Here is a 72,089-nt window from a genome sequence, read left to right as displayed (position 1 = left end):
AATACACGGTGCCTGCCCGGTCTCTCTCGCCCCCCGGTAAGCACAGGAAGTTGGCGCAGGTCTCCTACCTGGCTTCGCCATACTCCCTGTGTGCCACCCCCCAATACATTTTTGGGGCTGACTCTCGGGCTTCCATCCACGCCGCCGTGCTGCCTCCTCATACCAAGCGCCTCTCCGCCTTCGCTGCCTCCAGCTCTTCTTTGGGGCGGCGATATTCTCCTGGCTGTGCCCAGGGTCCTTTACCGTCCAATTCGTCCTCCCATGTCCATTCCTCTTTGCGCTGCTCCTGCTGCCACTTCTCCTGCTGCACCTTGGGGCGGCTACACTCCCCTGCCTTTGCACAGGGTCCTCTCCCGTAGAGGATTTCCTCCCATGTCCAAGAGTCTTGACTCTTCGGCCGCTGTTGCCCGTTACCACGCTGCTTGGTCCTAAGTTGGTGGGTGGTTCTGTAACGGTTTTCTTCCTGGGAAGGAGAGGAGGACCAAAATGCAGTGTGGTTATTTATAAACATCTTTAATGAAAGATGAAAACGTGAACACTATACAAAATAAGAAAACGTGGAAAAACTGAACCAGTCCTAACTGGTGCAAAACACAGAGACAGGAACAACCACCCACCAAATACCCAAAGAATATGGCTGCCTAAATATGGTTCCCAATCAGAGACAACGATAAACACCTGCCTCTGATTGAGAACCACTCTAGGCAACCATAGACTTACCTAGACAACTAGACTGAACACAACCCCATAATAAATCTAATAAACTCCTAGACAAGACGAAACACAATAAATCACCCCTGGCCTAACAAACACAGATAACTAAGGCCAGGGCGTGACATACGTGGGCAAATGAGGGTAAAACGTGGGTAGACCACTATTATTGGTCACAGTTCAAAAGGCTGCCATCCTCCCAATGAAATGGCTATGGATTCATCATTGAAAAACTTCCAATATAAATTATTTACACTGCAAGCTGCAACATTGGATGTGGCTTCAATGTGAACCTAGTTTGAAGAAATGCAATTTACTAATGACATTTTCTTGTAGGCTACGAATTACTGGCCTAATAGGCTAGTATTGGTTTCATGGCAATAGACAATTTCACCCTTAATGACAATGACACTTTTCTTCAAATGGCTGAAGCGGTTTAGGGAGTGGCATCTTTTAAGAAAGAAAATCAATTTATTGCTAGAAAGGAACCGTTTGTATTGCCTCAAATATTGTAGCCTATATCAAATAAATTACAAATATTTTTGCTATATTTGGGCATAATCAATATATCATTAATCTACCTAAACTGTAATTTATGAGGTGTATAACTTTTTTTGTGTCATCCTCTATGATTTTAAATGCATTATGTCCACGTGTTTGTATTGTGTTTTTAAATTTAAAATAAATATAATCAAATTAAAATCACAACAAATGTAAGGTATTTCTAAAAACAAAAACAGCTTGCACCCTCTGGCTGGCCATGATTAGCTGAAAGGTGGCAGGCCGAACTTGAGATGAAAGAAATTACTTGCTATTGTTTTTCAAATGAACTCATGGCTAGATTACTTGCTGAGAGTTTATAGCAGTTCTCTGAGTTGAGGCAACTTGCCAGAGATGCAAAAGCGGCATGCAGAGGTCTTTTTAATTGGGGCTACCTGCCAGAGTTGCAAATTAGTGGCGGTAGGAATTTAGAGTCTTGGGTGTAGGGAAAGTGCAAAATAGAAAGCAGGAGGACATTTTGGGCGTACTAGGTATTTACTGCTGCTATCTACAGTATATCAGTCAACAACTAATAACTAGGTTTCCGCTCTCTTCCTCAAACCACAGGATTTGAAATAGAAGTGACTGGTGAGATAGTTGTTGTATAGATTGTCCTTTTAGATAAGATCACCTGTGGATTGCTTGGCTTGCTAGTAAGCTTGTGCCCTCCTGAGCCTTTGTCTCCAACAGTCTACAAAAAGGAAAAAGCTGCTGGACCAAGCACAATACAGGCCTGTCTCAGCCAAAGAGGATGATGTCATATTCCAAGCAAATTTTAAGCATGTTTTGAAACGGTTTAAAAAACAAGCTTAAGATAAGGTTTTGCTGATGAGTTTTTCTCTCATTTAGGCTTTGGCCACAACTACAAGTAAAGGAGTCAGCAACATTTTCTGGGTATGAGTTAACAGAATATTACCATTTTAAAATAGGATTTTCAATGGACAGTTACTTTAAACCACTCACACTGATTTCAAACTGTGCTTTTAATATACAATTACAGTACTTGTCAAAAGTTCGGACACACCTACTCATTCCAGGGTTTTTCTTTATTTTTACTATTTTCTACATTGTAGAATAATAGTGAAGACATCCCAACTATGAAATAACACATATGGAATCATGTAGTAACCAAAAAATTGTCAAACAAATCAAAATACATTTTATATTTGAGATACTTCAAAGTAGCCACCGTTTGCCTTGATGGCAGCTTTGCACACGCTTGGCATTCTCTCAACCAGTTTCATGAGGCAATCACCTAGAATGCATTTCAAATAACAGGTGTGTCTTGTTAAAAATTAATTTGTTGAATTTCTTTCCTTCATAAGGCGTTTGAGCCAATCAGTTGTGTTGTGACAAGGTAGGGGTGGTAAATAGAAGGTAGCCCTATTTGGTAAAATACCAAAGAGGAAGGCATTGATGCTATGGACTGGCCCGCCCGTTGCCCAGACTTGAATCCAATTGAGCACATCTGGGACATCATGTCTCGCTCCATCCACCACAGACTGTCCAGGAGTTGGCGGATGCTTTAGTCCAGGTCTGGGAGGAGATCCCTCAGGAGACCATCCACCACCTCATCAGGAGTATGCCCAGGCGTTGTAGGGAGGTCATACAGGCACGTGGAGGCCACACACACTATTGAGCCTCATTTTGACTTGTTTTAAGGACATTACATCAGTTGGAGTTGGATCAGCCTGTAGTGTGGTTTTCCACTTAAATTTTGAGTGTGACTCCAAATCCAGACCTCCATGGGTTGATACATTTGATTACCATTGATCATTTTAGTGTGATTTTGTTGTCAGCACATTCACCTATGTAAAGAAAAAAGTATTTAATATGAATATTTCATTCATTCAGATCTAGGATGTGTTATTTTAGTGTTCCCTTTATTTTTTGGAGCAGTGTATATCAATCATTATGGTGACTAAGTCAGGGAAAGCTAAATCTAAGTCTAGATATACTGATGTACACACACCTTTAAAATAAATTGATTGAGAAGGTGAGACAGAGATTGTTGTAGGACGATTAATTTAGCGATTGTGGAGGAATATTTTTTGAACAGGAGAGGACATCATTTTGGACTAGTAAGTTCTTACCATGCTAATGCCCTTGTTTGAAATGAATAATATAAAATATTATTTGTGATTTTTTTTAAATTTTAGAAGCAATATATAAACATGTAATGTCATGAAATGTGAGATGCGTGTGTCTGCCGCCCCACCCCAACCCACATCAAATAGCCCGGCACAGCCAGAAGAGGACTGGCCACCCCTCATAGCCTGGTTCCGCTCTAGGTTTCTTCCTAGGTTTTTGCCTTTCTAAGGAGTTTTTCCTAGCCACCGTGCTTCTACACCTGCATTGCTTGCTGTTTGGGGTTTTAGGCTGGGGCTATATAAATAGATTTGATTTGATAGAGGACTGAGGGTCTTTCAAATATTGAAAGTGTGTAAATAGTTACCCATGTTATTTTGTAAATGTATATATTTTTTTTTTCTTCATTTATTTTCTAATTTTTTGGGGGGGTGTGTTAGAATACTATTTTGGTATTTTATATCTAGTTATTTGTTTCAAAATGTATACCTTCACCAATTTGGCCACTTGGGTACATTTGGCCTACTTGTGTGGGACACCTGGGTGACTTCATGATAAATGTCATGTAAGCACACCCATTTTGGAAGTTATCATTCTCTTCAATTTTTCACTGAAATTGTCCCCATCATGCTATCTGAATGTTTGTTTTATCTTGTTCATTTTAAAGACGACGGTACAAAAATAAAAATGTATGTTTTTTTCATTGTTTTACCTAAACCAGATATATTGTGTTATATTCTCCTACATTCAATTCACATGTACACAAACTTCAGAGTGTTTTCTTTCAAATGGTAACAAGAATACGCATATCCTTGGTTCTGTGCCTGAGCTACAGGCTGTTAGATTTGGGTATGTCTTCAGGCGGAAATTGCACAAAGTAGGGGGGAGCTGTCAGAGGTTAACACTTTTTTTGTTACTACATGATTCCATATGGGTTATTTCATAGTTTCAACATCTTCACTATCATTCTACAATGTAGAAAATAGCCTTGAAAAACCCTTGAATGAGAAAAACCCTTGAATGAGTAGGTGTGTCCAAACATTTGACTGGTAATGCACTGTCAGCATGCAGTCAAAAGCTACTAACCACGTTCAGTGCTAACTAGAGCTCTCTAATCATATTCTGATATTGACAGCAGATTCGTTTTAGTTTAGGCCTCCAACGGTTCAAACTGAATTAATTCGACATTTCACATTGGAATCATTCCTCTTTAATTGTATTTCACATTATTAAATTGGAAGTTAGGGCCACTGATTGAGATTGAAAATGTTTGCGGAAAATATGTGGGGTATAAAAACACAACAGATGCTGAATAAATAAATATAAAAGTGTATTTTAATATATTGAAATTAAAATAGCATATTTGGAATACATACAATGGATAATTATACATTGAAATGTAGGTGACAAAACAGTTAAAGTAGAAATACATAGTTATGTTTTTTTCAATCCTAAACAACTTTCATCATGCATAATTTTCACCTTATTTATTTACATTTTTCAGTCTGTTGTGTACTTCACTCCAGCTCCAGCCAGCATTCTTCCATTCCTCATTGTGATGAACCATGCCTTTGTATATATTCTTCAAGAACATACAATTGAAAAATACAGATGCATATGTTTATAAATATAAGTTTAAATCGTACAGACAATGATTTACAAATCATACACATACATATCATATACAGTATACAAAGAAAAAAACAATGATGTCAATAAGTTCCCTTTTAAGCATGTCAGTTGGGAGACGGTTATCCTAAGGGGTTGTGGTTGGAGTTGAAATTGCCATTTACATTGGATGTCAGAAGTTTACAAACACTTTGGAGTCATTAAAACAATTTTTTCAACCACTCAATGAATTTCTTGTTAACAAACTATAGTTTTGGCAAGTCGGTTAGGATATCTACTTTGTGCATGACACAATCCATTTATCCAACAATTGTTTACAGACAGATCATTTCACTGTATCACAATTCCAGTGGGTCAGAAGTTTACATATACTAAGTTGACTGTGCCTTTTAAACAGCTTGGAAAAATCCAGACAATTATGCCACGGCTTTAGAAGCTTTTCATAGGATAACTGACATCATTTGAGTCAATTGGAGGTGTACCTGTGGATGTATTTCAAGAGCTACCGTCAAACGCAGTGCCTCTTTGCTTAAAATCAAGGGAAAATCAAAATAAATCAGCCAAGACCTCACAAAAAATTGTAGACCACCACAAGTCTGATTCATCCTTGGGAGCAATTTCAAACGCCTGAAGGTACCACTTTCATCTGTACGAACAATAGTACGTAAGTATAAACACCATGGGATCACGCAGCCGTCATACCGCTCAGGAAGGAGACTCATTCTGTCTCCTAGAGATGAACGTACTTTGGTGTGAAAAGTGAAAATCAATCCCAGAACAACAGCAACGGACCTTGTGAAGATGCTGGAGGAAACAGGTACAAAATAATCTATATCCACAGTAAAGCGAGTCCTATATCGACATAACCTGAAAGAAAGAAGCCACTGCTCCAAAACCGCCATAAAAAAGCCAGACTAAGGTTTGCAACTGCACATGGGGACAAAGATCGTACTTTTTGTAGAAATGTCCTCTGGTCTGATGAAACAAAAATATAACTGTTTGGCCATAATGACCATCGTTATGTTTGGAGGAAAAAGGGGGAGGTTTGCAAGCTAAAGAACACCATCCCAACCGTGAAGCACGGGGGTGGCAGCATCATGTTGTGGGGGTCCTTTGCTGCAGGAGGAACTGGTGCACTTCACAAAATAGATGGCTTCATGAGGGAGGAAAATGATGTGGATATATTGAAGCCACATCTCAAGACAGTCAGGAAGTTAAATCTTGTCGCAAATGGGTTTTCCAAATGTACAATGACCGCAAGCATACTTCCAAAGTCATGGCAAAATGGCTTAAGGACAACAAAGGCAATCCCAACGAAGTGAATCCCATTTGTGGGCAGAACTGAAAAAGCGTGTGCGAGCAAGGAGGCCTACAACCTGACTCCGTTACACCAGTTCTGGTCAGGAGGAATGGGCCAAAATTCACTCAACTTATTGTGGAAAGCTTGTGGAAGGCTACCCAAAATATTTGACCCAAGCTAAAGAATTTAGAGGCAATGCTACCAAATACTAATTGACTGTATGTAAACTTCTGACCCACTCGGAACGAGATGAAAGAAATAAAAGCTTTATCTCTACTATTAGTCTGACATTTCACATTCTTAAAATAAAGTGGTGATCCTAACTGACCTAAGACAAGGAATTTTTTAAAGGATTAAATGTCAGGAATTGTGAAAAACTGAGTTCAAATAACACATGGAATCATGTAGCAAAAAAAAGTGTTAAGCAAATCTAACAAATCAATCAAATCAAAATACATTTTATATTTGAGATTCTTCAAAGTAGCCAACCTTTGCCTTGATGATGGCTTTGCACACTCTTTGCATTCCCTCAATCTGCTTTATGAGGAATGCTTTTCCAACAGCTTTGAAGGAGTTCCCACATATGCTGAGAACTTGTTGGCTGCTTTTTTTCACTTTGCGGTCCAACCCAAACCATCTCGATTGGGTTGAGGTCGGATGATTGTGGAGGCCAGGTCATCTAATGCAGCACTTCATCACTCTCCTTCTTGGTCAAATAGCCCTTATACAGCCTGGAGGTGTGTTGGGTCATTGTCCTGTTGAAAAACAAATTATAGTCCCACAAAGCGCAAACCAGATGGGATGACGTATCGCTGCAGAATGCTGTGGTAGCCATGCTGGTTAAGTGTGATTTATTTGTTCTAAATAAATGTATTCTAAATAAATCACTGGCAGTGTCACCAGCAAAGCACCCCCCACACCATCACACCTCCTCCTCCATGCTTCACGGTGTGAACGACACATGCAGAGATCATCCATTCACCTACTCTGCATCTCACAAAGACACAGCGGTTGGAACCAAAAATCTCAAATTTGGACTCTGGACTATCAGACCAATGGACAGATTTCCACCAGTTGAATGTCCATTGCTCGTGTTTCTTGGCCCAAGCAAGTCTCTTCTTATTTTTGGTGTCCTTTGGTAGTGGTTTCTTCGCAGCAATCGACCACAAAGGCCTGATTCACGCAGTCTCCTCTGAGCAGTTGATGTTGAGATGAGTCTGCTACTTGAACTCTGTGAAGCATTTATTTGGGCTGCAATCTGAGGTGCAGTTAACTCTAATGAACTTATCCCCTGCAGCAGAGGACACTCTGAGTCTTCCTTTCCTGTGGCGGTCCTCATGAGAGCCAGTTTCATCACAACGCTCAATGTTTTTTGCGACTGCACTTGAAGAAACTTTTAAAGTTCTTAACATTTTCCGTATTGACTGACCTTCATGTCTTAAAGTAATGATGGACTGCCATTTCTCTTTGCTTATTTGAGCTGTTCTTGCCATAATATGGACTTGGTCTTTTACCAAATAGGGCTACCTTCTATATACCATCCCTACCTTGTCACAACACAACTGATAGGCTAAAATGCATTAACAAGGAAAGAAATTCCACAAATTTACTTTTACAAGGCACAACTACTTTAATTACTTTTTCATTGGCACGATTAGCAAACTTAGGGATGACATGCCAGCAACAAATGCTGACACTACACATCCAAGTATATCTGACCAAATTTTGAAAGACAAGAATTGTACTTTTGAATTCTGTAAAGTCAGTGTGGAAGAGGTGAAAAAATGGCTGTCTATCAACAATGACAACCCACTGGGGTCTGACAATCTGGATGGAAAATTACTGAGGATAATAGCAGACGATATTACCACATCTTCAATTTAAGCCTACTAGAAATTGTGTGCCCTCAGTACTGGAGGGAAGCTAAAGTAATTCTGCTACCCAAGAATAGTAAAGCCACCTTTACTGGCTCAGCACACATATAGGGAACATTCAACAAGCATGGCACTTACACAAATGCCAGATGATTGGCTGAGAGAAATATATATATTTTTAATAAATTTTTTAAAATTGCACCTTTATTTAACTAGGCAAGTCAGTAAAGAAAAATTCTTATTTACAATGACGGCCTACTCTGGCCAAGCATGGACAACGCTAGGCCAAGGAAGAACACCATTTATTATGGGGATCCATAATAAATACAAATACCTGTTAATTGAAATGCATTCCAGGTGAATGCATCAAGAAACTGGTTGAGAGAATGCCAAGATTGTGCAAAGCTGTCATCAAGGCAAAGGGTGGCTACTTTGAAGAATCTCAGATATAAAATGTATTTTGATTTGTTTAAAAGAAAATTGGTTACTACATGATGCCATATGTGTTTTTTCATAGTGATGATATCTTCACTATTCTTCTACAATGTGGAAAATAGTAAAAATAAAGAAAAACCCTGGAATGAGTAGGTGTGTCCAAACTTTTGACTGATACTGTTTAGTTTTGGTATAATGTCTATATTTATGTTGTATATACAGGGCACATTTGTAAAAGAGACCTAGGACTCAATATGTCTTCCATGTTAAGATAAAGGTTAAATAAAATAACAGGATTCCTATTACCTTTTCGGAGATGCTTTTTGGATTCGGGCCCAGGGCCAGGATTCATAAAGACCTTCAGAGTAGGAGTTCTAATCTAGAATCAGGGGCTGTATCCATAAATCTATGCATGAAGCCATTTTAGTCATAACCCACTGGGCAAAAACTGGTTGAATCAATGTTGTTTCCACATCATTTCAACAAAGAAATGAGATGAAGTGGTCAACGTAAGGGAATTTTGTATTTTTTTTTTCACCCAACTCTTTTTCACCTATCCTAAATCCAATGACATGGTGCCATTTTTTGTTCAATTCAAGTTAGGTGACAACTCAACCAAAATTAAATCAAAACTAGATGTTGAATTGACGCCTGTGCCCAGTGGGAAGAGTCCTACCTAGTCGACAGATATTTAGGAGATCATATGTGCGGTCCTAACTAGCTATACAGAAAAATGCTTTGGAGTTGATGAAAGAATGTTTTGATATTTTTATATAAGCAACCCATAAATTATCTAGAAGTACCTGCACCAGTATCTCTTGCATTTTTGAAAATAATTTCAAATTCATGATATGGCCCCAGGTCCCCCCTGTCCATGTTATCTCATTTATTATGATCCAAAAGGCTAAAGTGTTCCTAGAGCAGCACTCCTTTGAGACTAATGAATATTGGCCCAGATGTCCTTCTTTCAGACTTTTACTTGATAACTTAACTATGATAAATGTATTTAAATGAAATACTATCTGTAGGGCTCATTTACAACTGATAGTCCCCCAGAAGTGTAAAAAGAAATTACATCATTAGCATTCTCTCTGTTGAAATAGTATACATTTCAGATGTAAAAAAATTAAGGATAAAAATGTCAAAACTCCTTTAAACTGATATTTCCATGATGGTGCATCGTCCAAGCGTCCTCTCATAGAACCCCCGATATGGTGGCACCCAACATGGTGGGAGAGGTGGGGGAGAGTCCTGTGCCCTGTGTGTGGGGGGGGGAACACGGTGAGAGAAAGGGAGACAACCAGATATGTGTGTTGGACTGTGATGAGCATTTCGACAAGGTGTGTGTGTGGGGCTGTGGTGAAACTTAGTAAGAGGGTGAGGTTTGTGTATGGGGCTGTGGTTGGGGTGAGGACGATGTATGTGTCTGGGGCTATGGTGAAGATGAGATGTGTGTGTAGGACTGTGCTGAGAGTGAGGGAGAGTATAGGATATGTGTGGGTGGCTTTGGTGAGGCTGAGAGAAAGGATTAGGTATGTGGGGACGAGGTTTGTGTGTGGGGCTATGGTGAGGGTGAGGAGTGTGTGTGGGGCTATGATGAAGATGTGTGTGTGTGTGGCTATGAAGATGAGGTGTGTGTGTGTGGCTATGATGAAGATGAGGTGTGTGTGTGTGGCTATGATGGGGATGATGTGTGTGTCTGGGGCTATGCTGTAGAGGAGTTGTGTGTGTGGAGATGTGTTGAGCCAGAGGGTGCGAGTGTGGGAGATGGCATGGGGAGGGAGCTGGAGCATGAAGTCAGCAGAAGTACTCGTTGGGCTGACCCTCTATCTTTGCCGTGGCCTCAGAGTCCAGACTGGATCGGGCCGACAGCAGCCGGTTGGACTCCTCAGGGTTGAGTCTGGTCAGGTACTCACCCTCCAACCCTTTAGCCTTGGTTCCGGGGGACAGCGTCTCAAAAGTCACATACGAGTCCTGGATGTCCTTGGACTTCTTGCCCCAAATCTTCTGGATGCGCCTCTTGAGCGCACCACAGCAGACGATTACGGTGAGTGGCACAGCAATGACACAAGCCACGGTAATCACGATGACGTTGATGAGCTTCTGGGTGCCAGCGGCACTGGCCGCCTCGTCGGTGGAGAAGATGACACACTGCTCCTTCTTGGGGATCAGGCCCCGGACACACACGCAGGCAATGTACTTAGTCTTGGGCACCAGGCCCTCGATGAAGACCCGATTCTGACCCGCTGCCACGTTGATCTTGCGCATGTCTCTTTCGCCGAAGACGGCATAGAGCACACTGAAGGCCGTGGTGTTCTTGGCCTTGGGCGCCCGCCAGTTCAGGGTGATGGTGTTCTCCGTATCGCCCAACACCTTGACCGAGCGAACTATCCGGTCCGGGTCATACTGGGCCTGGGCCAGGTTGCTCAGGTTAGTCTTCTCCAGCTCCAGGAGTCCGTCTGGACTGGGCAACTTGGCTGGTCCAGGGGTGGCTCTATCTGCCACACTTCCCACTACCACACCTTCAGGCTCAGGGCTGGAGTCCACAACAGCAGGTGGGGGTTGAGAGTTGGGGGTGGGAACCACTAACCTATCCACCAGTTTCTCCTGGTATGCTGCCTTCCCCATCCCGTTGGGTTTGTTGACTTTGTTTTTTTTTACAGTAGCAGCAACCACGCTGGTTTGGTTGTTGTTATTGTCGGGTTTTGGGGGAGCATCAGAGACAACCAGGGAGATGATGGTCTCTGCATTTCCGGCGTAGTTAGTGGCCTTGCAGACATACTTCCCTGAGTCACGGTAGGACACGGCTGGGACACTGAGGATGGACCAGATAATGCCTTCCTTGGAGTTCTCCTGCTGGACTGTAGAGCAAGAGAAGAGACATGGACACATTATTAGTCAGAGTAAAAAAAATGTAAATACTAAAAAGTAATACAAAGACAGGGGAGATTCTTATTTAAAGTGTTTTTTAATGCAGGGGCCATATCCACAAAGCGTCTCAGAAAAGGTCCCAGGAATCCTGTTAAAAGGTTTTAAGACAAACTCTGAATAATATCAATTTGTTAAAGTTTATCTCAGCTGGTAATCACGACAGTTTAAGGTACTACAAAGGAAAGATAGTGATGGTGCTCATTGACATTGTTGCAATTTTGTTATTGTTTTTATTTAACTAGACAAGTCAGTTGAAAACAAATTCTTCTTTTATAATGACGGCCTACCCCAGTCAAACCCACCCCTAACCCACCAACGCTAGGCAGATTGTGCGCCGCCTTATGGGACTCCCAATCATGATACAGTCTGGGATCAAATCAGGGTCTTTAGTGACAGCACTGAGATCTTGCGCTGAGATCAAATCAAATTGTATTGGTCACATACACATGGTTAGCAGATGTTATTGCAAGTGTAGCAAAATGCTTGTGCTTCTAGTTCCGACAGTGGAGCAATATCTAACAAGTAATATCTAACAATTCCACAACAAATACCTAATACACACACATCTAAGTAAAGGAATAAGAATATATAAATATATGGATGAGCAATGTCAGAGCGGCATAGGCTAAGATGCAATAGATAGTAAATAATAATATATATATATATATATATATTGTATTATTTACTATATGAGTTGATGCAAGATACGTAAACATTATTAAAGTGGCACTATTAAAGTGACTACTGTTCCATTTATTAAAGTGGCCAATTATTTCAAGTCTGTATGTAGGCAGCAGCCTCTCTGTGCAGTGCCTTAGATGCAGTGCCTTAGACCACTGTGCCACTCGGGAGCCCCAAATAAAGGGGAATAACTAATTGCAACGAGGCATTGTGTCACGCCCTGACCTTAGAAATCCTTTTTATGGCTCTATTTTGTTTTGGTCAGGGTGTGAGTTGGGGTGGGCATTCTATGTTTTGTGTTCTATGTTTTCTATTTCTTTGTGTTTGGCTGGGTATGGTTCTCAATCAGGGACAGCTGTCTATCGTTGTCTTTGATTGGTAACCATACTTAGGTACCCTTTTCCCACCTGTGTGTGTGTGGGAGGTTGACATTCTTTATGGCACTTAGCCTTAAGCTTCATGGTTTTGTTATGTAGTGTGTATTGTTTTGTTCTGCGGCTTTTCTTAATTAAAGAACTTGTATGCTCCTTCCAACAGCCGTGACAGAACCTCCCACCACCAAATGAACAAGCAGCGTGGTGAAAGGGACTCCTGGGCAGATGAGCAGCGCTATCTGGAGTATGAGACAACCTAGGAGGAGATAGAGAGGTGGTCGGTTGACCCAGGGAGAGTGCCGGAGCCCGCCTGGGATTCTCTAGAACAGTGCGAGTAGGGATACCGGAGAATGGTGTTGGCGACACGAAAATGGCTGGCAAGGAAGCCCGAGAGGCAGCCCCAAAAATGTTTTTTTTGGGGGGGGGCCAACTGAGCCAACTCCCCGTGCTTACCGTGGCGAGCATGGGACTGGTCAGGCCCTGTGCTACGGGGTGATGCTCACGGTGTCGAGGCGGAGCATTCACAGGCCGAAGTGCTCGGTGCCAGCGTCCCGCATTTGCCGGGTGGAAGCTGGCATCCAGCCAGAATGGGTGGGGCCAGCTCTGTGCTCGAGACCGCCAGTACACCTCCACGGCCCAGTGAATCCGGTGCCTCGGCCAAGCAAGAGGCCTCATGGATGTCTCCCCAGCTTGGTGAGTCCTGTGCCTGCTCCCAGAGCCAGAGTCGCCATCCTGTCCGGAGCTGCCAGAGTCGCCCTCCTGTCCGGTGCTGCCAGAGTCGCCCTCCTGTCCGGTGCTGCCAGAGTCGCCCTCCTGTCCGGTGCTGCCAGAGTCGCCCTCCTGTCCGGTGCTGCCAGAGTCGCCCTCCTGTCCGGTGCTGCCAGAGTCGCCCTCCTGTCCGGTGCTGCCAGAGTCGCCCTCCTGTCCGGTGCTGCCAGAGTCGCCCTCCTGTCCGGTGCTGCCAGAGTCGCCCTCCTGTCCGGTGCTGCCAGAGTCGCCCTCCTGTCCGGTGCTGCCAGAGTCGCCCTCCTGTCCGGTGCTGCCAGAGTCGCCCTCCTGTCCGGTGCTGCCAGAGTCGCCCTCCTGTCCGGTGCTGCCAGAGTCGCCCTCCTGTCCGGTGCTGCCAGAGTCGCCCTCCTGTCCGGTGCTGCCAGAGTCGCCCTCCTGTCCGGTGCTGCCAGAGTCGCCCTCCTGTCCGGTGCTGCCAGAGTCGCCCTCCTGTCCGGTGCTGCCAGAGTCGCCCTCCTGTCCGGTGCTGCCAGAGTCGCCCTCCTGTCCGGTGCTGCCAGAGTCGCCCTCCTGTCCGGTGCTGCCAGAGTCAACCTCCTATCCGGGGCCCGCTGCAAGGGTCCCCATTCCGGGGTCAGCGGCGAGGTGGAGCGGGGTCCACGTCCCATACCTGAGCCGCCACCGTGGATAGATGCCCATCCAGACCCTCCCCTATAGGTTCAGGTTTTGAGGCCAGAGTCCGCACCTTTGGTGTCACGCCCTGACCCTGTCTACACTACCTGTGGATGTATTTCAAGGCCTACCTTCAGACTCTTTGCTTGACATCATGGGAAAATCCAAAGAAATCAGCCAAGACCTCAGAAAAAAATTGTACACCTCCACAAGGAGAAATGTCCTCTGGTCTGATGAAACAAAAATAGAACTGTTTGGCCATAATGACCATCATTATGTTTGGAGGAAAAAGGGGGAGGATTGCAAGCAGAAGGACACCATCCCAACCGTGAAGCACGGGGGTGGCAGCATCATGTTGTGGGGTGCTTTACTGTGGGAGGGACTGGTGCAATTCACAAAATAGATGGCATGATGAGGGAGGAAAATTATGTGGATATATTGAAGCAACATCTCAAGACATCAGTGAGGAAGTTAAAGCTTGGTCGCAAATGGATCTTCCAAATGAACAATGACCTCAAGCATAGTTCCAAAGTTGTGGCAAAATGACTTAACTTCTTATGGTATAGGGGACGCTTGCGTCCCACTTGGCCAAAAAACAGGGAAAATGCAGCGCGGCAAATTCTAATAAATTGATATAAAAATCTAACTTTCATTAAATCACACATGTAAGATACTCAATTAAATCTACACTCGTGAATCCAGCCAACATGTCAGATTTTTAAAAGGCTTTTCGGCGAAAGCATAAAAAGCTATTATCTGATGATAGCACAACAGTAAAAAAAAAGAGGGTAGCATATTTCAACCCTGCAGGTGCTACACAAAACGCAGAAATAAAATATAAAACATTCCTTACCTTTGACAAGCTTCTTTTGTTGGCACTCCAATATGTCCCATAAACATCACAATTGGTCCTTTTGTTCGATTAATTCCGTCCATATATATCCAAATGTCAATTTATTTGACGCGTTTGATCCAGAAAAACACAGCTTCCAAAATGCGCAAAGTCACTACAAAATATTTCAAAAATTGCCTATAAACTTTGCCTAAATATTTCAAACTACTTTTGTAATACAACTTTAGGTATTTTTAAACGTTAATAATCGATCAAATTGAAGACGGGTCTATCTGTTTTCATTAGAGGCAGAGAGGAAACTAACGCTAATTTTCAAGTCTTGGCCAACTCTCAACAGCATTACCCTTTTCCAGGATGGCCCTACTTCTACATTGCACAAATGAATAACCTCAACCAAATTGCAAAGACTGGTGACATCCAGTGGAAGTGGTAGGAACTGAAAACAAGTTCCTAAGAAATATCGTTTGCCAAAGAGAAATCAGTGAACAGACAGAGACCTAAAAAAAATTCTGAACGGTTAGTCCTCAGGGTTTTGCCTGCTACATAAATTCTGTTATACTCACAGACATGATTCAAACAGTTTTAGAAACTTCAGAGTGTTTTCTATCCAAATCTACTAATAATATCTTATATTCTTGGCATGAGTAGCAGGAAGTTGAAATTGGGCACGCTATTTATCCAAAAGTGAAAATGCTGCCCCCTATACCTTAATAAGAATTTAAGGACAACAAAGTCAAGGTATTGGAGTGGCCATTACAAAGCCCTGACCTCAATCCCAAAGAAAATGTGTGGGCAGAACTGAAAAAGCGTGTGCGAACAAGGAGGCCTAAAACCTGACTGCATGCGTTACACCAGCTCTGTCAGGAGGAATGGGCCAAAATTCACCCAACTTTTTGTGGGAAGCTTATGGAAGACTATACGAAACGTTTGACCCAAGTTAAACAATTAAATGGCAATGCTACCAAATACTAATTGAGTGTATGTAAACTTCTGACCCACTGGGAATGTGATGAAAGAAATAAAAGCTGAAATAAATCATTCTCTACTCTTATTCTATACATTTCACATTCTTAAAACAAAGTGGTGATCCTAACTGACCTAAGACAGGGAATTTTTACTAGGATTAAATGTCAGGAATTGTGAAAAACTGAGTTTAAATGTATTTGGCTAAGGTCTATTTAAACTTCCGACTTCAACTGCGCGTGTATCGCCAGCTGAATACATTACAAATGGTTAAGAAATCTACCACTCTATAGACCAAGCAGACTAAGACGTGAACCGGATGTTGCAAAATGGTTTAAAACTACAACTCTACCAAAGGACAAGACTAGAGAACATGAGGACCCTGGTCACCACATTGAAATGGTTACCACTTTATAGACCAAGCAGACTGAGGTATAAGCTGAATGTTGCAAAATGGTTATAAACTCAAACCATTGATCACTACAGAAGAAGCAAATCCTAGACATCGCGTTATCAGTCTGCAGATGAAAACGTACGTAGCCTAGGATGAGAACACCAACAACCTCTGAAGCATTCTAAGGGGATGAACTCAAAAGAACTACTGTACAGGTTATGTCGAAGTATCTATACTTACCACCACCATGAGCAGGAGCTCTACCTAAGGATGTTGATCTCTGGTGGCCGAACCAGAGTCGTACACCCAACAACTCTGTGACCAAAGGATTTGGACGATCAAGGACAGCGCAATCGTGAATGTATAAATTGCACGAAATGATGCTCAACTATGCATATGATTGACAACTTTGGAAAGAAAACACTGACGTTTCCAAAACTGCAAAGATATTGTCTGTGAGTGCCACAGAACTAATGCTACAGGTGAAACCAAGATGAAATTTCATACAGGAAGTGAGCCAGATTTTGAATGCGCAAGGAATGAGCCTACAATTTCTGTCGTTTCCCCAAGGTGTTTGCAGCATTGTGACGTATTTGTAGGCATATCATTGGAAAATTGACCATAAGAGACATTTACCAGGTGTCCACTCGGTGTCCTCCGTCGAAACTATTGCGTAATCTCCAGGTGCGTGCATTTTTCCATTTTGAACAGAGGAGAAACCAAACTGCCACGAGTGATTTATCATCGAATAGATATGTGAAAAACACCTTGAGGATTGATTCTAAACAACGTTTGCCATGTTTCTGTCGATATTATGGAGTTAATTTGGAAAAAAGTTTGCGTTGTAGGTGACTGAATTTTCATTTTTTTTTCTTTGCCAAACGTGATGAACAAAACGGAGCGATTTCTCCTACACAAATAATATTTTGGGAAAAACTGAACATTTGCTATCTAACTGAGAGTCTCCTCATTGAAAACATCCGAAGTTCTTCAAAAGGTAAATGATTTTATTTGAATGCTTTTCTTGTTTTTGTGAAAATGTTGCCTGCTGAATGCTAGGCTTAATGCTATGCTAGCTATCAATACTCTTACACAAGTGCTTGTGTAGCTATGGTTGAAAAGCATTTTTTGAAAATCTGAGATGACAGTGTTGTTAACAAAAGGCTAAGCTTCTGAGCCAATATATTTATTTCATTTCATTTGCGATTTTCATGAATAGTTAACGTTGCGTTATGGTAATGAGCTTGAGGCTATAATTACGCTCCCGGATACGGGATTGCTCGTCGCAACAGGTTAAGTTGATATGCATAAAAATGACTTCATAATGAGATGATACATTAGTGCATTATCACTTAACTACCTACAACATATTTAGCTGGCTAGAAAAAAAAGCTTTAAAAAAGGCTTTTACTGCATTTAGCCTTTGTAGGGCAGTATGCATTACTGCTTATTTAAGTAAGATTTATGAAGTCAAGAAGCTAGGACTACTAGCTAGCTAGCTACATTGATTAGCTAGGTTCACAATATAAACAAAAGCAACTTGTGTAATTAGATGATCATTTAGTACAAACACTAGCAACAATTGAATGAGTATTTGAAAAACACTGGACAAAATATATTGCAGTTATGCATAAATGATGGATATGGTACAGTACAGTAGAAAATATAATAAATATGCTCTTCCCCTGTGCTCCTCTCCGCTCTCAAAACAACGTGCTCTGTGCAGCAGGTAGAACAGCACATTGATACGACGCTGATGGCAAAGAAATGCAACGTGTGTAGTGGAGCTAAAGCGTTATAGTAGAGCTGAAGTGTTACAGTCACACAGACATAGAGAGAAAGGAAGAGAAGCAAACATACACAAATCCCTTGCTGACTCACCTGTCCCGTTCAGGGCTTTCCCTTCCGCCCTGCGCCAGGCCAGATCCGGGCTGGGAACGCCAATGGTCCCGCAGCGCAGCAGCACGTTGTTTCCCACAGCGCTGCGGACGTGTGCCACCGCTGTGTGGACGCGTGGCGCCTGGCACCTCCGCAGCTCGGCATCGCTGAACAGAACACCTGACAGGCTCTCGGGAGCTGCACAGCGGAGGCGTGTGTCGATTAATGCCACAGAGAACGTTGGCAACTTCTGGAACTGGACCAGGTCATACAGGCGGCAGTCACACAGCCAGGGGTTGTCATGGAGACCTGGATGGTTCAAGGTCAACTCATTAAATCACATGGCAAAATAAAATTGAACTCTGAATTCTGTGATGAATAAAATAAAATAAAGGATACTAATGGGGATTGGTGGGGTCAGAGGAGAACGTAAGAGTTCCAGTATGAAGTGGGGTACACGATATAAGAAGGGCCCAGAGTTTTTCCTGGTTAGGTAATGAAAAACTCCTTGGCCTGGTATGTTTACAAACACATCGTGAATGAAAGGAATGACAGTGTCTCTCTGGTTACACATATGGCTACAGATGACTGCTGTGGATGTCTGTGTGAGGATTACTTACATTCTAAAATAAACTACAATGACGGGTGTGGTGATGACAACGATAATGACGACGGCAACGATGATGGTTAAATTGGGATTTAGGCAGTTATTGAACAATATTCAGATCATGTTGGCTTTTTCAGAAGATTTAGGAACTTAGCACACACATTTGTCTTTATATCTCTTTTTTTCTCAATTTCGAGGGATTTTTCAATCAACAACTCTGAGTGACTAAAATAGATGTAGTTTACTTAAGCCATTTTTTTTAAAACTAGTTACAGGGGAGATGAATGAGCCAAATGGAAGCTGGGGATGATTAGTTGGCCAGTTTAGAAATTTAGCAAGGACACCAGAGCTAACACCCCTACTCTTACAATGAGTGCCATGGGATCTTTAGAGACAACAGAAAGTCAGGACACCAGTTTAACATCCCATTCAAAACAAGACACCCTCCAACCATGCTTAGCTTTAGAGGCAAGCCAGCAGTGGTATGCAGGTTGGTATGCTGCTGGCCAACGATGATGACAATGATGATGACAACAATAATGACGACAGCGATGATGATGGTTAAATTGAGATTTAGGGAGTGATTTCACAATACTCAGATCATGTTGACTTTTTCAGAGGATTTGGAAACATATCACACATTCGTTTGTATACAGTATCTCCTTTTTCCTCCATTTCGAGGGATTTTTCAACCAACAACTCTGAGTGACTGAAAAAGATGTGGCTTACTTTACTTAAGCAATTATTTATGATGGAAAGCATGCCTGATCTGAATGTTTGATTGTCTTGTGGTTTTATATTAGGGATGACTTCTAACCACATCTCCCTTGTAAATGAGAGTGCATCTCAACGGTACATGCGATCACCTGGTAAATTGTGAGGAAAAAAAGGAAAAAGGAAAAGAAATGTTAACAAATCTCTCTCCCTTACCAAGTATCATTTTGGAGTTCTCTGGGCCCTGCACAGGTTTAACTGTTAGCCAGGTGGCGAGCACCTCAGCCGGAACAGTCAGAAGGTTGTTGCTGGACAGATCCAGGTAGGTCAGGTTTTTTAAATAAATTGTGGCGTCTGCGGGAACTGAGGTCAACTGGTTGTTGTGCAAGTCGAGCAGCGTGAGGCTGGACATATCCATAAGAGACTCCCAGGGGAACGCGGTGAGGGCATTCCCATCCAGTCGCAGCTCCTCCAGATTTAGCATCCCACGGAAACTGTCCGGCTTGAGAGAGGACAGCACATTGAAGGACATCCAGAGGAACTCCAGATTGGGGAGGTAACTGAAGGCTTCGCTCGGGATACGTTGGATGGCTGTTTTCTCGATACGCAGCTTGGACGTGTCCACGGGGAAACTGGCAGGCACAATGGAGATCTCGGGGTCATTGCAAATTACACTCCTGAGGAAACAACGGGATGTGTTATACCTAGGCTTATGTTGTTTAAATTCAAATGTGGGAGGAAAGGAACACAAATATTATTATTATTTGAACTTTTTGTAAAAAGAAACTGACATTTTTGGTGTGAATTATTTATGTGAAATGTCAAATTTGGTTTTCATTCAGGCTATTTAATACAGGCTATGTGCCAATTATAGTAAATTAATTCAAAAAGCCTACATGTAGGACCTAACACTCTCACTATAAACTCAACTCAGAGAGATTGTCAGAGAGTTGGTCAACGTGCCTTTGCAAGATAATCCTGCATTAAATAAAATTGGACATCATGCACTCCCAATAATTTACTTTGTCCACATGCTGATTTCGCAGTGAAGGTCCAACATCTGTAATCGTGCGAGAAAAGTCTCTTAAATTAAACGGAATGTATCTGCACAAACAAAGAAAAACATGCACATTAAGCGATACATTGGTTGATTTTGTCATTAGTTTCTTCTACTCACCTGGCCATAGATCCATCACTTAGTTTGTGAAAAAAACAGCTACACTGTGACGGGCACGCGCTCACCGAGGAGGGTAACGCACCTGTCGCCAGGTAGAGTCCCAAGACGAATGCGAGGAACATTTTGGCCCACTTTTATGCGTGCACTGCACAGCTAGCCTGCATGCACCCAGTCAGCACCCACTGAAGCCAAACAGACCTGCGTTTGTCATTTACTGAAATATCATTTGCACGGTTTTGTCCCACAGCTTCGCTGTCCCATAGCGACCAGACTGCTATGAGTCCCGAGATAAGAAGGATAGACAAGGATTAGCGAAAGGACTGCAGTCTTTTCATCTGGATGCATATTTCATCCTGGAATCCGATAGGCTGCGCAGAGACGTCCCTATTTATTATCACACAAAATACATCCGAAATTGTCATAATCCACTGTGATATTGTTTGTCTTTTTTCTCCCCCACAAATTCAGTTTGTTAATTTGAACCCTGCCGTGACTGGTTGTTGGGCTGCGCTGGTTTTGCCAAGGTGTGGCACCGTGGTCAAATTGGTTTGAGATTCGATGTTGGCCAGACATTTGGACGTTTAAACTTCAACAGCTCGCAAACGACTTGACCTACATAACTCAGATTAGGCTCTTTATGAAAGAAAAAAGGTGTACAGCATGGCACAGGTTTTATTTGACCGATTCCGACCCTAGTTTCACAATCAAAAGGCCGTTGGATTATGAAACTGGGTTCGGATTTGACCTGAAAGCTAATAGTTAGGGACCATCAACAAAGTGCATGATCACAATATACAAATTGCAATATCTCCTCAACCGCTTCATTTAGCAACCAGGTTTCAACTGTCAATTATTCCTCACATAGAGCAGCATGTTGCACACTCTTTGGTTTTCTCCTAAAATGATTAAATTAAATATATATATATTTATAAAAAAACTTACAATTAAATATCCAGTTGATCACATGACCTAAACACCTCAAAACAATGTTGTATTGTTAAAAGAGACACACAAAGTATGCCCTTTGGTCTCATTAAGTGCTTACACAGTTTTATGAAACTTTAGAAGTCCAATGGCTCACGTGACTTAGCAACCTCATTTTAACTGCCCATTATTCCTTGAATAGAGAGACATTTTGAACTCTCTTTAGTTCTCATAAAATTATACATTTTATTTATATATACATACAGTTGAAGTCGGAAGTTTACATACACTTAGGTTGGAGTCATTAAAACTCGTTTTGCAACTACCCCACAAATTTCTTGATAACAAACTAGTTTTGGCAAGTCGATTAGGACATTAGGACATAAATTTTTACAACAATTGTTTACAGACAGATAATTTCAGATATAATTAATTATATCACAATTCCAGTGGGTCAGAAGTTTACATACACTAAGTTGACTGTGCCTTTAAACAGCATGAACATTTTCAGAAAATTATGTCATGGCTTTAGAAGCTTCTGATAGGCTAATTGACATAATTTGAGTTAATTGGAGGTGTACCTGTGGATGTATTTCAAAGCCTACCTTCAAACTCAGTGCCTCTTTGCTTGACATCAAAGGCAAATCAAAAGAAATCAGCCAAAAAATTGTAGACCTCCACCAGTCTGGTTCATCCTTGGGAGAAATTTCCAAATACCTGAAGGTATTACGTTCATCTGTACAAACAATAGTACGCAAGTATAAACACCATGGGATCATGCAGTCGTCATACCGTTCCGGAAGGAGACACATCCTGTCTCCTAGAGATGAAGGTACTTTGGTGCGAAAAGTGCAAATCAATCCCAGAACAACAGAAACGGGTCTTGTGAAGATGCTGGAGGAAACAGGTACAAAGGTATCTATATCCACAGTAAAACGAGTCCTATATCGACATAACCTGCAAGGCCGTTCAGGAAGGAAGAAGCCACTGCTCCAAAACTGCCATAAAAAGCCAGACTAAGGTTTGCAACTGCACATGGGGACAAAGATTGTACTTTTAGGATAAATGACCTCTGGTCTGATGAAACAAAAATAGAACTGTTTGGCCATAACGACCATCGTTATGTTTGGAGGGAAAAGGGGGAGGCTTGCAAGCCGAATAACATCATCCCAACCTTGATGTTCCGGGGTTGGCAGCCATTTGTTGTGGGGGTGCTTTGCTGCAGGAGAGGCTGGTGCACTTCACAAAATATATGGCATCATGAGTGAGGAAAATGATGTGGATATATTAAAGCAACATCTCAAGACATCAGTTAAAGCTTTGTTGCAAATGGATCTTCCAAATGAACAATGACCCCAAGCATACTTCCAAAGTTGTGACAAAATGGCTTAAGGACAATAAAGTCAAGGTATTGGAGTGGCCACCACAAAGCCGTGACCTCAATCCCATAGACAATTTGTGGGCAGAACTGAAAAAGTGTGTGCGATCAAGGAGGCCTACAAACCTGATTCAGTTACATCAGCTCTGTCAGGAGGAATGGGCCAAAATTCACCCAAATTATTGTGGGAAGCTTGTGGAAGGCTACCCGAAACGTTTTACCCAAGTTGAACAATTTAGAGGCAATGCCACCAAATACTAATTGAGTGTATGTGATGAAAGAAATAAAGATGAAATAAATCACTCTACTATTATTCTGACATTTCACAGGGAATTTTTACTAGGATTAAATGTCAGGAATTGTGAAAAACTTAATTTAAATGTATTTGGCTAAGGTGTATGTAAACTTCCAACTTCAACTGTTCTCATTCCATGGTTTTTCTTTATTTGTACTATTTTCTAATAGTGAAGACATAGAAATGACACATATGGAAACAAGTAGTAACCAAAACAAAGTAGCCACCCTTTGCCTCGATGACAGCTTTGCACACTAGGCATTCTCTCAACCAGCTTCATTAGGACGTCAATGACCCAACACATGTCCAGGCTGTTTAAGGGCTATTTCATCAAGAAGGAGAGTGATGGAGTGCTGCATCAGATGACCTGGCCTCCACAATCACCCGACCTCAACCTAATTGAGATGGTTTGTGATTAGTTGGACTGCAGAGGGAAAGAAAAGCAGCCAACAGGTGCTCAGCATATGTGGGAACTCCCTCAAGACTGTTGGAAAAGCATTCCAGGTGAAGCTGGTTGAAGAATGCCAAGAGTGTGCAAAGCTGTCATCATGGCAAAGGGTGGCTACTTTGAAGAATCCAAAATAACATAGTGTGCCTTGCGAAAGTATTCGGCCCCCTTGAACTTTGCGACCTTTTGCCACATTTCAGGCTTCAAACATAAAGATATAAAACTGTATTTTTTTGTGAAGAATCAACAACAAGTGGGACACAATCATGAAGTGGAACGACACTTATTGGATATTTCAAACTTTTTTAACAAATCCAAAACTGAAAAATTGGGCGTGCAAAATGATTCAGCCCCCTTAAGTTAATACTTTGTAGCGCCACCTTTTGCTGCGATTACAGCTGTAAGTCGCTTGGGGTATGTCTCTATCAGTTTTGCACATCGAGAGACTGACATTTTTTCCCATTCCTCCTTGCAAAACAGCTCGAGCTCAGTGAGGTTGGATGGAGAGCATTTGTGAACAGCAGTTTTCAGTTCTTTCCACAGATTCTCGATTGGATTCAGGTCTGGACTTTGACTTGGCCATTCTAACACATGTGATATGTTTATTTTTGAACCATTCCATTGTAGATTTTGCTTTATGTTTTGGATCATTGTCTTGTTAGAAGACAAATCTCCGTCCCAGTCTCAGGTCTTTTGCAGACTCCATCAGGTTTTCTTCCAGAATGGTCCTGTATTTGGCTCCATCCATCTTCCCATCAATTTTAACCATCTTCCCTGTCCCTGCTGAAGAAAAGCAGGCCCAAACCATGATGCTGCCACCACCATGTTTGACAGTGGGGATGGTGTGTTCAGGGTGATGAGCTGTGTTGCTTTTACGCCAAACATAACGTTTTGCATTGTTGCCAAAAAGTTCAATTTTGGTTTCATCTGACCAGAGCACCTTCTTCCACATGTTTGGTGTGTCTCCCAGGTGGCTTGTGGCAAACTTTAAACAACACTTTTTATGGATATCTTTAAGAAATGGCTTTCTTCTTGCCACTCTTCCATAAAGGCCAGATTTGTGCAATATACGACTGATTGTTGTCCTATGGACAGAGTCTCCCACCTCAGCTGTAGATCTCTGCAGTTCATCCAGAGTGATCATGGGCCTCTTGGCTGCATCTCTGATCAGTCTTCTTCTTGTATGAGCTGAAAGTTTAGAGGGACGGCCAGGTCTTGGTAGATTTGCTGTGGTCTGATACTCCCATTTCAATATTATCGCTTGCACAGTGCTCCTTGGGATGTTTAAAGCTTGGGAAATCTTTTTGTATCCAAATCCGGCTTTAAACTTCTTCACAACAGTATCTCGGACCTGCCTGGTGTGTTCCTTGTTCTTCATGATGCTCTCTGCGCTTTTAACGGACCTCTGAGACTATCACAGTGCAGGTGCATTTATACGGAGACTTGATTACACACAGGTGGATTGTATTTATCATCATTAGTCATTTAGGGCAACATTGGATCATTCAGAGATCCTCACTGAACTTCTGGAGAGAGTTTGCTGCACTGAAAGTAAAGGGGCTGAATAATTTTGCACGCCCAATTTTTCAGTTTTTGATTTTAAAAAAAAGTTTGAAATATCCAATAAATGTCGTTCCACTTCATGATTGTGTCCCACTTGTTGTTGATTCTTCACAAAAAAATACAGTTTTATATCTTTATGTTTGAAGCCTGACATGTGGCAAAAGGTCGCAAAGTTCAAGGGGGCCGAATACTTTCGCAAGGCACTGTATTCTGACATGTTTAACACTTTTTTGGTCAATAAATGTTATTTCATAGTTTTGATGTCTTCACTATTGTTCTATCATGTAGGAAATAGTAAAAATAAAGAAAAACTCTTGAATGAGTAGGTGTGTCCACATTTTTTACTTGTACTGTACAGTGCATTCAGAAACTATTCAGACCCCTTGACTTTTTCCACATTTTGTTTCATTATAGCCTTATTCTAAAATGGATTAAAATCATTTTTTCTAATTAATCTACACATAATACCCCATACTGACAAAGCAAAAATATCACATTTACATAGTGGTAAGAAAAAGTGTGAACCATTTGGAATTACCTGGATTTCTGCATAAATTGGTCACACAATTTGGTCTGATCTTCATCTAAGTCATAACAATAGACAAACACAGTGTGCTTAAACTAATAACACACAAATTGTTGTATTTTTCTTGTCTATGTTGAATACATAATTTAAACATTCACAGTGTAGGTTGGAAAAAGTATCTGAACATCTCGGCTAATGACTTCTCCAAAAGCTAACCTGGACAGAATGGCTTCAACAGCAGACAGAAGAAAATTTGCCTTCTGGAGTGGCCCAGTCAGAGTCCTAACCGCAACCCAATTGAGATGCTGTGGCATGACCTCAAGAGAGCGGTTCACACCAGACATCCCAAGAATATTGCTGAACTGAAAAAGTTTTGGAAACAGGAATGGTCCAAAATTCTTCCTGACCTTTGTGCAGGTCTGATTCGCAACTACAGAAAACGTTTGGTTGAGGTTATTGCTGTAAAAGGAGGGTCAACCTGTTATTAAATCCAGGAGTTCACATACTTTTTCAACCCTGCACTGTGAATGCTTAAATGGTGTGTTCAATAAAGACATGACAACATATAATTGTTTGTGTGTTATTAGTTTAACCTCTTATGGCTGCATCACTTGTTCTCAATTTCTGCCTGAAGACATATCCTAATCTAACTGCCTGTAGCTCAGCCCCAGAGGCAAGGATATGCATATTCTTGGTATCATTTGAATGGAAACATTCTGAAGTTTGTGGAAATGTTAATATTATGACATTTCAGCTAGGTCTACTGTCTATTATATTATGACAGACCAGCTAGATCTACTGTCTTTATTATTTTACAACAGGCCAGCTGTATCTTCTGTCTCCGCTTCACTTTGGCCATTGTTGTGGGCCTGCCCTCCCCTCAACAGCCTCAAATAGGCTATTTGATGTGGGTTGGGGTGGGGTGGCAGACACACGCATCTCACATTTCATGACATTACATGATTATATATTGCTTCTAAAATAAAATAAAAATCACAAATAATATTTTATATTATTAATTTCAAACAAGGGCATTAGCATGATAAGAACTTACCAGTCCAAAAGGAAATTTGGACTCTCCCGTTCAAAAAATAGTCCTCCACAATCGCTAAATGATTTGTCCTACAACAATCTCGGTCTCACTTTCCCAATCAATTTATTCAAAAATTGTGTGTACATCTGTATATCTAGACTTAGATTTAGCTTTCCCTGACTTAGTCGCCATAACGATTGATATATAAACAGCTGAATCTGCGCAATTACCAAACAATGCAGTGCGTAATATGTGTTTCTCCTTCCGGTATGAAACTTCAATAGCGAATGACTCTCGTTAAGCTGGAGCTTACTACATGGGTTGGTCTTGCAACACATAAACATGACCTATATTCGTTTAGCTCAGCTCATTGGCTATCTACCCAGCTAGATTTCAAGACGATCAGTGGTCATTGGGTTAAAAGACAGTCAATCAACGAAACAGCGGGCAAATCATTTGTGCACAATGATGTCATGACTTGTTGTCTTCAAATCGGTTTCTTTCAGTCAATACGGCCCGCAAAATGGCCCATCAGGTTTGATTGTGTTACAAACAAACCAGTTGATTGCAGTGAAACCAAACATGACTGGAAAAGTCACGTTCTGTGTGGGTTATTTACCTGGAATGTGTCGTCAAAAATGGAATGAGACGGAATTCACGCCACAAGCAGTTCACAAAATGTTTCGTGTTAGGCTATAAAAATGGATTTTATCAAACAAAAGATCATTCATTGTGTAACAATGAGCATTGGAATTGCAAACAGACGAAGATCGTCAAAGGTAAACAATTTATTTTAATGCAGTTTGTGATTATGTTACGCCTGTGCTGGTTAAAGAAATATATAATTTATGGGGCTCTATGCTCAGATAATCGCATCGTATTCTTTCGCAGTAAATCATTTTTTAAATCTGACAACGCAGTTGGATTAGCAAGATTCTAGTCTTTCGATACATGTGAGACACTTGTATTTTCATGAATGTTTAATATGACTATTTATGTAGCGATAACCGCATGTTGTGGAGTTTCAGCCTGCTAGCAGGTTCCGTACGCAGAGAGATTAACACTATTTTTGGTTACTACATGATTCCATATGTGTTATTTCATAGTTTTGATGTCATCACTATTATTCTACATGTAGAATATAGTAAAAAATTATGAAAAACCCTTGAATGAGTTTTTAAACTTTTAACCGGTAGCGTAAATCAAATAAATACTAATCATAATGAATAATCAGATGCATGTTGCAAGTTTGTCATTTTTCCTTATTTAATTTTATAGTAAGATTTTATTTGATCTTTTTAGACAATACAAAACATACACATACAAATGAAAACTATATCACACCTTGTCACGTTCTGACCTTTATTTCCTTTGTTTTGTCGTTATTTAGTATGGTCAGGGCGTGAGTTGGGGTGAGCAGTCTATGTTTGTTTTTCTATGATTTTGGGATTTCTATGTTTCGGCCTAGTATGGTTCTCAATCAGAGGCAGGTGTCGTTAGTTGTCTCTGATTGAGAATCATACTTAGGTAGCCTCGGTATTCGTTCATTTCACGTTTATTGTTTTTGTATTCATAGTGTTCAGTTTATGTGTTTTTAAATAAACAACCATGGACACTTACCACGCTGCGCATTGGTCCTCCGATCCTTCTCGCTTCTCCTCCTCAAACGAAGAGGAGGAGGAAAACACTTACAGAAACACCCACCAACCAAGGACCAAGCAGCACCAGCAGCAGCAGCAGTGGCCAGCATCACAAGACTCCTGGACATGGGAGGAGATTTTGAACAGAGAAGGACCCTGGGCACAGGCTGGGGAATATCGCCGCCCCAAAGCAGAGCTGGAGGCAGCGAAAGCTGAGCGGCGGCGATATGAGGAGGCAGCACGGCAGCGCGACAGGTACGAGAGGCAGCCCCAAAAACATTTTTTGGGGGGGCACGCGAGGAGTGTGGCTAAGCCAGGTAGCAGACCTGAGCTCACTCTTCGTGCTTATTATAAGCAGCGCGTTACTGGTCAGGTACGGTGTTATGCGGTTAAGCGCACGGTGTCGCCAGTACGTGCCCATAGCCTGGTGCGCTATAGGGCAGCCCCCCAAAAGTGTCATGCGAGTGTGGGCATCCAGCCAGGGTGTATGGTGCCTGCTCAGCGTGTCTGGTCGCCGGTACGCCATTTCGGTCCAGGGTATCCTGCGCCGGCTCTGCGCGCTGTGTCTCCAGGGCGCTGGAAGGGTGCAGTGCGTCCTATGCCTGCACTCCGCTCGTGCAGGGCAAATGTGGGAGTGGAGCCTAAGGGAGAGGCGCAAGTAGCAGGCACTAGATCTCCAGTGCTTACCCACAGCCCGGTTCAACCTGTGCCTGCACTCTGGAGGGTCCGGGCTAGAGTAGTTAAAAAGCCTGGGGGAGTGGTGCCAAGGCTGCGCACCAGAGTTCCAGTGCTCCCCCACAGCCCGGTCCTTCAGGTGCGTCCTAACACCAAGCCTCCTGGAGGTCTCCCCACCCTGGTGGGTCCTGTGGCAGCCCCACGCACCAGGCTGTCTCTCTGCTCCCTTCTGTCCAGAGCTGCTAGAGTCTCCCGTCTGTCCAGAGCTGCTAGAGTCTCCCATATGTCCAGAGCTGCTAGAGTCTCCCTTCTGTCCTGAGCTGCTAGAGTCTCCCGTCTGTCCTGAGCTGTCAGAGCCGCCAGTCTGTCCTGAGCCGTCAGTCAGCCAGGAGCTGCCAGAGCCGTCAGTCAGCCAGGAGCTGCCAGAGCCATCAGTCAGCCAGGAGCTGCCAGAGCCGTCAGTCAGCCAGGACCTGCCAGAGCCATCAGTCAGCCAGGAGCTGCCAGAGCCATCAGTCAGCCAGGAGCTGCCAGAGCCGTCAGTCAGCCAGGAGCTGCCAGAGCCGTCAGTCAGCCAGGAGCTGCCAGAGCCATCAGTCAGCCAGGAGCTGCCAGAGCCGTCAGTCAGCCAGGACCTGCCAGAGCCGTCAGTCAGCCAGGATCTGCCAGAGCCGTCAGTCAGCCAGGACCTGCCAGAGCCGCCAGTCAGCCAGGAGCTCCCAGAGCTGCCTGTCACGCCGGCGATGCCAGAATCGCCCTTCACTCCGGAGCTGCCGGAGTCGTCCTTCACCCCGGCGCTGCCAGAGTCTCCCGCCTGACCACGCTCCGCTCGTGCCGGGCAAATGTGGGAGTGGAGCCTAAGTGAGAGGTGCGCATAGCAGGCACTAGATCTCCAGTGCAGCCCGGTAAGCATGCCCTCTAGTGGTCAAACTAGCATTATTGGCAACAATGGCTGACAGTAAAATATTATTACTTCATGCACTACTAAGGACATCTAGCCAACTTGACACTACTGTGGGCTCAGCATCCCTGTGGAATGCTTTCAAGACCTTGTAGAGTCCATGGCCTGACAAATCGAGACTTTTCTATCAAGTGTGCCTTAAAATTGTACCTTATTCAAGCTCAATGAGGAAAATATGAAATCTAAATTAGCCAGATACAATTTGACATATTTTGGGCAGAGAATTTTGGCATATTTGTTTTATATATATACATGGCAAATATCAAAATGTTAAGTGCCAAACAAAATTGCATAGGTTAAAAATGATCAGTGATATATTTTGACAGAGTCAAATATTGGAAATACATTTTATTTGTGGGTCAGATATAATTAGAGGAAAATATTGTTGGAAAATATTGTTGTTTTTTCATGAAAAATTTGTTTTTCCATGACAGCCAAAAACCCATGTGCAGATGGCAATTTCTCTGTACACCTAAAGCCAGCCATACTGAGGTCAGCAATGGACAGATGGATTTGTGAGCTTGGCTTTAATATTAGAGACAACTAAGAGCTATGCTATAAACAGATCAGTTCATAATAACACAAATCTGTGTCAGACAAGTCATATTAGAGACTCATACATAGCCTAGTCTTTATCACAAATTCCATAGCCTCAGATCTGAACAAACATGCATTAAAACATGTAGTGTATTTATTTTGGTCACAGACCAAAACAGAAACCGAAAGCACACATCTAAATCAGTTTATTAAAATACACAATACGTGAAACATTACAGAATCCTAAATGACCTCATTTAGTAATGATGATTTGTGTGATCATATGCAGTATTTGCATGTATCTATTAAAATGGTAAAATAAATAAAAAATCTCTTCTTAGCAAAAGAGCTATTTCTCAAGCAAGAATTTTGCTAGGATTGGTCTAACTGGGGATGGGAAAACTTAAAATGAGCTTTTATTGGCAGAGAGGTTTGAAACTCTCTTTCTAATTTATCGCCTGGCGGTGTCACCGGGCAGGCCAAAACTCCATCCCACCAAAACAGGCTTAAATTTCAGGCAGTCTTTTCGAACAGCTCTTACACTAAAAAGGGAATTATCATCATTTTCACAATTTCACAGTATTATTCCAACCTCATAGTGTGGAAATAAATGTATATAAAACACAAGAAAATAATGTTTTTGACTGCACTGGGCTTCAGGTTTTTAATTACATTTCCCAAGGTTTCCCAATCTGATAATCCAGTTTTGTAGGCAAACAATATGACCATTGTTCTCCCCTCTAACCCTATGGTATGAAAAGCTGCCAATTAGGATGTTGCGATTATAGCATGTTCCACTAAAGAATAGATGGTATAATTTATGGCAAGTTGTGGCTTTTGTATCTCTCACACCTTTGTCAGAAAGCATCTCGTCATCTCGCTCAACTAAGCCTCCTTTTGTATTAAGGGAACTATAGCAAAGTTTACAGAGTTGACTTTCCCATTAGATTAGTTTATTCATGAAGTTATGAACATAGATCTCATAACTTTAAAACATCCTGCAGTTATTTGATTCTCCTGCTTTGTTCCAGTCAAATCTAAGAATAGTTCATTGTTTCAGTTTCGCAGTGAGGTCAGTGTCTCACTGAGATGAGTGTCTGAAATGTGTGTGTGTATGTGTGTGTGTGTGTGCATGTCAGTTACCATTTTTAAATGTAAGGGAAACAATGAATTACTTAATGATGCACAACATAATGCACAAAAACCCTTAAATAATTAATATAACTTGCCTATTGTGTGAACAAATATTGCAGTCAGTTTTCCTAAACATGAATCCAATGATTTGAGAAGATTTGACATTATATGTAAATCATCACATCCTTTGTGGAGTGCTCCAGTCTTACTCACTCACTTCATCTCCTGAAGTGGATTTATTTTGAGTGTTTCTCTCCTTTGGTTGTGCTATCAGACCCAAAGAAGGGGACACATACAATTAGCATAGTGCAGAACTTTAACATGACAAATAACTAAATCACTAACTAATTCTATATTTTTTAAACATGTGGCATATTTTTGGCTGCTAGCTAGCCTTCTAGCTATGGCTAACACATTCACGGCCACATTTCCACTGCCATAATACATTTTACAGATGCAAAAGTATCCCACCATATGGAACAAATAAATTATGATTTTTATACAGTATGACTTTACAAACATAACTGGATGGAAACTTGAGTGAGTCTGACCACCAGTCAGAGACCACTATGATGACACACCAAATGTGTTTGACGGATCCTTTTTGTCTTCTTCCAATGCCTCTTTAGGGGAAAGTAATCCAATAGTAACTGAAAGTAATCCGATTATGTTTGGCTAATCCAAAAGTTACGTTATTTTGGACAGGTAACTAGTAACAGAACATCCTTTCAACAGAGTTGTATAGACTACATCAAACATGTGCATTTGACATTAAGGTCATCCTTCTCCAGACGGTGGTCTCACACAGACAGAAAGGCTCGTTGTATAACTAATAGAGAGCTTTAGAGTAGCAGTGTGTAAATACGTATTAGGGGACAGTGGGTTGTGTTGTTATGTTCATTAATACATTCTTGTGCGGATTGGGACAAGAGAGTGAGAGAGCTTTACATAATTGCATGCATGCTTTTTCACGTGAAATGCCCCTTTAAAAGTGGGATCAGTTAGGTTAGAGGCACATTGTAAAGCAAGCGGACAGTGAAGAGTAAGTAGATCTGTGATTTGCTGGTGTGAAAATTCGCACTGAAGATGGTGTCTTCCTACCCTTTACCGGATGGTTTCTCAGACTTTGATGTATTCTCTTTGGGATCTTGTCTGCTAGTGGAGGGTGAGTGATGGAATTCATCCATAAATGCGGTAACTATGCTTCTATATGCAATGTTAGACCTGATGCTCCGTGTTCAGGGTTGGTGGCCTGTTTACGCACTCTTTAACAAGGAGTGGTAGCAGCGCAGTTATGTGACCTGATGTAATATGAATGAAATGCTGATTTTGTCCAGAAAATTGCATGATATAATTTTACATTCAATAGTCTGGAATAACACATTATTATTGTTTAAACAGCCTTTCAAAAGAAAACGTTTTCAGTGTGCTATGCACACTGCCACTGTGTTTATAACCTATTCTGTGTTGTGTCCCTTAAAGGTCTTCTGGGATTCTTCCTGAATGCTGTGACAGTCGCTGCTTTCCTCAAAATAAGAGAACTGAGAACCCCCAGCAATTTCCTAGTCTTGAGTTTGGCATTGGCCGATATGGGCATCTCTACGAATGCAACCATTGCTGCTTTCTCCAGTTTTCTGAGGTGAGTGACATAGCATACTAATCCTCTCCATCGCCTTATTCAGTTTTTACTCACACTGACTCATTGTTGCAACGTTTTGCCACTGCAAAATACCATGAATTGAATATGGAATATTATATACTGGGGGTTCTCAATACCATAGCGGATCAACTCAAAGGAGAATATGTCTCTCTCTCTCTGACATATTCCAATCAATTGGCTAATCAATGTCTCTGCATAGTTTTAGAGTAGTACACCAACGAGGTAGAGTCATAACAGACCTTCCGGGGACTGTGCTGTGATGCATAAAGGCGGAGGATTTAGAACTCTTTAATCGGGGGGGATGAACGATGATGCTCTGGGTTGGCGTCTAGGTGGTTTAGGATTAAAACAGGCACCAGATTCACTTCAAATGTGTATTAATAGATGACCATGGCCAATGCAAAATAGCATAAACAGACACTGGCCTTCCCTGCAGTCTAGTTTTATGCACTGTAAAGTGTTTGCCATTAATTTGACAGTATCTTACAGGCATCTCGGTGGTGAGTAAAATTCTGTATTTCATATTGCCGTACACCTACTGTAATATAAATACAGTATCAAAGCAAGTACTTTGCAATGACACACAGTACCCTACCACAAATTGACTGTACACTTGCCTATATTATACTATAAATATGTAACTGCTACCGTAATCGGAATGAATGAATTAATTAATTAATGGACAAATGAAGGAAATTCATTAAGGGGAAGAGTTTGTATTTCACTGTAATAACAAGTGATTAGTGCAAGCAGGTTGCTGCTAGTATATTACAGTATATTATTTCATATTTTGCCTTTAAAATCACTTGCACTTCTACAGGCTTTCTCAAAGACTTCCAAACCGACAGAGACTACAGGGTAGAACAGACCAAAAGGACATGACATAATTCTCAACACTTTAAGCTTTGAGACTCGCTGCCATTTCAATCTGTTGACTACACATTTTAAATTGACAGAACACTATAACTACATATGAGTTAAATACAGCATTCTCACTCATGGGTGCAACAAATATAGCTTCTTACAAGGTAACACCTCAAAATATGTTAATGGACCAGAAACATACCATGCATCTCCTAATGGTCATAAAGGTTTTTAGGGCTCAAACGAAACAATACGGTACGGTACTGCATTCTGTGGGGTGGAACTACAGTACCATTTGAAATATGCCAATTTTCCCACAATGCACCATCATTTACAGTATGCTGCAGTAAAATGTTTTAAAGTTTATTTTTACTGTTGATAATACTAAAAATGACCAATAAATTACAGTTTTCTGTTACATTGTGCTCTACCAGTCTATCAATTCATTGTTGAACACAATAAAAATAATACCATAATGTTAAGGTCTAAGGTATTGTCTTTCCCCCTCTTTACTACTGTATGCCCTTCTCCAGGTACTGGCCCTATGGCTCTGATGGCTGCCAGACTCATGGCTTCCAGGGTTTCGTGACAGCTCTCGCCAGCATCCACTTCATTGCTGCCATTGCATGGGACAGATACCACCAGTACTGCACAAGTAAGTGGCGTGAGTCTCATACATCTCCATAGACACACACACACACACACACACACAAAAGACACACACACACATCTATCCCCAACAAAAAATGCACAAACAAGCACATACTAAACAGGACTAATCTTTGTGTGCAGCTGTTCTTGGGGCCTCACAGCATCCTAAAAGGCCATCTGGCCTAAGAGTCTATTGGTCTGTTATGAGGTCACTCATCTATACGGTTTTAATGACCTCTCACAAAGACATAATCTGCAGACTATACCCACACTGACACACTTTCTATTGTGTTATGACCTTGTCAAACTATACATTGAGTGTACAAAACATTAAGGACATCTGCTCTTTCCATGACATAGACTGACAAGGTGAATCCAGGTGAAAGCTATGATCCCTTATTAATGTCACTTGTTAAATCCACTTCAATTAGTGTAGTTGAAGGGAAGGAGACGGGATAAAGAATGATTTTTAAGCCTTAAGAATATTGAAACATGGATTGTGCGTGTGTGCCATTCAGAGGGTGAATGGGCAAGACAAAATATTTAAGTGGATTCAAACGGGGTATGGTAATAGGTGCCATGTGCACCAGTTTGTATCAAGAACTGCAATGCTGCTGGGTTTTTCACGCTCAACAGATTCCTGTGTGTATCAAGAATGATCCACCACCCAAAGGACATCAGCCAACTTGACACAACTGTAGGAAGCATTGGAGTCAACATGGGCCAGCATCCCTGTGGAACGTTTTTGATATATACAGTTGAAGTCGGAAGTTTACATAAACTTAGGTTGGAGTCATTAAAACTTGTTTTTCAACCACTCCACAAACTTCTTGTCAACAAACAATAGTTTTGACAAGTTGGTAAGGACATCTACTTTGTGCATAATTTGTACAACAATTGTTTACAGACAGATTATTTCACTTATAATTCACTGTATCACAATTCCAGTGGGTCAGAAGTTTACACACACTAAATTGACTGTGCCTTTAAACAGCTTGGAAAATTCCAGAAAATGATGTCATGGCTTTAGAAGCTTTGGCTTTTTTTCAAGGTCTAACTTTAAACTCAGTGCCTCTTTTCTTGACATCATGGGAAAACAAAAGACATCAGCCAAGACCTCATAAAAAAATTGTAGACCTCCCCAAGTCTGGTTCATTCTTGGGAGAAATTTCAAAATGCCTGAAGGTACCACGTTTCTCTGTACAAATAATAGTATGCAAGTATAAACACCATGGGACAACGCAGCCGTCATACCGCTCAGGAAGGAGACGCATTCTGTCTCCAAGAGATGAAGGTACTTTGGTGCGAAATGTGCAAATCAATCCCAGAACAACAGCAGGACCTTGTGAAGATGCTGGAGGAAACAGGTACAAATGTATCTATATCCACAGTAAAACAAGTCCTGTATCGACACAACCTGAAAGGCCGCTCAACAAGGAAGAAGCCACTGCTCCAAAACCGCCATAAAAAAGCCAGACTGGTTTGTAACTGCACATGGGGACAAAGATCGTACTTTTTGGAGAAATGTTCTCTGGTCTGATGAAGCAAAAATAGAACTGTTTGGCCATTTTGACCATTGTTATGTTTGGAGGAAAAAGGGGGAGGCTTGAGGGGGAGGCTTGCAACCGAAGAACACGATCCCAACCGTGAAGCACAGCGGTACAGCATCATGTTTTGGGGTTGCTTTGCTGCAGGCGGGACTGGTACACTTCACAAAATAGATGGCATCATGAGTGAGGAAAAATTCTGTTGATATATTGAAGCAACATCTCAAGATATCAGTCAGGAAGTTAAAGCTTGGTCGCAAATGCGTCTTCCAAATGTACAAATACCCCAACCATACTTCCAAAATGGCTTAATAAGGACAACAAAGTCAAGGTAGTGGAGTGGCTTTCAAAAAGCCCTGACCTCAATCCCATAGAAAATATGTGGGCAGAACTGGAAAAGCATGTGCGAGCAAGGAGGCATACACAGCTGACTCAGTTACACCAGCACTGTCAGGAGGAATGGGCCAAAATTCACCCAACTTATTGTGGGAAGCTTGTGGAAGGCTAACCAAAATGTTTGACCAAAGTTAAACAATTTAAAGGCAATGCTACCAAATACTAATAGAGTGTATGTAAATTTCTGACCCGCTTGCAATGTGATGAAAGACATAAAAGCTGAAATAAATCCCTCTACTATTATTCTGACATTTCACATTCTTAAAATAAAGTGGTGATCCTAACTGACCTAAGACAGGGATTTTTACTTGGATTAAATGTCAGGAATTGTGAAAAAAAGAAGAAGAAAAAAATGTGTTAAGTTCATTAGAGTTACCAGTCTCAGAAATTGCAGCCCAAATAAATGATTTACAGAGTTCAAGTAACAGACATGTCTCAACATCAATTGTTCACTGTGTGAATCAGGCGTTCATGATTGAATTGCTGCAAAGAAACCACAACCAAAGGACACCAATAGGAAGAAGAGACTTGCTTGGGCCAAGAAACATGAGCAATGGACATTAGACCGGTGGAAATTTGTCCTTTGGTCTGGAGTCCACATTTTTGTTTCCAACCGCCCTGTCTTTGTGAGACGTGGTGTGGGTGAACGGATGTATTTCCCACCGTAAAGCATGGAGGAGGAGGTATTATGGTGTGGGGGTGCTTTGCTGGTGACACTGTCAGTGATTTATTTAGAATTCACCCTTAACCAGCATGGGAACCACAGCACTCTGCAGCAATACGCCATCCCATCTGGTTTGGGCTTAGTGGGACTATCATTTGATTTTCAACAGGACAATGACCTAACACACCTCCAGGCTGTGTAAGGGCTATTTTAGTTTGGGATGAGGCGGACCGCAGAGTGAAGCAAAAACAGCCAACAAGTGCTCAGAATATTCAAATATTTTTGCACAGCTGAAAACTGTGTTCTGATTAAAGAAGCAATAAACTGGCCTTCTTTAGACTAGTTGAGTATCTGGAGAGTCAGCATTTGTGGGTTTGATTACAGGTTCAAAATGGCCAGAAACAAAGAACGTTCTTCTGAAATTCGTCAGTCTAGTCTTGTTCTTAGAAATGAAGGCTATTCCATGCGAGGAATTGCCAAGAAACTGAAGATCTCGTACAACGCTGTGTACTACTCCCTTCACAGAACAACGCAAACGGTCTCTAACCAGAATAGAAAAAGGAGTGGGAAGTACATTAAAGTGTCTAGTTTGAGAAACAGATGCCTCACAAGTCCTCAACTGGCAGCGTCATTAAATAGTACCTGTAAAACACCAGTCTCAAAGTCAACATTGAAGAGGCAACTCCGGGATGCTGGCCTTCTAGTCAGAGTTCCTCTGTCCAGTGTCTGTGTTCTTTTGCCCATCGTAATCTTTTCTTTTTATTGGCCTGTCTGAGATGCTTTTTCTTTGCAACTCTGCGTGGGGCCTCCCACTCCTCTTTCTATTCTGGTTTGAGACAGTTTTCAGCTGTGCTAACAATTTCAAATGGGATTTCTAATGATCAATTAACCTTTTAAAATTATTCACTTGGATTAGCTAACACAACGTGCCATTGGAACGCAGGAGAGAGGGTTGCTGATAATGGGCCTGTCAGAGTCGTGTGTATAGGTGGCAGGGAAGTCAGGCGCAGGAGAGTCAAAGGAAGGTTTTTTTTTCAGGAAGTAAAAAAAAAAAATTATGCCATTACAGTATCCATTGACTTAGGACTCCATTTGCAGTTCCCATGCCTTCCACTAGATGTCAACAGTCTTTATAAATCGTTTCAGGCTTGTATTCTTATAAATGAGGGAGTAAGACCAGTCTAAACGAGTGGAACCTAACGTGACGCAGAGTTTTTTCAGGTGCATGTGCATTTCTGGTTTACCTTTTATATTGACAATGTTATTGTCCAGTTGAAATATGATAGATCATTTAGGCTAAAAAACAACCTGAGGATTGAATATAAACATCGTTTGACATGTTTCTATGAACTTTATGGATACAATTTGGATTTTTTGTCTGATTGTTTTGACTGAGTTTGAGCCTGTGGATTACGGAAGAAAACGCGCTAACAAAACGGAGGTTTTTGGATATAAAGAGACTTCTTCGAACAAAAGGAACATTTATTGAGTAAATGAATTTCATCTGATTGCCACCATATGAAGATCATCAAAAAGGTAAGGGATTCATTTTATCTCTGTTTCTGAGTTTTGTAACGCTTCTGCTTGGCTGGTTACTGTTTGTAATAATTTGTCAACTGGGCTATGTTCTGGGCTAGGTATGCTTTCGCCGAAAACCATTTTATAAATATGACACTGTGGTTGGTTTAACAAGAAGTTAAGTTTTGTTCTCTGAATTTTTATTTTGAGCATTTCTGTAATTGAATTTGGCACCCTGCAACCTCACTGGATGTTGGCCAGATGGGACACTAGCATTCCACATACCCTAGAGAGGTTAATAGCAGTCCACTAAACATACTCCAACCACTAAATGTACATAAATAACAAAAATGGGTACGAGGACCCATCGCGCACATATACAAATACATATACAACACTGACATAAAAACAATCTCTGACAAAGACATGAGGGGAAACAGAGGGTTAAATACACAACAGGTAATGAATTGGATTGAAACCAGGTGTGTAGGAAGACAAGACAAAACAAATGGAAAATGAAAAATGGATCAATGATGGCTAGAAGAACTGTGACGTCGACCGCCGAACACCGCCCGAACAAGGAGAGGCACCGATTTCGGCAGATCTCGTGACAGGGCCTCTGTACACCTATGTAGATATTCCATTTAAAAAATCTGCCGTTTACAGCTACAATAGTCATTTACAATCTAATTAATTTGATGTTATTTTAATGGACAAAAAAATTGCTTTTCTTTCAAAAACAAGGACATTTCTAAGTGACCCCAAACTTTTTAAAGGTAGTGTATTTTTAATCCGTTTTAGAGTAAGGCTGTAAAGTATGAATACTTTCCGAATGCACTGTACATATGTCTAGTCCTGGAAAATCATAAGCCTGATGGGATATTTCATTTTTCCATTGGAATGATGGAGAGTAACTGTGTGTGTTTCTAATAGCATAGCACACACTTTTACTCTCCCTCTCCATTTCAATTGGAAATAGAATCTATTCTAATCGTTCCACTTCCATGGCTTCTATAGATTATTGTAATAGATTCTATCATAATTATTGTATTTCTATGGTTGTGCTTTTCATCAGGGACAAAGCTACAGTGGAGCAGTGCCATCACTCTGGCTATTTTCATCTGGCTGTTCACCGCCTTCTGGTCAGCCATGCCCCTCATCGGCTGGGGAGAGTATGACTACGAACCCCTCAGGACATGCTGTACCCTGGACTACAGCAAAGGAGACAGGTGACAAAGACACCCATGTTTCAAGTTTCAGGTTTCAAGTTTTTAATGTCACATGCACAAGTACAGTTAAATGCCTTTCTTGCAATCTCTAAACCCAACGTTGCAGTAATCAATAACAATATACTACTACAAATAACAAGGTAGAACAAAAACACACAATATAAAAATAATAATAATAATAATAATAATAACACTTATGTAAGTAAGCATATTATATACACGGTCAGTTCCAGAACCATATTTACAATGTGCAGGGATACTGGAGTGATAGAGGTAGATATGTATAGGGGTAAGGTGACTTGGCATCAGGATATATGTAGAGTAGTAGCAGTGTATATGATGATTGTATGTGAGTGGGTGTGTGTAGAGTCAGTACAAATATATGTGCGTATGAGCAAATTATGTAGTGAGTGTTGAAGTATCTGTGTGCGAAGTGTATGTGAGTGTGCATAGAGACAGTGCAAAAATAAGAATAAAATACAAAGGTAGACTCAGATAGTCTGTGTAGCCATTTTGTTAGCTACTTCGTTAGCTACTTAGCTGTCTTATGGCATGGGAATAGAAGCTCTTCAGGAGCCTGTTGGTGTTATCTGGATAACATGTGTGAAATGGTTGGTAGTGTGTGTGAAATCAATAGAGTTATAAAGTTCCAAAGACTGGGCCTAATCTAGTGTATTTTAGTGTATATTGTTGTCTATCAACACTGACAAGCCACCTGGGTCTAACATCCTGGATGGAAAATTACTGACAATAATAGCAGATGATATTGCCACTCCTATTTCCCATATCTTCAATTTAAGCCTACTAGAAAGTGTGTGCCCTCAGGCCTGGAGGAAAGAAAAAGTCATTCCCCTACCTAAGGATAGTAAAGCCACATTTACTGGCTCAAATAGCTAACCAGTCAGCCTGTTACCAACCCTTCGTAAACTTTTGGAAAAAATGGTGTTTGACCAGATAAAATGCCATTTTACAGTAACAGACTTTAAGCACGAAGGACATTCAACAAGCACAGCACTTACACAAATGACGGCTGAGAGAAATGGATGATAAAAAGATTGCTGTTTTGTTCAGTGTGGCTTTTGACATTATCGATCATAGTCTACTACTGAAAAACCAAATGCGATATTGTGGATAAAGAGTTACCTGTCTAACAGAACATAGAGGGTGTTATTTAATGGAAGCATCTCCAACAAAATCCAGGTAGATTCAGGAATTCCCCAGGGTAGCTGTCTAGGCCCCTTACTTTTCTCAGTCTTTACTAATGACATGAGACTGGCTTACAGAATGGGTGGCAAGGAATAAGTTTGTCCGAACTATTTCATAAAGTTAAAGCATTGTATTTGGGACAAATCATTCACAAAACCATATATCTCAACTAAATATTGTAATGAACAGTCCTTCCAGGATTTATGAACATTTTGGGATTTCTACATTTTGGGATTTTTGCGGCCAAAAATGCTTGATTTTGCGGCAGCTTTTCTGAAATTCTGCAATACATTTTGAAATGTTTTTTTTTTTACATAAAGCAATAAAAGTCAAATGTGCTCAATTTTAGGTTGATTTGAAGCAGAATACATAATATAAAAAGTGCAAAAAGGCAAGTGTTTATGCTTCTGAATAACAATGAGCAACAGCTCATTAAAGTGATGCATAGGAAGGGGCTCTACGCAGGGTTTGCCAGCACAGATAGTCTACGATGTTTTGAGAGTGAGGAATTTGGGCATAAGAGCTTTGCGTGCCATCATAAAGGACGTAGACAAGGTGAGGGCACCTTGTGGGGGAAATCAATATGCAGGGGGTAATGAGATGCAGACAGCAGAGGCTGGGCCTAGTCATGCCAGGGATGGTGGTGTTAATGAGGCTGGGCCTAGTCATGCAAGAGATGGTGGTGTAAATGAGGCTGGGCCTAGTCAGGCTAGAGATGGTGGGGTAGCTGAGGCTGGGTGTAGTCATGCTATGGAGGGTGGTGTAGATTAGGCTGGGTCTAGTCAGGTTATGCTAGTTGATGAGGAGAGTATAGTGGGGAAGTGTAAGAGACTAGGGGGGAGGAGGTTGTCAAGCAGAAAAGGAAAAAGGGTGTGGTCAAAGGCACCATGGAACCTTTGCCTGGTGCTGGCGTGAAGGCCCTGACCAGAGAGGAAGGGCAGGTGGTCAGGATGGGAGATGGAGATGAGGAGGAAAGTGAGTCTGAGGAAGAGGATACGGAGTTATTTTTTTCAAACTCCTCTTCAATGGGTCCGGAGCTGACAGCCAGTCAAGCAGAGGGGTCAAAGTACATGTTGAGAGAACTGACAAGGTTCTTGAATGAGACCAAGGGGTACAATTGAATCTTTAGGCTTTTTATCTTATCTGGGAAAGTTTGTAAAATCAGTACAAATGCTATAAAAAACGAGGGGCATGGTGTCCTCGCACCCAGGAAATGGTTTAGGTTGAGGAAATGGGTCACAACAGTGCGTAAGGGTCTACCTTCAGACACTGTTTAGATGTATAGTTTCTTTCTGACACTGGGGCTTTTTGAGCTTTGCTATTGGTCTCTTTCTTTGCTGGCTTTTCTCCCACCTCTTATGGAGACGCTTCGGGTAGGCTCACTTAATATAAATGGTGCCAGGGATGCGGGAAAGAGTGTGTTGGGTGAATATGTAAAACCAAAAAAGTACTGGTGTTGTTTCTGCAGAAGACGCATAGTGATGTGTTGAATAAGTCGATTGGGGGCTCTGGTGGAAAGGGGCAAATGTGTCTAGCCATGGGACACATTTTAGTGCAGGGGTGGCAGTCCTGTTTGTATCAGTTCTGTCTGTAAAAATGTGCTCCTCAAAGGAGGTATGTAGGGGTAGGCTGCTTGTTGTAAAAGTAGAAATCCACAATACACATTTACACATTTATAAATGTGTACGCCTCTAACACAGGGAGAGAGAGGAGGGTTCTATTTGGGTGTCTTAGACAGGAAATCTCACAGGTAGCACCTGGTGATTGACGGGGACTGGAACTGTACAATGGATTTTTATGAAAGACAGAAATGGGGAAGAGAAATTCAGTGTCCGTTGGAGTGTTAAGGGACATCATTCATCAGTTTGATCTAGTGGATGTTTGGAGAACTAAACATCCCAACACAAGACAGTATACATGGATGAAGGTTTTACATGTCCAGGAATCTGAGCAATAGGCTGTTGGGCGCTACCATTCTACTGGTTGGGTTTTCAGATCACCACATAACCATGGCTTGACTGTCTATTTCACCAGGGCCCCGGCATGCATCCTATTGGAAGTTTAATGTAAAGCTCTTACAAGATGCCACTTTATGTTAAGGTTTCCAGACATTTTGGGAACGGTGGGGGCAGCGAAGAGAGGAGTATGAGTCTGAGTCAATGGTGGGATGTGGGAAAAGTCCAAATTCGGGTTTTCTGTCAACAGTACACAGCTCTCTCATTCTCAGAGGGTAGGAGACTATTGGGGGAACTAGATCATTGTATTAGTGAGATGGATGTAGAGATGGTGGGGGAAGGCAATGAAGGCCTCCAGACTAATTTTATCTGAACTATGTAGGGACCTGGGTAGTTTTTTCCAGGTTAAAGCAAAGGGAGCACTTGTAAGAGCTAGGTTCTCCATGCTCAATGAGATGGATGCTTCCAGCTCATTCTTCTTTGGTTTGGAAAGACAGAGAGGTGAAGCCATGGGTATGCATTGTCTACGGCTGTCTAATGGGCGGGTGACCTCTGTGGTGGGAGAGATGCGGGAGCGAAATGTGGAGTGTTATCCTCTAGTTACCCATCCCGCATGAGGGAGCGAACTGTGGAGTGTTATCCTCTAGTTACCCATCCCGCATGAGGGAGCGAACTGTGGAGTGTTATCCTCTAGTTACCCATCCCGCATGAGGGAGCGTAATCATCGACTGACACTAATTAGCATAACGCAACGGACATAAATATTCCTAGAAAATATTCCTATTCATGAAAATCACAAGTGAAATATATTGAGACACAGCTTAGCCTTTTGTTAATCACCCTGTCATCTCAGATTTTCAAAATATGCTTTACAGCCAAAGCTAGACAAGCATTTGTGTAAGTTTATTGATAGCCTAGCAGAGCATTTTGTCCAGCTAGCAGCAGGTAACTTGGTCACGGAAATCAGAAAAGCAATCAAATTAAATTGTTTACCTTTGATGAGCTTCTGCTTCCAAGGGGTTTGCAGTGGGGTTATGAAGGGCTTAAAGTGTTGGGGGTGTACCTGAGCTCGGAGAGGTGGGTCACGAAGTACTGGGAGGGTCTGTCACAGGCAGTGGTGTCAAGACTGGCCAGGTGGAGGTTGCTCCTGTCCCAAGTGTCATATAGAGGGAGGGTGCTGATAATCAACAACCTGGTGGCATCTTCCCTGTGGCATAAACTGTCTGTCTGCTCGCAGACCTGCAACGCAAGTTGGTGGACTTTTTCTGGTCGAGCCATCACTGGCTGAGGGCAACAGTGTTGTACATGACCATCCACGAAGGAGGACAGGGCCTGGTGGAACTGGAGAGCAGGGTGGCTGCTTACTGACTAAAGTATAGACTTCTGTACTATACTGATGTTGGTTGGAGGAAACCAGCATGCGCACTGCTGAGGAGAGCTGGCGGATTAGGGTTGGACCGGCACCTGTTCCTCATGAAGCTGGAGAGGCTGAGTACAGCAGGTCTCTCAGATTTTTACACTGCAGCTGCTAAGGCCCACACGAGAAGGGGGTGGGGAGCCGAGCTGTGGGTGTGGGAGGAGCCTATCTACCACAACCCAGCCATCCCTTTGAGATCGGTTCAGTCGGCCACCCTGCAGAGGCAACTGATGGCAGCGGGTTTACAAAGGCTGGGTGACCTGCGACTAATGGGAGAGGAGGGGTGGAAAACCCCAGAAGTCCTGGCACAACAAACAGGACTAACGTATCTTAGGCTGCTGGAGAGATTCCTGGAGGAGGTCCAGGGGGCACTGTCTGAGCCGGTAAGGGGGGTGTTTGAGCGGCCAAAGGGGGAGGGGCCACCAATGTTTCCTCCACTGCAGGTGACGGCAGAGACTGGAGACTGGCAAGGGGGTCTGGAGGACTTGTTAGATTTTACCACTCTGAACCTGTGGGAGTTTGAAGGGGTGGGAGGTAAAGCCCTCTACAACTTCTGCGTTAAGGTAAGGAATATTAGGAGCCTAACAGGAGTGAAGGAACATCATTGGCAGGGGGTATGTGGGGCGGAGAGTATGGTGGGTTTTAGATGGAGGGGTCTTTACAAACCCCCAGTACCAAAGAGGTCAGGGTACCTCCAGTGGAGGGTTCTTCATGGAGCCCTGGCCACTAATAGCTGGTTGGTACAGGTTGAACTGGGAATTGGGCAGGGGTGTCCTTTCTGTGTTATGAAAGAAACTGTGATCCATGTGTTTTCTGTGTGCGCCAGGTTAACTTGTTATGGCTGCAATCTCGATATCGGGATAAGTGTCATCAACAACCGCTGAATAGCATAGTGCTACATTCCATAAATATTACTACAAATATTATATTCATGAAATCACAAGTGCAATATAGGAAAACACAGCTTAGCCTTTTGTTAATCCACCTGTTGTGTCAGATTTTGAAATTATGCTTTTCAGCGAAAGCAAACCAAGCGTTTGTGTAAGTTTATCGATCGCACTACAAAACATTAAGTACACTTAGCATCAGGAAGCTTGGTCACAAAAATCAGAAAAGCAATCAAAGCAATAGGAAACGGAATCTGGTTCATATCCCTTAAAATCCAGCAAAGGGAGGCTATGGAACATGGAGTTTTCAAAATAGAAGCCACTTCCTGTTTTGATTTTCCTCAGGGTTTCGCCTGCAATATCAATTCAGTTATACTCACAGACAATATTTTGACAGTTTTGGAAACTTTAGAGTTTTTTTCTATCCAATACTAATAATAATATGCATATATTAGCAACTGAGACTGAGAAGCTGGCCGTTTACAATGGGCACCTTTTCATCCAAGCTACTCAATACTGCCCCTGCAGCCATAAAAAGTTAATGCAATTAATGTCTATGTTGGAATGTCTGTGTGAGAGGTTGGGAGTAGTTTTTACTGTTGGGATGTTTACAATGGGTACAGGTATTCAAATAAGGAGAAGGCCAAATGTATTTTGTTGAATTTTCTGTTTGCTCAGGCGAAGTTGGCTATTTGGCTAACAAGGAGGAACAGGGTCAAAGGTGGGGGGATAACAGACCCTTTTAATATTATTTAATTGGATGGTCTCTGTGCGCCTTAGGGTAGAATTTGAGTTCTATAGAATGATAAAAAGTTTGGAGATATTTCAGGAGATATGGAGTGTTGGGGGGAGCTGTCTGTATAGCTGGGAAGATGTATTGGACATACGGTTGTAGAAATGTTTGTTTTTTGGGGTTATTGTGATGTGCGGTGTTGTTTTGTATCGTGTGGTAGAGGGAAAGTTTCATTAAAGATAGACAAAAAGTCTCACTCACTCACACACTCACTCTCTCTCTCTCTTAAAAAAACGAATAGATTCAAAGCTGATGAATCACTTTCGATTTGAGGATCGATATTTCTTTCTAATAAATTGTCTTGTTTTTCTGAAAGGGTTGTAAGGGAGATAAAGAACAGAACACGGAATAATAGAGTTGTGGTTGATTATTACTCAATTTTCTTTTAATCCAGAAAGATTGTGCTTTCGTGATCCTTATTAAGTTTTACAGAGTGTTTAAAATGGCAATGCTGACAAATTGCACTCTGTGATTTGAGCAGCGCTCTCCATAGACAGAATGGGGAGAGCAGAGTGCAGACCACCCTACTTAAGCCAAGGTTAGCAGAGTAAAAGTTTGAATAAAAACGCCACTCACCTTGATTCTTTCAGTGCTTGCCACAGTCTTCCCTGCTACCACTTCAGTCATTATGATCTGCCGCTGCTGTGGTAACTGTTCTGACATTCTCATATGCTTTGCTGATTCAGAGGGACTGTTGATTGTCGACTTTTTGTGTCCAAAAACATTTGGAAATTGATTTGCACGGACGTTAGCTGTTATTTTTGTTGGTAAATTTCTGTTCATTGTACTGCCTGTCAGCCATCAACAATCACCCATCATCTTCACATGTGAATACGCTTACAGGCCAGGGGGGAAAAACTGTGTGGTTAAATTGGGCCATTTTCCATGGCAACAGTGCAGTAATTCGTCAAAATTACAAACCCGCTTTTTATTGGACCCTTTTACGTGCTAAAAGTGCTGGAATTGGTCAAAATTTTGAGCTCTCGCGTAATATGCGCTGATGGTTGATTTTGCATTGAATTATGCGATCGCAGAATCCTGGAGGGACTGAATTAATAATGTGGTAATTGAGCAAGTTGAGGAAACTAAACAGCTTGGAGTAACTGGATTGTAAAACTGTCATGGTCAAAACATATTGATTCAACAGTAGCTAGGATGGGGAGAAGTCTGTCCATAATAAAGTGCTGCTCTGCATTCTTAACAGTACTATCAACAAGGCAGGTCCTACAGGCACTAGTTTTGTCGCACCTGGACTACTTTTCAGCCGTATGGTCAGCTGCCACAAAGTGGGACTTAGGAAAATTGAAATTGGCTCAGAACACGGCAGCACGGCTGGCCCTTGGATGTACACAGAGAGCTAACATTAATGACATGCATGTCAAGCTCTTCCTGGCTCAAAGTGGAGGAGAGATTGACTTCCTCACTATTGGTATTTGTGAGATGTATTGACATGCCGAATATACCGAGCTGTCTGTTTGAACTACTGGGACACAGCTCGGACACCCACGCAAACCCCACAAGATATGCACAAGGCAGAGCCTCTGGTGGCTCTGCCCAGGTAACAACCTTGCCTACTCTAAACAATGACTGAGGTAAGATTTGTAAATTATCGTTATGTCTGACATCATCATGTAGGAGCGCCCCTTTCATTCTCCACATGTCCAATTCGCCCTTGGGTGTCCATTCATGTCAATCCTGTACCAATTCTCTGTCAAGTGTCTTATCTATTTTAAGAAGTATCTGTGCTCCTTATATATTTTCTTAAATATATATATTTATCGATTTAAACAGTAACCCTTTTCCCTCCTATCTCTCAAATACCACTAAGCGTCTCACAGTTTGACATTATCTAAAATCATTGATTTTAGAAAAAACATGTCTATGAATGGCAATCTCTAAAGTCCTTACATTTCCTTAATCAATCTATCTTGATCCTAACAATAATCCTAAATCATCACAGATGTCATATATTCCTGTTAAATGTAATACTATTTTTTTTTAACTCCTAATAGTCAAACGAAGCCAAAACAAATGCTAACCATATCAAATCCTTCCAACACTAATAAGCTCTTTCCTTCAGGGATCCACAATATCTTATCTGACAATAACATGAATTAACCTTAACATCAGTTTCATCAATAATTTAATATATGTTGCATAGTGTGGAATATCTTATATACAGTAATTTATCACCCCTAAGAACTGAAACTCATTTTTCTATATAATTTCCTGCCCTATTGGCTTAATATATCTCCTATCCATACCTCAATGTATATTATCTCCCCCTATTTATTCTCAATGATAAATAGGATTTTTGTCTGTTGTAAAACCAAATCAATAATTGCCAATTCAAAAACTTCACAGCTAATGTTGTAAAACAGAATCCTGAACCACTTTCTTAATCTGTGGTTCAAACAATAATGCTAACCCAAAACTATAACTCCATTATAATTAATTTACCTTAAAACTAGTAACCCAAATGACCACAAATTCATTTTACAAATGGCTCTCCCCTAAAGCTGATCAAACCCCAAGAGATAGCCATGATAAGGTCAAAGGTCATACCACCCTTTTATAGTCATGTTCCATACCACATTAGACATATTAAAGAACCCTTTATCCTTAAAATAAAAAAAATTCACATATGTAATTAAAATTCATAAAATAAAAACTCATAAAGTTCCATATGTGTGCGTGCCTCTTTAAATACCTTTGCACTAAAACAAATAGTCCTAACAAATGTTTTATATGTGTATATTTGCAAACCTTGATGAATAAACCAAAACTTCCAGGCCTTTTTCAATTTGGTCGTTTATGGCCTCAATCTCACCCACTCTCCCCAAGATTATAGTCCCAGGAAACATCTAAAAGAGAGACAATAAACTCCCATTCTCCCAGAAGAACACAAAACACGTAACTAGCATGCACTATGCTACATCGATTCAGAACTCAAAAGTGAACTATAAACCAAACCTAATGATAATTCCTCTTACCTCAAATCATTAATCATAAGATTTAAACAACGTCAATGTATATGTATACTTAACTAAACATGCTACCCTTAGATACAATTAACCTGAAAACATTATGATCTAATGTATTACTTTTTCCCTCTGTCGCAAATGTCGTACATTTCTCAGTGTAAGAAATCAGTCATTTAATCCCAGATATTTAATAAAAATGTAAACGTATTCTCCCATGGCTCCTTCAACGTACACATTTTAGATAACTTCCATCCGTCCCGGAAGAAGGAAACCTACTCAAACACACCAGAATAAAATGTTTAATTAAGTTAAATCAACTCCTAAAATAAACTATAAACAGTAACCAAATAAACAAACCACCTTAATCAGCAAAAAACAAACTATACAAAAACTCCCTACTATAATGCTTCAGATGACAATATTACTCAGAGACTCATGTTTACATCTCAAATAAACAAAACACAGTCTGCATGTTCCTCAAAAAATAACAACTTGCCCCTGTTACAGATGTCTATGTATCAGGGGAAAAGCTCAAATAACCAAATTCAACCTAGCTAATTTCCCAAAACATATGCAATTGTTTTTTACTATAGAGGTTGCTTTTCAACATTAATACCCGAACATTGTTCCACATAATGGAAACAGATTTTAATGTTAGACTACATGAACTTTCCTGCTCAAATTAACTGGTGTTACTTATACAATCAAACCAGGAATCAATAACCATCAGAATCCATTATCACTATGTTTTACGATTCAGACATTCAGATCTCCCTTTCTCATAGCCAAATACAGTCCAAATAAATGCCACAAATCAATGATGCCCACCTAGCGAATCTGCTGCTAGTTTTTAGCATCTTTCCTGACTACCCTGACGACTTACAGCTACTTTTAAAAATGTATTTGGAAATTTTTATCAAATTCTGAAAAGTGACTCAAAACAATAATGCACGCATTTTTCTTCTTAAAGACAAACAATTTTCTCCGTCACCCCTAGTCACAACATCATTTCTGTGGCGACAAAAGTGCCTTGCGAGTGATGTCATCAACAAGCGCTCAACCTAGACCCAAGCCGCAACGACTTTCAATGAATTGTAAATAATTGTTGACTGTCTGCAGCAACAGTAGTACGGGTTCGATAAACCAAACCTAATTTATCATATCTGTTGAATCTTGAATTAGAACTTACAACATCAATCAACATCTCTCATCTCTCAATTCGCTAATATATATAAGAACATTTCGATGGGCACAAATCTATCATAATTGTCTCTTCATTATTATTTAGAATTCATTAGATTTAAATAACTCTCTCGTCTTTGATTCAGCATTTTAATTAGGACTCTATTCCCAATACATTATTCAAACAGATCATTTTTTGAACAGACATCGTCTTACCTCAAAATTCGCTCCGTCCTTATTTTAAGTTGAATGAATTAGTCTTTCAATTTGAACCAAACAACCTATTTAAAACGTTCTGTTTATATCTTATACAAATACTAGTGACTATAACTTTCTCTGCAAAACAAACAATTACTTTAATTACAATCAAAAACACAGATTTTTATGTTAACGCCTTGGCTGGGAACCGAACCCTGGACTGCCGTTTGCAAGATAGCTATGCTCACCACTATACCACCAACGCTATGTAAATCACTAAGATTCTCCGCAAATAGACCCATTTTAAAATTGTCTGTATTCGTAACTCCGGCATCGGGACAACATAAAATGGCCCTAATTTTAAAGCCCAAGCTTTTCCTCAGCGAGAATTCTCATTAATCTCGCTCTCTTCTATCAGAAATTAGGAATAGTTACTATTGTGACTCTTGATAAGTTATTAGGTCTCACACGTGAGCGAATTATCGTTCCTTCTTTAAACTTACTCCTCCATGTCGGGCCAAAATAGCTGTTTCTCTTATCTCTTCCCTGCATTATTTCCCTTCTCCCGTTAATTCCGGGACCTCCTTTGAGGATTTACTACCCATGTTAGTTAAATCCTTACTGTTACTAGTAGCTATGGTATTTAATCACTTATCTATGCCTTTCAATTTTTTTTACCTTCTATGTGTGTGTATTTCTATGAATATGCTATTTACCGTTACTCAGTTACTTTAGTTGCTCTCCTGTCTGACTATGTGTGTGTCTCTTTAATGATAATCAATGTGTATGGGTTTCTATATTTATTTCTCCTTTCTGGAAACTTCATCTATAGATTTGACTTTTGATCAGACATTAAATTTCACCCGTATACAATTATAAGCTCATTATAAACTATTGTTCCTTGGTGCTTTCAACATTAATATCTCATATCTCACTTCTTTAGACTATGTTTCCCTCACCACCTCCGTGGATATTATTTTCTTTCAGTATTGAATAGGTTCAGTTATTTCGTTCGCCTAGGATTACCCTACCTTCTCACCAAGCCTAATTTATATTTAGGTATGTCTTTTGAATTAATGGCTATCCTATTTGTACAGAACGACCGTCCTATCTAACAAAACTTACTATATCCCTTCCTTCCGTTATGTTTATTTGTGGTAGAATTCGTTACCAAGGTCATTTCGGACATCTCTTCCTTCCTTCCTATCGATTTTGGTTAAAACACAAAGTAGAAACCTAGTGTATTTGTTCAGAATATTCAAGCACCTATCATTGATTAAATCCAAACTCCTTTAGAACATTCAATCAAAAATATCTTAAATAATTCCTCCCAAATTCGAGAATAAAGACTATTTACCATGGTCCTGTAGACTGGGAAAAGCAATGCCGGTTCGATTCCGTCACCTTCTCTGTCGCACTTAGATCATATACCGGCCTGGTCTTTTAAACACTAAATTCAGAGTCCAGGTCTTTAAATAACGAGTCCAGACCCGTCCGTGCACGGCTTTCGACTTTCCCTTTGGACGACAGAGGCAAGTTTGTGGAATCCGCTCGAAGGACCAATTGTTACTGTAATTTAAATATACCAATGTGTTTTCATTAATTGAATTGCCTTAATCTATTCTATGAGAATTTGTAAGATTCTTGTTTGCATAAAATAGACGGAGACCAGTATTATCAATAATAGCAAACAGAATTTATTCTCGGAGCGTGCTGCCATGTTACCACGAGCAACAGGTTATATACAATAACATGACGTAATTTCATTGCTTAACAGAATCCCCTCCTCTCGACTGGAAAAAAGAGAACTTTAAAAGTTCATTCTGAGTTCATTCTGACCCCCCTAGCACATACACAGGACACACAACACAACTGAATTAACTTTTGACTCCTCACCATTATCGATCACCACTTAGCTGACAGTTCTAATTAACAGAAAACCTAGGAATGCACTCACAGCCTTATCTAAAACACCCCAGAGCTCAGTTTCGTCAGTTCAACCATAGGATAACTACCTTATCTATTTACTTAATCCACAACCCATTAGTTTCTTCTTAGTTGGAATGGTGTTCATTAACTTTAACTTCTTGCGACTCCAAACCCGTATCCGGGAGCGTTATCATAGCCTCAAGCTCATTACCATAATGCAATGTTTCCTATTCATGAAAATCACAAATTAAATGAAATAAATATATTGAAACACAAGCTTAGCTGTCTGTTAACAACACTGTCATCTCAGATTTTCAAAATATGCTTTTCAACCAAAGCTACACAAGCATTTGTGTAAGAGTATTTATAGCTTAGCATAGCATTAAGCCTAGCATTCAGCAGGCAACATTTTCACAAAAACAAGAAAAGCATTCAAATAAAATAATTTACCTTTGAAGAACTTCAGCTGTTTTCAATGACGAGACTCTTAGTTAGATAGCAAATGTTCATTTTTTCCAAAAATATTAGTTGTGTAGACGAAATAGCTCCGTTTTGTTCATCACATTTGGCTAAGGAAAAGACCGGAAAATGCAGTCACCTACATCGCCAAACTTTTTTCCAAAATAGCTCCATAATATCGACAGAAACATGGCAAACTTTGTTTAGAATCAATCCTCAAGGTGTTTTTCACATATCTATTCGATGATAAATATTTCGTGGCAGTGGGTTTCTCATCAGAGGCAAACGGAAAAATACTGCAGCTGGAGATTACGCAATAATTGCGACGGAGGACACCAAGCAACCACCTGGTAGATGTAGTCTCTTATGGTCAATCTTCCAATGATATGCCTACAAATACGTCACAATGCTGCAGACCCCTTGCGGAAATCGTGGAAAACGTAAGCTGACTCCTAGCTCCTCCATTGCCATGAGGTGGTTTCAAAAAATGCGGCACTTCCTGATTGGATCTTTTATCTGGGTTTTTTCTGTAACTTCAGTTCTGTGGCACTCACAGACAATATCTTTGCAGTTTTGGAAACGTCAGAGTGTTTTCTTTCCAAATCTGTCAATTATATGCATAGTCGAGCGTCTTTTCGTGACAAAATATATTGTTTAAAACGGGAACGTTTTTCATCCAAAAATTAAAATAGCGCCCCCTAGTTATAAAAGGTTATTTACTCCTTGTCTGTGTCTCACAATCCCTTCTATGAACTGATATTGTTAATCAGATATAATAAAACAGAATATAAGTTTACTTAGTTACAGTTCTATTTAAAATGAGAATATTATTTATTCATTTATTCATAATATTTCTAACAGTGTCACATGATCTGTCACATGATCTCAGTAAATGTACACTTGTTCTGAAAGGCTCCAGAGTCTGCAACACCACTAAGCAAGGGGCACCACCAAGCAAGCGGAACCATGAAGACCAAGGAGCTCTCCAAACAGGTCAGGGACAAAGTTGTGGAGAAGTACAGATCAGGGTTGGGTTATAAAAAAAGATCAGAAACTTTGAACATCCCACGGAGTATCATTAAATCCATTATTAAAAATTGGTAAGAAAATGGCACCACAAAAAACCTGCCAAGAGAGGACCACCCAGTAAATCTCACGGACCAGGCAAGCAGGGCATTAATCAGAGAGGAAACAAAGTGACCCCTGAAGGAGCTGCAAAGCTCCACAGCGGAGATTGGAGTATCTGTCCATAGAACCACTTTATGCCGTACACTCCACAGAGCTGGGCTTTACGGAAGAGTGGCCAGAAGAAAAGCCATTGCTTAACAACAACAACAAAAAGAAACACGTTTGGTGTTTGCTAAAAGGCATGTGGGAGACTCCCCAAACATTTAGTCAGATGAGACATAAAATTTAGCTTTTTGGCCATCAAGGAAAATGCTATGTCTGGGGCAAACCCAACACCTCTCATCACCCCGAGAATACCATCTCCACAGTGAAGCATGGTGGTGGCAGCATGTCACGTAGAGTAGGCCAGATGGCTAAACTGGATATCCTAACCTCTATAAAAATAAAAAGATGGCGGAACCGCAAAAGTTCTTCTGTGCAAAGGTGTTTATTTACAAGTGATTCCGGAACAGAAAACAACAGTACTGCCATCAACGTCTACCTTATGGGACAGCCTAACAACAATGCTGCCCCATCCACAGCTCAATCCAAAAAATCCCCCTTAGAGACTGGAGAGAGGCTCCTTTTGTAGGGCTAGCCCCTCCCCTCAGAACAATTAACCCTAATTAATTAATCAATTAACAATACAAACCTACATTTTCCATGAACTAAACATACTAAAGGATATACATTGCAACACGGTTTTAAACAATATCACAACATAACATTTACAACATTACATCACTACTGATAATATCTTTCAATATGCCCATATGCATTAATGAGCCATTTGGGACAGGCACTATAAAGCCAACCCAATTCCCTTAGCTCGGGTCCTTTTCCAGCATACCCAGAAGCTACAGAGATGGAGAGAGAGGAACAGAACAAACAAACAATGCGCTCATCCACAACATTGATAAGTATAATAATTATTGTATCTCTCAAATATAAACATTGACAAGTGTGAAATGCATGCACCAAGACAGAAGTTAAATTCTGTGTCGACCCACATTGTTAACTTATGGTATAATGGCGCAGGGAGGAGTGATGAATATGTGTGTGCGTTAAAGAACCAAATGCTGCCCGCGGCCAGTGACGGACTTCTACGTCACATTACCTTCCTCCTCTCCTGAAGCGACCATGTTCGGGAGCCTTGATAGGTAGTCCGCAGTAACGTTCTCTTTTCCTGCCTTGTGACGGACACAGAACCTGAAGGGCTGGAGCTCCAGATACCACCTGGTCACACGAGAATTCCGGTCCTTCATGGTCTGGATCCAGGTCAGTGCTCTGTGGTCCGTGTGCAGGTCAAATTCCCTCCCAAGAAGGTAGTAACGGAGGCTATCTAAGGCCCACTTTATAGCCAGGCACTCCTTTTCGATTGTAGAATACCTGGTTTCCCTGGGCAACAGCTTCCGACTCAGGTACAGCACAGGAAGCTCTTCTCTTGGCTCCCCTTGGGCCAGTACAGCTCCAATTCCTACAGCCGAAGCGTCCACCTGCACGAGAAATCTCTTCTTAAAATCAGGGGTCTGGAGAACAGGGAATGAGCACAGTCGTTTTTTCAGTGTCATGAAGGCTTCCTCACACTCCTCAGTCCACTTCACAGGGTTGCTGGCCCCCTTCGAAGTGAGGTTGGTCAGAGGGACAGCGATGGTCGAAAACTGTGGAATGAATCTCCGGTACCACCCTGCCAGACCTAGGAAGGACTTCACCTGTGTCTTGGTTCTGGGTTGAGGGCTATTCCTGATGGACTCCACTTTCTCCACCTGAGGCCGAACTTCACCCTTACCCAGCTGGTAACCCAGGTACTTTGTCTCCTGTTTCGCCCACTCACACTTCAGGAGGTTAAGCGTGAGGCCTGCTTCATGGATCTTCCCCAGGACGCTGCTAAGATGCTGTATGTGCTCCTCCCAGGAGTGGCTGTAGATCACCACGTCATCCAAGTAAGCAGCACAGTAATCGTCACAGTCCTGGAGGACCTTGTCCATCAGCCTCTGGAAAGTCGCAGGGGCCCCATGAAGGCCAAACGGCATGACCTTGAACTGGAACAGGCCCATTGGCGTCCGATTAGGTACGGTCCTTGCCATTGCGCAAGGAGCTTGCTGGTAGATGAGGGAAGGAGGAGCAGGACTTTCTGTCCTGGCTCAAACTCTCTGTGGCGAGCGTGCTGGTCATAGCCTCTCTTCTGGGCCTTCTGGGCTTGCTGAAGGTTTGCTCTAGCTTCCTCTCGGTACCGTTCCAACCTGTCTCGCATCTGGAGGACATACTGGACAATCCCCTGTCCTGAGGTAGCTACTGGGGAACCTTCCCAGCACTTCTTCAGCAGGTCCAGTGGTCCTTGCACTGGCCATCCATAGAGGAGTTCGAATGGCGAGAAACCTGTCGATGCCTGAGGCACCTCCCTGTAAGCAAAAAGCAGAAAGGGTAACCACTTATCCCAGTCTTTACCAGTGTCAGCCACAAACTTCCTCAGCATGTTCTTGAGCGTTTGATTGAATCTCTCTACGAGCCCATCCGTTTGGGGATGGTAGGGAGTAGTCCTCAAGCCTTTAATGCCCAGCTGTCGGTGGAGTTGAACCATCAGTCGCGAGGTGAAGTTTGTCCCTTGGTCCGTCAGGATTTCATCTGGGATTCCTACACGAGAGAAGAGCTGAACAAGAGCACTGATTATCTTTGGAGTGGTTATGGAACGGAGTGGGAAGGCTTCTGGGAACCGGGTGGCATAGTCACAGATCACCAATATATACTTGTAACCTGCACTACTCTTCTCCAAGGGTCCAACAATGTCCATTGCAATTCTCTTGAATGGGGTAGAGATAACTGGCAGTGAACATAGAGGAGCCCGTTCAGACCTACGGACAGCACTGGTTTTCTGGCACGTGGGGCATGATTTGCAGTATTTTTGTACATCAGTATACATGGAGGGCCAAAAGAAACGGGAGCCTAGCCTAAGATAGGTCTTATGTTGCCCTAGATGGCCTGCCCATGGAACTGTATGTGCAAGGTTGAGAACAAGTGGTCTACAGGTAGATGGCACCACCAACTTCCTGCTATCTGCCTCTGACCCAAGGTAGAGTATGTGGTTGTCTACTGTGTAAATCCCCCCACATAAAGATTGACTGTCCCCAGCTAAGGCCTTGTCAAACAAACATTTCAAGGTTGCATCAGACTTCTGCAGTGTAGCAAAATTTTGTGGAACATCCCATTGCACCTCTAACCCAGACACATCAGCAACAGGTACAGGGGTTCCCACATACTTCTCAAGACGCCGCTGGCGGCGTGACTTTCTGGGCCCTTTGGTTCCCCCCTCGCACAGACTATCACACAAGTCAGGCAGAGGTTGTAAACCAGCTTTGGCCTGGGCACGAGTGACAACTGAACATGCCATCTGAACATCAGACTGGCAAACTGACTGCTCATATAGCTGACCCCCCACACTTCCCAACAGATCAGAGAGTACAGGCACATCCCTCCCCAAAATCATCTCAAAAGGTAGCTTCTCCATTACCCCAACTTTGAGGAGGTATTTCTGACCCTGAATCTCAACTGTGAGCTCAGCTGTGGGCTGCTGTGACTGGTCACCATGGACACATTGGATCAGTGTCTGATGACCATAATCAATGTCATTAACAGGTACATTACCTTTTCTGATCAATGACAGGGAACTGCCGGTGTCAATCATTGCAGTAAGACTTTTACCATTCGCTTTTACAGGTACCAAGCATGACCCTTCCCGAGTCTGTCTATTCTGAACACCATCCCCCTCTCTGGGTACATAACAGTAACCTGAGAGCTTGGATTTACGTAGCGGACACATTGAAGCTTTGTGCCCCTGCTGCCGGCAGTAAAAACAGGTCAGACCCCTCCCATCAGAGCGAACTGCATGATCCCTTACCTCCCTCCCAGACACATAACCCCCAGAGTTACCTCCACCATCTCTGGCGTTTCTGATGTCCCTTGTGTCTCTGAGACTCCTTGGAGCGGGTGCTGCAGGTTGTGGTGGGCCCCCTTTACGTGCATTAAGATACTGCAGTGCAAGCTTGGCCGCCATAAGCCCGTCCTTGGGCTCGTGCTCTCGGACCCAGGTTCGAATGTCGTGTGGTAGAACTTGTAGAAGTTGCTCGAGGATGATGACCTCCCCGATTTCGTCCTGTGTCTTCTCCCCCGGTCGAACCCATCGTCGGTAGAGACCCTTGAGGCGGTGGTACGTCTCTGTCGGCGACTCACCCGATGGCGTTGATGCAGCTCTGAAGCGTTGACGGTAGGTTTCCGGTGAGATGTCAAACTTCACCAGCAGCGCTTCCTTCAAGCCCTTGTAGACATTGGCCAGCCCCTCATCCATTGCTGTGTAAGCCTCTAAGGCCTTGCCCGTGAGCAATGGGACAAGCCTGCAGGCCCACTCTACCTCAGGCCACTGCCACGTCTTAGCCATGCGCTCAAACCTCAGCAGGTAGTTTTCAATGTCCTCCCCCTGCTGGTATGAGGGCATCTTTGGCTCCTTCCTCAGGAATGCTGGAAGATGGACGTTAACACTGCTGGACTGGTCTCCTGGTGCTGGCCTCATTACTGCTTGGGGTGCCTGCTGTGGAGTTGAAGTCCCTGCTGCATCGAGCCTTTGTCGTCCTGGTGTTGGAAGACCCAATCTTGGGCTCTCACTGACGAGTTCCGCCTGGTGGGGAGCTGTGAGGATAGATTGGTGTAGGCCACGTAACTCCTGCTTGAGGTCTTCGTCCCTCCTCTCAAGGCAGGTGAAAAGTTGCTGAAAAAGGGTTACCATGGTTGGGTGTGGTTCTGGTCCCCCAACTGCTCCTTCAGTCAGCAGCTCACCCAGTTCTGGTTGTCTTTGGCCCCGCGGTCGGGCTCCTAGTTTCTCATACTTGACCTCTTCTTCACCAGAAGATTCCATGGTATTCCACCCCGGTTAAACTTCAGGTACCTTTTCTGACAGTTGATGCTGTTGCTGAGAACGCAATCCTGTACGCATTCCTTTACCTCTCTTGTTGGAATTCACTGATTTGCGGTACGCCATCCCACCACTGCCACCATATGTCACGTAGAGTAGGCCAGATGGCTAAACTGGATATCCTAACCTCTATAAAAATAAAAAGATGGCGGAACCGCAAAAGTTCTTCTGTGCAAAGGTGTTTATTTACAAGTGATTCCGGAACAGAAAACAACAGTACTGCCATCAACGTCTACCTTATGGGACAGCCTAACAACAATGCTGCCCCATCCACAGCTCAATCCAAAAAATCCCCCTTAGAGACTGGAGAGAGGCTCCTTTTGTAGGGCTAGCCCCTCCCCTCAGAACAATTAACCCTAATTAATTAATCAATTAACAATACAAACCTACATTTTCCATGAACTAAACATACTAAAGGATATACATTGCAACACGGTTTTAAACAATATCACAACATAACATTTACAACATTACATCACTACTGATAATATCTTTCAATATGCCCATATGCATTAATGAGCCATTTGGGACAGGCACTATAAAGCCAACCCAATTCCCTTAGCTCGGGTCCTTTTCCAGCATACCCAGAAGCTACAGAGATGGAGAGAGAGGAACAGAACAAACAAACAATGCGCTCATCCACAACATTGATAAGTATAATAATTATTGTATCTCTCAAATATAAACATTGACAAGTGTGAAATGCATGCACCAAGACAGAAGTTAAATTGTGTGTCGACCCACATTGTTAACTTATGGTATAATGGCGCAGGGAGGAGTGATGAATATGTGTGTGCGTTAAAGAACCAAATGCTGCCCGCGGCCAGTGACGGACTTCTACGTCACACAGCATCATGCTGTGGGGATGTTTTTCATCGACAGGGACTGGGAAACTGGTCAGAATTGAGGGAATGATGGATGGCACTAAATACAGGGAAATTCTTGAGGCAAACTTTTTTTTCAGTCTTCCGAGATTTGAGAGACGGAGGTTCACCTTCCAGCAGGACAATGACCCGAAGCAAACTGCTAAAGAAACACTTGAGTGGTTTAAGGGAAAACATTTAAATGTCTTGGAATGGCCTAGTCAAAGCCCAGATTGCCTTACACCAGCGGAACCCATCCATCTTGAAGGTGCTGGAGCAGTTTTGCCTTGACGAATGAGCAAAAATCCCAGTGGTTAGATGTGCCAAGCTTATAGAGACATACCCCGACATACCCCAATAATTGCTGCAAAAGGTGGCTCTACAAGGTATTGACTCTCGGGGTAAATAGTTTCGCACTCAAGTTCAGTTTTTTGTCTTATTTCTTGTTTGTTTCACAATATAAAATATTTTGCATCTTCAACGTGTTAGGCAGGTTGTGTAAATCAAATGATACAAACCCCACCAAAATCGATTTTAATTCCAGGTTGTAAACCACAAAATAGGAAAAATGCGAAGGGGGGTTAATACTTTTGCCAGCCACTGTAGAGTATTGTCTATTTCTGTATTGTAAAACATTTGTCTTTGCTCCCCAGGTGCACTTGTTTCATAACATCCTGTGTTCTTTCTTTCTTCTAAACAGCAACTATGCATCCTACCTGATCCCCATGGCCATTTTCAACATGGCCATCCAGACCTTTGTTGTCATGTCCTCCTACCAGTCCATCGGCAAGAAATTCAAGAAGACTGGAAACCCCAGGGTAAGAAGCATGTCTGCTATTATTTTCATTCGTGGCTAAGCCCTATTCCAATACTGTATTTTTATTTGTATTTATTATGGATCCCCATGCCAAGGCAGCAGCTACTCTTTTTATTTAACCTTTATTTTACTAGGCAATTCAGTTAAAGAACAAATTCTTATTTACAATGACGGCCTACCAAAAGGGGAGTTTTATACCCTAACCCTAAGAGGGTTTTATAAATAAGCACCAACCAGTGGGTCTTGCGACGGGTATACAGAGATGACCAGTTTACAGAGGATTATAGGAGCATTGGTGGTACATTTGATGGCCGAATGGTAAAGCACATCTAGCCGCTCGAGAGCACCCTTACCTGCCGATCTATAAATTGTGTCTCTGTAATCTAGCATGGGTAGGATGGTCATCTGAATCATGGTTAGTTTGGCAGGCGGGGTGGAAGAGGAGCGATTCCGATAGAGGAAACAAAGTCTATATTTAACTTTAGCTTGCAGCTTTGATATGTGCTGAGAGAAGGAAAGTGTTCCGTCTAGCCATACTCTCAATTACTTGTAGGAGGTGACTACCTCAAGCTCTAAACTCTCAGAGGTAATAATCACACCTGTGGGGAGAGAGGCATTCTTCTTTCCCAACCACATGACCTTTGTTTTGGAGGTGTTCAGAACAAAGTTAAGGGCAGAGAAACCTTGTTGGACAGTAAGAAAGCTTTGTTGTAGAGCCTTTAACACAAAATCCGTGGAGGGGCCAGCTGAGTATAAGACAATAAATGGATGAGAGAGCTTCCTACTGCCTGAGCTATGTTGTTGATGTAAATTGAGAACAGAGTGGGGCCTAGGATCAAACCTTGGGGTACTCCCTTGGTGACAGGCAGTGGCTGAGACAACAGATGTTCTGACTTTATACACTGCACTGTTTGAGAGAGGTAGTCAGCAAACCAGCCCCAAGACCCCTCAGAGACACCAATACTCCTTAGCCGGCCCACAAGACTGGAATGGTTTACAGTATCAAAAACTTTGACCAAGTCAATACAAATATCAGCACAACATTCCTTATAATCAAGGGCAATTGTGACATCATTGAGGACCTTTTAAGGTTGCAGTGACAAATCCATAACCTGAGTGGAAACCAGATTGCATACCAGAGAGAATACTATAGACATCAAGCAAGCCAGTCAGTTGATTATTGACAAGTTTTTCGAACACTTTTGAAAAACAGGGTAAATTAGAAATAGGCCTATAACAGTCATGATCAGCTTGATCTCCCTCTTTAAATAAAGGACGAACCATGGCTGCCTGCCAAGCAATATAAAGAGGAGTGGGAGGCCCAGGTGCACAACTGAGCAAGAGGACAAGTACATTAGTGTCTAGTTTGAGAAACAAACGCCTCACAAGTCCTCAACTGGCAGCTTCATTAAATGATACCCGCAAAACACCAGTCTCAATGTCAACAGTGAAGAGGCGACGCCGGGATGCTGGCCTTCTAGGCAGAGTTGCAAAGAAAAAGCCATATCTCAGATAGGCCAATAAAAAGAAAAGATTAAGATGGGCAAAAGACCCTGGACAGAGGAACTCTGCTAAGAAGGCCAGCATCTGGTTAGAGCCAGTTTGCAATCTGTGAAGGGAGTTGTACACAGCGTTGTACGAGATCTTCAGTTTCTTGGCAATTTCTCGCATGGAATAGCCTTCATTTCTCAGAACAAGAATACTGACGAGTTTCAGAAGAAAGAACCCACAAATGCTGACGCAAATGCTGAAGCTCCAGATACTCAACTAGTCTAAAGAAGGCCAGTTTTATTGCTTCTTTAATCGCTACACCAGTTTATCTGTGCTACCATAATTGCCAAAGGGATTTCTAATGATCAATTAGCATTGTAAAATGAGCAACTTGGATTAGATTAACACAACATGCCATTGGAACACAGGAGTGATGGTTGATGATGATGGTTCTCTGTACGCCTATGTAGATATTCCCATAAAAACTCTGCCGTTTCCAGCTACAATAGTCATTTACAACATTAACAATGTCTACATTGTATTTCTGATCAATGTTATGTTATTTTAATGGACAAAAAAAAAGCTTTTCTTTGAAAAGCAAGGACATTTTTAAGTGATCCCAAACTTTTGAACGGTAGTGGACATCCAAGGGCCAGCCATGCTGCCCTGTTCTGAGCTGATTGCAATTTTCCTAAGTCCCTCTTTGTGGCACCTGACCACACAACAGAACAGTGGTTCAGGTGCAACAAAACTAGGGCATGTAGGACCTGCCTTGTTGAAAGTGCTGTAAAGAGCAGCGTTTCATTATGGACAGACTTCTCCCCATCTTAACTACTGTTGTATCAATATGTTTTGACAATGACAGTTTACAATCCAGGGTTACTCCAAGCAGTTTACTCACCTCAACTTGCTCAATTTCCATATTACAAGATTTAGTTGAGGTTTAGGGTTTAGTTAATGATTTTTCTCAAATGCAATGCTTTTAGTTTTTGATACATGTGACTCACCACCTGGAGTTGGTCTTTTGGAGCAACGTTGGAATTTCCTTCTTTTTTTTACATTGGATAAAAGTAGAGAAATAGTGAAGTAGTGAAATATCATACACTGCATCTGCTTTGAAAGTTGATCAACGTGTAAACTAACTTTTGATAACTGTCTTTTAATGTTTTGGTACTGCTATTGGAGAGCCCTTTGTGTACACCCATTCAGCATTGTTCACACCCTCTTAAGCCTTAGCCCCACCCATCTCTTTAAGGCTTGATCCGAGCGTTCTGTACTAACTTGCCAGGTAATTCCAGACATTTAAGAGAGAGAGAGAGAACAGCTCGCTGAACATTACTCGCCCTAGCAGAGCTGGTTAGGCTGTTATGTTATCCAGAGCGTTGGTGACTTCAACTGTGCAGTCAGATTGTCCATTGGTAAATGCAGAGCATTCCACATTCAAGGCGCACACTGTACGCTCAGGCCAATAAGTAGGGTTGAGCCGAAAGCACCCAAGCTAACTGGCTAACATTAGCTAGCTACTTCCAGCCACATAATGAGAGAACACCGCACTCTGACCATTTTACTCACCCTAGCAGAGCTGGTTAGGCTGTTTTCATGTTATTCAGAGCATTGGTGACTCTAACAGTGCTGCTGGCAACAATTGAATTACGATTTGAATTACGTTTACTGACACCGGACATATTCAATGGGTGTAAAGCGTAAAAAAATGTATCAGTTATTCTGGTCTCTGGCACACTAAGATGAGTTTTTTGTTAAGAAATTTAGCTAGATACCTAGGTAGGTAAACAATGAATCCCAACGCATGACATAATGTTAGTTAGCAAGCCAACCAGCTAATGTTAGCTAACTAACAGTACACTGTAACTAAAAAAATATTTTGTCAAAATTAGAAACGAGTAAAATCTGAAAATGTAGCAAGCTACAATATCTTATCCATGGTCTGAAATTGGAGTAGATAGCCAGAGCGAATTTACCAGCTAGTACGTCTAACAACAGTTGCAGTGACATTGTACTGAAATGGATACTTGCATAGTGGTGTCTTGACATGTAGCTAGCTAGCTAAACAATGGACCATAATCACAACTCATGACGTTACTACCTTGCATGAATTTGCAGGTAGCAAACCAACCAGTTCTATGGCTATAACTAGTCAAGCAAATGTGTCTGAGATACAAAGAATAAGATCATACACATAACATTACATAGCGACCCAGCCTGCTAATGTTAACTAGCTAACAGTACACTTGAAATTAAACCATACTGTCAAAATGAGAAATGTGTAATATCTGAATGTAGCTAGCTAGACTATCTTACATCATGGTTGGATGCGTTTTCTGTCTGATGCTAGGCATGGTTGCCCTTAGTTTGAAGATGTAATCCTGATGGGTGCTTTCTCCATCTCATTAGCTATCATACTCGAATTCCATTGATTTCAAAACTCAGTCGTCCAGAAAGCGAAGAGCATACACATAACATTAGCTTGTGAGCATGCCAGCTAATGTTAGCTAGCGAACAGTACACTTTAACTTGACATTAGGTTTATGCAGTTTTACTACGTGATAAAAAAAATTAAAAACTTGTTCGACATGATTACCTAGAAATACTGACCAGCTCCAATAGACAAGTGCTTGCTACATGGCAGACCAATCCAACCTCATCTCTCAGCATGTCCAGCCCACTTATCTCAGCCAATCCTGACTAGCGGGAAGGTTGCTGACTTTTTCTGTGGCTAAACCAACTAGGCTCATAATTTAACCAGGTTAATGAAAAAGTAATTCCCCCCTTTCACTCAATAACTAGCGTACAAGTTTGATATTACGGCACATGTTCGAGAAAGCATTTCTGCCAAAAAAACGCATTTTGCTAAAAACATTTTTTTTACCATTCAAACGGCTCTCCTGCGAAGTCATTACTTGCAACATATGCCTAGTTTACTGAATCGGGTCACTAATTTAGGACTAACTTATTCCTTGCCAGCCATTCTGAAACTAACTGCATCGCTTTAAGTGTAGCAGTCATTTAAATCACTGTAGCACCTCCCGAGTGGCGCAGCGTTCTAAGGCACTGCTTCTCAGTGCTAGAGGTGTCTTAACAGATCCTGGTTTGATTCCAGGCTGTATCACAACCGGCCGTGATTAGGAGTTCCATAGGGCGGCACACAATTGGCTATGCCGGAATAAGTGATATAACATGCTATTCTATAAAATAATTTATCTGTAATTAATATCACCAGATTGAGCTAATCATGTAAATGTAATTAACTAGAGAGTCGGGCACCACAAAATAATATTTTTAGAGCGGTTATCTTCCGAATAAACTCTTAAAGACCTAGTAATATTTTACATCAATAGCCATCCATATCAATCGTCACCTTAATTCAGTCTCACCTGAAAGTTGTAAATCCTTTTATCTGAACGAACCCTGGCTAACAAGTTGAATCAGCAATACAAAATTGGGTTTCATTATTTATTTACTAAATACTTAACTAATTACACATACACACAATTAATAATAACTTGATTACAAATTACATCATAAAGGAAAACGTCCCTAGCGGGCGGAACAGATATGACAGCTTGTTACACAAAGGAAAAGGGACTGGGTTCAGTGAAAGGCAGGAGACTGAGGAACAAAGGGAAAAAGCAGTGCTATCGTAAATACAGTATCTTATGCATTCTAAATTACCGCCCTTTGGAAAATGGGCAATAAACATTTACTCTGAGCTGCGCTTCAGTAGGTTGGTGGTAGATGGAAGTCCGTGTTGTCAAACCGAGTCCTTTGAAGAATGTCTCTGGTGGTCAATTGGATATATTGTAGTAACGTCGTTGTGTGGTAGACGGTTTACAACCTCTGTCTCTTCACGTGGGCGGGCCACTGAGTGAGCAGCAATATCTCATGAAAACCCACACATGAAAACTCACATTTTAAAAGCTAAAATCACATTTCATCCCATCACAAATATTTTCATATTCAAACATTTAAATTGAACAACAAATCCATGTGAATCCGATAACTCTGATGTGTAGACTTTCCACTGTACAGTTTATGTCATCTTATCATTGATGAGAATGTCTCAGATGACAACCGAACTGACATCATATTCATTAAGTACCACTGCATATGTTCAATTATTCGGATTACCAGAATATAGTTAATTTCCCCTCACATTCTGACGTTCTCAGAATCTCTATGTTAACCAAGGGTAACCTCAGTAGGGTAGAGAGAGGAAAAAGGGGGGAAGAGGTATTTATGACTGTCATAAACCTACCCCCCAATCCAACGTCATGACACCGGGGTAGGCCGTCATTGTAAATAATAATTTATTTAGTTAATTTAAAAAATGGTATAGTGTTGAGTCATCCGCATACATAGACACACTGGCTTTACTCAAAGGTAGTGGTATGTTGTTAGTAAAGACTTTAAAAAGTAAGGGGCCTAGACAGCTTCCCTGGGGAATTCCTGATTCTACCTGGATTATGTTGGAGAGGCTTCCATTAAAGAACACCCTCTGTCAACATGCACAATCCCTATAGTGCCAATGTTAATCTATTTAGTTTTTTTGCCCATGTAAGGTGTAGAGCATCAAGGCCCCCGGGAGAAGGGATTAGGTGAGTTGGTTTGAAAAGCAACCACTGTGTCGTAAAGGAAGCCACTATACATACTGGGACTGGAGGGACTGAATCAGGTTGCCTCTATATGTTGCATAAGACATTTACTCATGGTGCTGTAGTTGGGTCTAAGACCGCGCTGTTCGGAGCACAAATGTGACTATGCTGCAGGAAAGCGTGAGCTCTTCTCACTAAGGCAGCACTGTTACTGTTATGTAACCTTCAAATAGCATCACTCACACACAGACATGCTCTCTTTGTGTCTCTCTCACACACACACACAGACACACACACATCCAAGACCTGAAATCCACACATCACCTTATCACTATTTTGGAAAAACAAAGCCCCCTCTCCTCTCAGACTCCCCTGACAAACAGAGTGTTGGGTTTCTACTAGAAATGTCTACAAAACTGTAAACTATGTAATTAACATTCCTTTATGGATACAAAAGTTGTACACATGGCAATCCAATCTTTGTGTCAAAAAATAACACATACACAAACAAACCTGTTACCCCCAAGTATATTGCAGTATGAATATGAAACATGGGATTACTCAATGGTCAGTGAACAACGTTTCCCTCTGTACCTGTTTTGGTGCATGATGTCTTTGTTTACGAGCTGAACTCGGAATGTAGTTCATTATGAAATTATGGTAAGCTAGATATTGTGTTTCTATCCCAGCCGTTATCCCATGCTTGTGACCAGACCGTCACATGCATGTAAGCCCCATGATCCGAGATGTTTTTCTTTCTTTTTTTGTTCTCTTCATGGCTGAACAGTAACAATTCCTTCTCTCTCTCCCTCTCTCTGCTCTCTCTTTCTCCCTTTGCATGTTTTGGAATGTTTTTATTCTGTACAGGCTTTCTTCTTTTTATTCTGTCTATTAGGTTAGTATTGTGGAGTAACTACAATGTTATTTATCCAACCTGTATCTTTGTAGTGACTGGGTGTATTGATACACCATACAAAGTGTAATTAATAACTTCACCATGCTCAAAGGTATATTCAATGTCTGCTTTTTTTAACCCAAACATTCTTTGCGAGACATTGGAAAACCTTGCAGGTTTTTGTAGTTGAATCTGTGTTTGAAATTCACTGCTCCACTGAGGGACCTTACAGATAAATCTATGTGTGTGCTACAGAGATGAAGTAGTCATAAAACATTATTTTAACACTATTGCACACAGAGAGTCCATGCAATTTATTATGTGACTTGCAAATTTTTACTCATGAACTTATTTAGGCTTGTTATAACAAAGTGGTTGAATATGTATTGATTAAAGATATTTCAGCTTTTCATTTTAAATACAGTTGTAAACATTTCCACATTGAAATGATTGGGTATTGTGTGTAGGCCAGTGACAAAAAAAAACATATTTAATCAATTTTAAAATTCAGGCTGTAACACAACAACATTTTGCAAAAGTAAAGGGGTGTGAATACTTTCTGAAGGCATTGTAAGTAATATACTGTCAATCTCTCTACAGTTTAACACTTCCACTCCCCTGAAGACATTTTTGTTCTGTTGGGGACCCTATGGAGTCCTTGCCTTCTACGCTGCTGTTGAGAATGCCAACTTGGTCTCTCCCAAAATTAGGATGGTAAGGACAACACACACACACGCACACAGAGCATCTAATCTGACAGAAAACTTCATATAGATTTCTCAAGGTCATATGACTTTGTGTATGCCAACGGTCTTTTACTCCATTTACCAAATGCAATACTCAGGGTTTCTGTGTAATATAGTAGTCATTAATCGCACTGCTTGATTATATACAGTGCATTCAGAAATTATTCAGACCCCTTGACTTTTTCCACATTTTGTCATGTTAGTCTTATTCTGAAATGTATTAACATGTTTCCCCCCTTCATCAATTTACACACCATACCCCATAAGGTTTTTAGAAATGTTTGCAAATTTATAAAAAAATAAAATAAACTGAAATATTACATTTACATAAGTATTCAGACCCTTTACTCAGTATTTAGTTGAAGCACCTACAAGCTTGGCAAACCTGTATTTGGGGAGTTTCTCCCATTCTTCTCTGCAGGTCCTCTCAAGCTCTGTCAGGTTGGATGGGAGCGTCACTGCACAGCTATTTTCAAGTCTCTCCAGAGATGTTCGATCGGGTTCAAGTCAGGGCTCTGGCTGTGACGCTTAGGTATCAGGCCAAAGGGTTCAATCTTGGTTTCATCAGACTAGAGAATCTTGTTTCTCATTGTCTGAGCATTTTTAGGTGCCTTTTGGCAAACTCCAAGTGGGCTGTCATGTGCCTTTTACTGAGGAATGGCTTCCATCCATAAAATGATGCAGAGATGGTTGTCCTTCTGGAAGGTTCTCCCATCTACACAGAAGAACTCTGGATCTCTGTCAGTGACCATTGGGTGCTTGGTCACCTCCCTGACCAAGGCCCCTTTCCCCTGATTGCTCAGTTTGGCTGGGTTCCAGCTCTAGGAAGAGTATTGTGGTTCCAAACTTCTTCAATTTAAGAATGATGGAGGCCACTGTGTTCTTGGGGACCTTCACTGCTGTAGAAAAGTTTTGGTACCGTTCCTTAGATTTGTGCTTCGACACAATCCTGTCTCGTTGATCTACAGACAATTCCTTCGACCTCATGGCTTGGTTTTTGCTCTGACAATGCACTGTCAACTGTGGGACCTTATATAGAAAGGTGTGTGTCTTTCCAAATCATGTCCAATCAATTGAATTTACCACAGGTGGACTCCAATCGAGTTGTAGAAGGATAATCAGTGGAAACAGGATGCACCTGAGCTGAATTTCGAGTCTCATAGCAAAGGGTCTAAGTACTTATGTAAATAAGGTATTTCTGTTTTTGATTTGTAATAAATGTTCAAACATTTAAAAAAAACTATTTTCGCATTGTCATTATGAGGTATTGTGTGTAAATTAAAGAAGATTTTTTATATGTTTCATTCATTTTAGAATAAAGCTGTAACGTAAACAAAATGTGGAAAAATTCAAGGGTTCTGAATACTTTCCAAATGCACTGTAACTCATGGTCCTTTGGTTCCCAAAGCAATGTGCATTTAACACATACTTGTATAGTGTATTGCCCATTCAGGAATCAAACTCACAACTCTGATGTGCCAAATGTCATTTTCCAACCAACTGAGTCATTCAACCCTTTATGTATATCTGTATTTTAACAAACTTGTTGTACAGTTTGACACAAATGTACCATTTGTTTCTTCTTGAGCTCGTACTGAGACATTGACATTACTCTGTTTGGTCTTCTGTTTGAAGTTGGCTCCTATTCTGGCAAAGACCTCTCCCACCTTCAATGTTTTCGTGTACGCCCTGGGCAATGAGAACTACAGAGGAGGCATCTGGCAGTTCCTCACTGGGGAAAAGACTGAAGTGCCTCAAATTGAGAACAAGTTCAAATAAACTAAGCATGTGAAAATCACACACAAACTGTCCTCTTGGTTTTCCAAAAGGTACGAATGTTGTTGTAGATTCATTAAAGTCACTGGACCTGGCCTTCTGTCTGTCTGTGTGTGTGTGTGTGTGTGTGTGTGTGTGTGTGTGGCATTTTAGTCTGGGGTTAACATGGAGTGTTGTGTTTGTTCTGGCATTGGGATATATTTATGTTCAGCCTCTAGTTTAGGATGAGCAGTAGACACACGCCATGCCAGACTGGTGAAAAACTATATTATTAGATATTGATATTATAAATTATGACATATAATGATGAATTCCTGTCCAGCTCAAATAGCCAAGAACATAATTCTCTAAATAGACTAAAATACATATATATTTTTAACACTTCTTTAGTCGACAGGTATAATGCTTCATCACTTTATGATGTCTTGTTATCATCTACAGACAATTCCTTCGACCTCATGGCTTGCTTTTTGCTCTGACATGCACTGTCAACTGTGGGACCTTATATAGACAGGTGTGTGCCTTTCCAAATCATGTCCATTCAATTGAATTTACCACATGTGGACTCCAATCGAGTTGTAGAAGGATAATCAGTGGAAACAGGATGCACCTGAGCTCAATTTCGAGTCTCATAGCAAAGGGTCTAAATACTTATGTAAATAAGGTATTTCTGTTTTTGATTTGTAATAAATGTTCAAACAATTTTTAAAACCTGTTTTCGCATTGTGATTATGAGGTATTGTGTGTAGATTAATGATGTTTTATTCATTTTAGAATAAAGCTGTAACATAACAAAATGTGGAAAAAATTCAAGGGGTCTGAATACTTTCCAAATGCACTGTAACTCATGGTCCTTTGGTTCCCAAAGCAATGTGCATTTAATATTATGAGATGCTAATATAATGGGTCATACATGTGTATAACAACTGTTGCTCTAACAATACATTATAACCACATCAAAATGCATCATACTTGCAGGCTTCACTCATCAAACATGATACTACTTTGCATTCCTTTGAATCTGGATAAGTTAATGTAAAGAGTAGAGCTCCCCTGATAGAAATCCTTTAGAGCTCTAGTCCCAGTAGAAGCCATATGGTCATCCAGAGATTGGGCATTCCAATCTTGCTTTGTAGGTTATTACAGGCAAAGGTCCTGGTTGAGCTACAAAGCAGAATTAGTAGAGCAGCTACACTCTGCAATCCTACCAAAAAGGGCGCTTTTCATGAAAACACATCCCTCCGGCCACCCTGAGATTATAAGAAAGAAAGAAATGTATTTTGCATGCTCTTCTCTCCTCCAGGCTTAGTTTCAAAGGCAGTAATGTAAAATGTTGTCCTATTTCACATATAAGTATTTTTTTGTTAGCACATCATTCCTGTTAGAAAGTAAACTACTAAAATAGATGTTCATTGTTGACAGGTGATAAATGGTCAGAGAGGTTATAAGTGGTCAGTAAAAGTAAACAATCGCCTTCATTATGATGAACCAAATGTGACATTAAACCTTGCACGTCATTGATTAAGGTGTTGTTACTAAGGTAAAGTCCCTTGACATT

At 41.5% G+C, this 72,089-nt stretch overlaps 2 protein-coding genes across 2 annotated transcripts; one reads left to right on the top strand and one right to left on the bottom strand.

The window, feature by feature from the left end:
• Nucleotides 1-8,334: 8,334 nt before the first annotated feature.
• On the bottom strand, nucleotides 8,335-21,247 carry LOC109865241 (leucine-rich repeat, immunoglobulin-like domain and transmembrane domain-containing protein 1). Its single transcript, XM_020453351.2, has 4 exons — nucleotides 20,551-21,247; nucleotides 19,590-20,050; nucleotides 18,056-18,361; nucleotides 8,335-11,438 (listed from the first exon to the last, which is right to left on the bottom strand). Exons 1-4 carry the CDS (start codon nucleotides 20,670-20,672, stop codon nucleotides 10,375-10,377), a joined length of 1,953 nt encoding a protein of 650 aa, XP_020308940.1. The 5' UTR covers nucleotides 20,673-21,247; the 3' UTR covers nucleotides 8,335-10,374.
• Nucleotides 21,248-32,245: 10,998 nt separating this feature from the next.
• LOC109865242 (RPE-retinal G protein-coupled receptor-like) lies at nucleotides 32,246-70,626 on the top strand. The gene is made up of 7 exons (XM_020453352.2): nucleotides 32,246-32,829; nucleotides 33,147-33,303; nucleotides 34,722-34,843; nucleotides 40,040-40,193; nucleotides 60,897-61,014; nucleotides 68,610-68,723; nucleotides 70,391-70,626. The coding sequence occupies exons 1-7, from the start codon at nucleotides 32,751-32,753 to the stop codon at nucleotides 70,532-70,534; spliced, it is 888 nt and encodes a 295-aa protein (XP_020308941.1). The 5' UTR covers nucleotides 32,246-32,750; the 3' UTR covers nucleotides 70,535-70,626.
• Nucleotides 70,627-72,089: the final 1,463 nt, after the last annotated feature.

Source organism: Oncorhynchus kisutch, linkage group LG20 (genome assembly GCF_002021735.2).
Source record: "Oncorhynchus kisutch isolate 150728-3 linkage group LG20, Okis_V2, whole genome shotgun sequence".
Classification (NCBI taxonomy): domain Eukaryota; kingdom Metazoa; phylum Chordata; class Actinopteri; order Salmoniformes; family Salmonidae; genus Oncorhynchus; species Oncorhynchus kisutch.
The sequence above is the reverse complement of the archived record's forward strand: the minus strand, read 5'-3'. Positions and strand labels throughout refer to the sequence as shown.

Excerpts from the sequence above, each read along its gene's own strand:
- LOC109865242 (XM_020453352.2), top strand. The coding sequence starts at position 32,751 with ATGGTGTCTTCCTACCCTTTACCGGATGGTTTCTCAGACTTTGATGTA. Across the intron at positions 34,844-40,039 it reads ATACCACCAGTACTGCACAA|GGACAAAGCTACAGTGGAGC; the intron begins GTAAGTGGCGTG and ends GCTTTTCATCAG. Across the intron at positions 68,724-70,390 it reads TCTCTCCCAAAATTAGGATG|TTGGCTCCTATTCTGGCAAA; the intron begins GTAAGGACAACA and ends TTCTGTTTGAAG.
- LOC109865241 (XM_020453351.2), bottom strand. The coding sequence starts at position 20,672 with ATGTTCCTCGCATTCGTCTTGGGACTCTACCTGGCGACAGGTGCGTTA. Across the intron at positions 18,362-19,589 it reads GAACTCCAAAATGATACTTG|GTCTCCATGACAACCCCTGG; the intron begins GTAAGGGAGAGA and ends TGAACCATCCAG. Across the intron at positions 11,439-18,055 it reads GAAAGCCCTGAACGGGACAG|TCCAGCAGGAGAACTCCAAG; the intron begins GTGAGTCAGCAA and ends CTTGCTCTACAG.